Below are 70,867 nucleotides of genomic sequence, written 5' to 3' on the forward strand. Positions count from 1 at the left end.
ACATTCATATCATTTTGGTAGATGAATATACTAAATACCGCTTGGGAAAGGCAACCACCACCACCAAAACCATCCCTCTAATGTGGTTACGGAGGAACACCAACTGATCATCACTGCAATAATGTAAAATACAGTACGCAGGCATTCAAGACAGTTCATTGCTTTTTAGCTCATTTTGTACGCCAACTATCTTTGAGGTTAATAAATATCATTCCTCTTCCACAGATTTGGCAAATGACACTGTGAATGTGGTGTGTGCCAGGTGCGAAAAAGCTCGGTGTCAGGTACAGCTGGAGCACACCAGTAGTGGTCAGTGAAATATCCTAATAGAGAAGATCAGAACGCTGGCGTGTATCCAATCACAGTAATACCCATCCCCTGAAAAAATGGGTCTGCGGTGACTAAAGCCCCTTGGTGAAACTGTGGGCCTGCTGGCATTAACTTACTGGTGACTTCAGTGAAGCCAGGGATTTCCTCAAGAAACCTCTGCTAAGACTAATTATACTATATACTGAAGTTACCACAGAAATCTAAAATGCTCATGAAGCAACAAGCTACACAGCAGAGCTTGAATGTATTTTGTACAGTGAGATAACAGCTATGCACTGTAAATCCTGGTTAGGGGCACAAGTACAAGTTTGCGGTTTAGAGTAAACAGACTATGATAAAAATATCTTTTTAAAATTCCAGCTACCTTTCCTGTATCTTCATACAGCAAATAAGCATGGTGATACCATCATCTGCTCCTAAGTAGTACTACAATATAAATGTTAAATTATGATATCTTTCACCATTTGTGAGATCAAAGTTTGCATCTTTAGTCAGTATTTTATACAAAGATAATTGAATTTTATCCCAAAACAATTAGCCAAGTGTCTAACTGACGGATCTTTACTTAGAAAAGCCAAAGGACCATCAATAAAATAATCAGTCTTCTTAAAAAGTAAATAGCAAAATAGTTTTAAAGATACAAACAGAACAAATAGCCATGCTCCCTTTTTCAGCAACTGTCATAACTCTCCAAAATCATCCTCATTCCAAAATACTACTTTCTATAAAACCTTGTTTCCTTTGGCTTTCTCACTTATAAACAACACTCTAAGAACAAAATAAACTGAAGACCCTTCTTTGCAATTTGTTTCTGCTTTCGTCTCACATAACAACTGGTAAATGCACCACTGCATTGCCTCGTGGAAACTCCCAAGAGATATGCTGTTTATTATACTCCACTCAGTGCCTTGAACAGGGAGTGTAAAAATGGTCGTTTCAGACTTCCCTGTACCTCTGCAGGCCCAAAGAAGAAGCTGACTCCTTGCAGGAAGACACCGTCACAAACCCAACACCGAGCATGTTTTACAGTTAGAGTTCCACCAAATCATTGCTTTCCAAGACCTCCAGTGGCAAGGAGTCACCCAAACTATCCTCTGGATCAAGGGTGAAGCCCTGGCTTTTTAATGTTTTATGAGCATTCATGAACTTCTGGAGGTACTTAGAGGTATACAGCCAGTGATGCTTCAAGACATCCTCCATCTCATAGCATTTGGACTGCCTGGCATTCATTTTTCGGAACCTCCTAAACAGTTTGTTTCCAGATTCATTTCCTTCGCTTGCCCAGGCCCCAATGGACCCATCTCTTTCAATGATTTCAGGAACGTGAGCAAGGGTTTTGTGGAAATAATTTGTAATCTTGCCTTCATATCTGTACTTGAACTTGGTAGATAGGAGCTCGGCAAAACGCTGTGAATTGTAGCTATACTGGCACAGCAATTCTGGACACTCCTTGACAGGGCATGAGGATCGCCACACTGGCTTCATCTTCAGATAAAGGTCCATTAGTTCTTTTAGGACCTCATGCCTTTCCTCACACTTTATTAATTCACATACTGCCTCCACTGTCTCTTTGGACATGAGCTTTCTAGCAAAATTTCCATTCATCCTCATCATAGGCTTCAATTTCATCTTCTTCCTGAGGTGTTTGTCAAGGGTCAACTGCCACCTCTTCCTCTCCTCTTTAGACACATCAGGATTCTTGTAAACTTCACCAATCTCCATCTGGAAAATCCTGTAGAATTCAGTTGCATTGCCAATGTCACAGTGCAACGCATCTATAGAGGGAACGGTCTCAATAAAAGGTTTGGCTGAAACACCCTTCACTCTGTCACGGAGCTCATCAACAGATTCATGATATGGGTTGGACCTCCATATTTCATATCGCTCCAGATTTTCAGCATGGCTCCTGGTTATGGAGTGGAAGACCAAGTTCTGGGATGCCTCCAGGCGGGTTGCGTCACACAGGGTGCAAATGTAAGTGGAGCCTGAGGCCTCCAGCCCTTCCACTTCCCGCACAAGTTTCTCATCATATCCTGTACCCCTAAAGATGAATTTGAACGTTCTCAGGATGCCTCCCATTTCAAGTAGCAGTTCGCTGTTTTTCATGGCCTCTCTTTCTGCTATGAGGGGGCTCAGGATTGCCGTCAGAGTTTCATGATCCGATTCATCAGCCAGCATGAGGCACAAAGGCTTGCAACACAACTCCGAATTGGGCTTTACTTCTTCAAAGATCCTCTTGCTTTCATTCCCATGTGCTATAGCAATGTTCATGACTGTGAAAGAAAAGCGAACGGCCTTCTCTGGGACAGCAGGCCCACTTCCATGCTTCTCGCTGACATCTCCCATTCCATCGCACGACTCTTTTACTACCACAGTGAAGGGACCATTCAAGTAGTCATCCAAGTGGTTTGCTTTCAAGCCTTCCAAGATCTCCTCCTCCATGTCCTTTAAGGCACAAACCAAGGCTGCATCGTATCGAAATCTCTTTGCAATTGTGTCTATTGGGTAGTCATCAATGGAGAGTGGCAATCCTGATAGTCCATCTATAATTCCCACCTCTGTGTTAGTGGATACATTTTTCAAGGGAGGTTTCCACTCAAATGGATGATAACCTGGTAGGAGGGCTTTCTCAGCAGTGCGAAGAGCATGCAAAGGCTGGAAGATCTGCCTCCCAGTGACAGCTTTTACCGTTCTATACATTTTATGATATTGGCTACAGCTGAGAAACGTGTTGACTCGGATTGCCAGGCAGACAGCAGAGTGAAGTCCAGATCCCCTCCCTTGCATTATAGCCTCCAACTCATCTGCTTGTTTGTGTTCATTTTTTGCTCTTAAAGCTAGCAGGAACAGAGTCATGCATACAGCCTTTATATCACCGCCCTCTTCTTTCTCAGCAAAAGCCTTGACTTGGTGTTTCAGTTCTCTCAGACGATGCTTCTGAGCTCTCCTGGTCAAAGACAGGAGATGCTGCCTTGGTCGGCCACCTTTATTTATGTGGCTGTAGAGCTCTCGATCTTTCATCTCCTTGTGGTTGGAGAGGTGTTGGCCATATTTTCGATGCAAGACCTCTTCATTACATTCCTTTACAGGGCATCTTATACCCAGGCTATCCAGAATGTTCAGGAAGGATCTCACTGGGGTTACCAGATCAGTAGGGAAGCAAGGATACCAGCAGGAGGGGCAATAGCTGCCCATAACCTTGATGCATTTAAGGATGCAAGTTCTGCAAAACAAGTGTTTACATGTCGTTTCCACTGGATCTGCCAAAATATGCTCACAGATCTGGCAAGAGATGGATTTAATGAAATCTACTGGGTAATCAACCACAAGCAGCTTGGTGCTGAGATGTATGTTCTTGCAACTGACAAACTCTTTCATTAAATTTTTGTTGTTTTTCTGTGCTTGGTTCTTTGCACCTCTGTTTATCTGACCACGTTCTGCAATGGCCTTTGCACGTTTGCCATGTTGTACACTGGGTGGCTGGCTTTTCCTCTTGACTCCGCAACTGGCAGCGTGGCACACACCACAGTTAGGGGAGTGGGGTTGCCACTCCATCGCGCTGTTCCTAGGAAAATATACTTCACATGGAGTATTACTGAATTTTCTATAGATAATACTCCAGCAGTTGTGACAAAATCGAGTGGGATGGATAGTATCAACATCCCCTCGCACATCAATCTTAAAAACCTTAGCAATAAGATCTGGCCAAGAGGTTGCTTTTTTCTCTTTCTTTCTCAGAAGCCACAGAGTTTCATCATCCACCGGCCCATGCACTGGATGAGTTCTCTTGTGACAATCAGTTTTCAATGAAACTCCACAGATGCGGCAAAGTTGCTTCAGATTGTTCTGATGAACTTTAGTGTCTTGTGTTTTCAGATCATTGGCATCTTTCTCAAGTGCCTGCCTATTGCCCATTAAGTCCACCTTTTCTCCTCTTGGCACTACTTCATCTTGACGCGGTATGATTTCTTTGTTTGAAGAAGTGACCTCTTCTGCCTGATCTTTGTTTATGTGCTGGCTGTCACCAGAACGAGTTTTTTCAAACGATTTCACTTTAAAGAGCTTGAATTTCCATTCAGAAAATTTTGTATACGGATGCTGAATTTCTTCAGGCAGGTCCATTTGTGATGCTACGGACATCTTCCATCTGACAGAAACCAGATCACCTGAGAAAGAGAAAGAAGCTGTGAGTTAGCTTATCTTCCAAAATTAATAATAATGCCATGGTTTTTAATGGAACTGTTCTAATGACTTTAACTGGGGAATGCTTTGAAAGCGAGTTACGCATCCAAGACACCTACTGAATGGAGAGGCCCAGACATGGCTGTGCACTCGGTATCGCAGATAAGTACCCGAATGCATTTTGACTTTGATCCTGAGGCATGCAGATGTCTATCAGATCACCGATGCACCCTACATAAGGCCATTAGCCATCCAGCACAAATATCCAAATCTGCCCCTTCCTTCTTACACCCGACTGAGCTTACCACAAGTGAAGCTACTGGAGACAACAGAGCTACGTTCAGAAAGTTTGGTGACTTTTGTATATGAAACTGAACTCAACTAGCATGTGAAAGATAGAATTTTGTCTGCCTCATGCTACATTATCTAAATCAGCACGACCACTGCTCTCACACTGCTTGTTAGTCCTTGATCTGATCTGAATTGTCTAACATGTGCCATTCTGCGTGGGCAGAGCAGCATGGACTACTCAATCCCGGTGTAGACTTTACTCAGGCCCTAGTTTTGCAAGACACTTTAGCGTGTGCTTAATGAATGTGAGCAGCTCCGTTAAAGCAGGAGGAGTGTATCCTCCGCTGATGCAAAGCACTGTAGTTCCCTGGACTCTAAAGGAGGCATGGCAATTTATACTGCCTGCAGATTTGCTCTGGAGAGAACATTTATACATTGTAAGTTAGCCGTCTGCTTAAGTACCCTGCTGAGAACTGTCTCTGTGAGGATTACTGGTGCTGGAAGGCTGAAAATGTCTGTTCAAATTTGACCCCAATTTTAGCTTTCACAGAGATGCAGCCAAAGTAATATCAATGTGGTTGCCATGGAAATAAATACAAGACTTCCACCTTAAACACTGAAACTTTTTGCTGCTGCATCAGATTTAGAAAACAAAATCATGTAGAAACAACGACAAAAAGGACTAACCTATTTTTCATTAGCTGGCTATGAGAGGTGCACAAAGTAAACATATAGTATAGAGAAGATGCAGTTATGTTTTCTGATTTATTTTGTTTTGACTGATCTGGTTTGTGTGAGTAATAAAAATGAGGAAAACTACACATTAAGATTATATACTAGAACGAGAAATGATGTAGGTATGGCTGAGATATTGATTATCCCACCACTTAGCAATTCACGTAACTTGCTAGAAATCTCAGTTCAGTGTCTATTCAGAAGAAACACATCCAAGTCATGGTTTCAAGTGACGATGCCCAGGGTGTTTCTGAGATCATTTCATTTCAATAAAGCATCGTTTTGGTACAATCCTTCAGAGTCCATTAGGAAAGGACTGCATGCTTTTGATTAAGTCCCAGATCCAGAATGACATATCAGTCTGCTCAGCGCCTCCCTTAAGAGCTGTGCTTAACTTCAAAATCACTCATTAGGCCTTGGCAATGAAAATTTAGGTTTGTTTGTTTCCCAGCTTCTCTTCATTTCATCCCACTGAGAACAAGCTGCCCATACCGCTGTCCCCATCTGCCTGCATCGTTCCGTCCAGCTGCTTGTACTGCTAAACTACTCTGTCTGCACTGCGGTCCCCTGCTGTCCAGACTGACCCTGCCTGGCAGCACGCTTGCTTGTGTTCTGCTGTCCATAGATCTATGATGTGCAGCTGCGCCCAGGTGTACCCAGAGCACTACCACTGTCTCTTGGCTGCACCCTCAGACCCAGTAAAATCTATCCACTGAGCAATAACCCGTTTGCCCCTGAATAGTCCTGTGTTCTCTGACCCGCAGAGTCACTGAATAGCTAGTTGCCCTATACTGTCTGCAGATCCTTTTCTTCTACATAACACCCTATGCAACCTTGGGTAATTTCACCATCTCCAGCAGCACCTTCAGAATCCCTTAAACCATGACCAGTGCCTCCTTAGGGCGGTATCTAAGTCATTGTAAAGAAACAGCCAGCACCGACTACATTTACAGCAAAATATTTAATACTTGCTTTACTCTTCTAACCCTTGGACTCAGTGCCACTGTAGTGCCACACTCATCTCCAAACCCATGACCTTACTCTCACCATTCATCACCAACTCCAATGAATCAGACAGGGTTTACCCCTGCTTAAGAAAAGTTCAAGCATTCTTTTCTTTTTTTTCTCTTTCATTGAACATGCCCTGGAAGAAATGAATGGCAAAGAAGCCCTCTCAGGTCACCCAACCTTCACCTTCTGCAGTAGGTAATTGTTGCCAACAGGCTGATCATCAAACACTTTGAATTGCCTAGCTCCCAGGCAGTGGAGATTTTAGCAGCCCTCTTGGGAGAGCTAGAAGTATTCCCAGTGCTAGGAATATTTCCTGCTACTCACGCTAAATGTGCCTGTGTTCTGTTATTCTAGTTGGGGGTCACGCTGAACAATCTTTCTGCTCTCTGCCTACCCCACTGAGATTCTTAGAGAGTGAACCCCAGGCATGAACACCCAGCCGTGGTCATTTAATTGACTCTTACAGCTGTGCTCAGTATTGCCTCTTTTTATGTTGAAAAGGGAAAAGAAAACCCTTTTCTTCCCAGTTCACAATATTTCATACATTTCTGAAGACGAGCAAGATTGCAGTACTTCGACTCACATCAAGGAAGACCTTACTTTACAGATAATCTCACTGAAGTGAACAGAACAACCTCTGAGTTGAGGAAGCACATATAAAATAAAATCAGTGACTTGCACATTAAACCAGGAAAAGGAACCAACACTCAGATGGCCTACACTCATCTGGGATGCCGTCATTAGTACTGCCAGCCTACCTTTAGCTCACTGTCAGTTGGTAGAGACGCTGCTGTGTCTGCCCAGTTTGCTCCAAATGTCAGGCTTGCTTGCTCTCTCTCCTGCGTGCTCTTGCTCTTTCTGTGTCCCCCCTGCTTTTTAAAGACACTGCAGTGCTGTTTATCTCACTTATCCCTGTCTCTCCGAGCTCCCAGTACCACCCTGGTGCTAACCACAGGTTACTGCAACTAAACACAATACAGAACTCTCAAATTCAGGTGGCACCTGGCAACTTGTGAGGCTTAACCACAAAATTCATATAAACAAGGTCTTCTTGTGTGAGACTGCTGGGCTCTGAGATAAGTATGCAGACTCTCTCTGAAGAGCACCTGCACTCTTTTTTAACACAAAGGTTTGCATTTGGCTTTATTCTTTATAGTTTCAGAGCTGGTTTCTTCACTGTTAACTCTCAGAGAGAAGAACCTGGTGCCTGGTCACACTGCTGTCCCACATCAAAGCTATTTCATTGAAGACCAATGGCCTTCTTCCTCAGGTCATCAGCAGCCAAGCTTCTGAGGTTTGGGTGAATTCACAATAAGGATCACAAAATGTCCTTTCTTCTGATACCAGTGTTTAATTTTCCAGGATATTACCTCTTTGGTGATGTACGTCCAGGGTCTTGAAGGCCCTGGGCAGGGAGGACAAATCGACAGTATAGAAGCTAGCTATACACATATTGAGTAACTGGTAGATGTAGTATCTAGGCCACAGGTGGCCACAAGCAGTGGGTAGTAGAGTCTCTTTTCTGGAGAAGCCCAGTGGAACACCCGCGCTTAGTTTCCACAGAGCAACTGTCTCAAAAACTGACTCAAAGTGGAAAGAAACAAAATTCTGTCGCACAACAGCACTCTGAAAGTTTTCAGTGTCCACGCATAACATCGTGCAAAAATTCTAGCAATCCGTCAGGTCCTTCTACATGCAAACATAAGCTCACACTCTGGAAGTAGGAATTTGCAATAGCAGCACAACTACATAAACACCTACCCAAGCATTTCGCTTTCTCAGGAGACTCTGCGATCCTGCAGGACTCAAATCCATTTCCGACTTGCACACTCTTCCCTGGCAAGGTGGCTATGAAGGAGGCCACTGTGCTTTCACTGTGGCTCAGGATCTCCCAGTTAATGCAGCTCCTCCCTGACAGCATCGTACGCAACACTGATGGCAGGCAGAGTGACAATCAGCAAACGTAATATTTGGCATTTGCTATAGCTAAAAGAGGTGAGAGGATTCCTTCTCTGTTATCTGCTCTGATCTTACAATGTTTCCAATTCTTGCAATCATGGAATCATTTAGTTTGGAAAAGACCTTTAAAATCATTGAGACCAACCATAAACCCAGCACTGCCAACTCCACCACTAAACCCAAAGTGCCACATCTACACGTTGTTTAAATACCTTCAGGGATGGGGACTCAACCCCTTCCCTGGGCAGCCTGTTCCAGTGCTTGACGTTTTTCCTAATGTCCAATCTAAACCTCCCCTGGAGCAACTCGAGGCCATTTCCTCTTGTCCTGTCACTTGTTGGGAGAAGAGACCAACACCAGCCTCACTACAGCCTTCTCTCAGGTAGCTGTAGAGAGCAATAAAGTCTCCCCTCAGCCTCCTCTTCTCCAGGATGAACAACCCCGGTTCCCTCAGCCGCTCCCCATAAGACCTGTTCTCCAGGCCCTTCACCAGCTTTGTTGCCCTTCTCTGGACACGCTCCAGCACCTCAATGTCCTTCTTGCAGTGAGGGGCCCAAAACTGCACACACCATTCAAGGTGTGGCCTCATCAGTGCCGAGCACAGGGGCACAATCACCTCCCTGCTCCTGCTGGCCACACCATTGCTGATACAGGCCAGGATGCTGTTGGCCTTCTTGGCCACCTGGGCACACTGTTGGCTCATGTCCAGCCAGCTGCCGACCAGCACCCCCAGCTGCCAGGCACCTTTCCAGCCACTCTTCCCCAAGCCATTCTTGTAAAGATGATGTCTTGGAGAAGTCGTTAGTCCTACGTCTGTGTGCCACACAAGAGGCCAACAGTTCCACAATAACCACCTGTAACAATTCATGCTAAAGCAAATAATGCATGGAGAAGGTAAACAAAGTATGTGTGAAGTATGTCATGCATGGAGAAAGTAAACAAAGTTCAGGGCCAAACCCTGATATTGTTGCCCAGATTCTGACTCATGCAAAACCCTAATGTGAAATAAATCCCAGTCAGAAACAACTGAATGGGAGCGTCAAGATACAGTGGAACAGAAATCATACAGGTTACTCCAGGCCAAGGCATCGTGGGACAAGGATGCTATGGCTGAGGCATTTATAGACCTCTGAGGACATCACATGGCTACATCTTGAGCCTAGCTCTTCCACTGCCCATTTTGCCTGGACCTCCCAACAACCTGCCGATTTTTACTATTCACTCCCTAGCATTTGGAGAGACCTTTTCAAAAATGTATCAGATTGGGCTGCAATACCAGATATCAATCAAAACCACTCTCTGCAGTCACACACTAGTTTCCTCCCTTATCTTGAAATGGCAGAGACAGCTCCCTGACAATGCGCATTGTTGGTATTGAGGGATTTGAGGCTCTTTGAGAAGTGGTTTAGCAAATCTCTCCCTCTGGGGTGCTTATTCAAAACTTCACCCAGGTAGCTGGCTACCTGCCCTGTTCTCCCGGGAGCCCAAGGTCCTGTGCAAGCAGCACTGTACGGGCGGCAGCTGGGTTATGGAGCAGCGTTGAGCGTCTGTATGCCTAGTCAAGTGCTTGGCTTCCAACTCCCCCAGGAAATCACCTTGAAAAAATACTGCCTTGTAGCAGGCAGCTAAAGAATTTAATTGCTCTCGAATTGCTACAGCTTTGGGTGTGTTTTATGTCCGTATGAGCATAATTGTGCGACAGTTTGAGCTGCATAGATCTGGTGCTGGAAAATGTTTTCCCCGTGCAACTGGCACCACCGAGTGGAGAAAAGCATTTTTGCGCTGGTTTCTGTTGCAGCATGGGCATTAATGCGTGACTGTGGGCGTAAGCTTCCCACAAACCAGGCAGATTTGGAAACTGCTCTTAATAAAGACATTTGCACTTGGAATAAAAACTCCAGATAAGTTCCTTGAATTCGCAGTTAAAATAGGCTGGACATCAGTGCTCTGGGTATCTTACAGATGACTAAAAATAGTATTTTTCAGCCAGGGAAACCTCTCCATCTAAGCGTATCTGTTTTCAAAAGTATGGAATGATAAATATCCTCATTTTACAGCTCATGAAAGTAAGTTCACTTGGCAGGAGAAAAAGGATAGCTCTGAAATTCAGCCAGTTGTCCAGGAAAGGGTCCATAAAGTTTCAATTTATTTATCCTTAATACAACTGTTTCTTTGTTGTAGTACTGTGGAGCCCTCTCTGATGACCCAGCTACCTCTCTCCTCTAACACTTAGCTTCCCTGGCAGGTCCTAACCAGAAAATATAAGTGTATTTTGGACAATAGCAGTGCTTTTGTAAGGGCCTGGCATGCACCTTTGCTCCAGAAGCAAAGTGAACTCAGCATTTGGAAGGAGACAGGCACTTTAGCGATGGCACCAGCCCCTGGTTGCCAGCTCCCAGGGAGCATGGTGTGTGGCCAGAGACATGGAAAATAACTGGAAAACTGTGGCCCCACAATCCCCCCAGCTTATATCCCCCCAAAGGCTGGGAACAAAAGTGTTTATTGGATTTGAATATGTGTCAGTCAGAGATTCTTGCCAAGAAAGCTCACTGATGCAAACAACCAGTTTCCCCTTGTTCGTTTTTAAGGAAACGAAGCTGTCTTCGTGTTCACACTGTCCTGGTTTTTCACTTCCTTAAAATTGCCCGTTGTCACAAGCCACTGGGAAATGTTAACCTCAGTGCTTACCCTGAGGGAGGCAGGGCACCTTGCTTCAGCTCCTGCAGGAGCCCCCTTGGGTCAGTTGAGGTAGAGACAGAAAATTATTTCTATTAGAACTTGTTTCACATTGAGAAATGCCTTTTTTTTGCAAATCACAGAATCATAGAACAGTTTGGGCTGGAAGGGACCTTTAGAGACCATCTAGTCCAGCCCCCCTGCAGTGAGCAGGGACACCTTCAGCTGCATCAGGATGCTCGGAGCCCCCTCCAGCCTGGCCTTGAATGTTCCCAGGGATGGGACTTCTACTACCTCTCTGGGCAGCCTGTGCCAGCCAGTGTCTCAACCTCAGCGTAAAAATTTTCCTCCTTATATCTAGTTGAGATCTGCCCTCTTTTAGTTTAAAACCATCACCTCTTGTCCTATCACGGCAGACTCTGCCCCCACCTTTCCTGTAGGCCCCTTTAAGCACTGGAAGGCCGCTATAAGGTCTCTCTCCCGGAGCCATCTCCAGGCTGAACAACCCCAACTCTCTCAGCCTGTCCTCACAGGGGAGGTGCTCCAGACCCTGATCATCTTCATGGCCTCCTCTGGACCCGCTCAAGCAGGTCCGTGTCTTTCTTGTGCTGGGGGCCCCAGAGCTGGACGCAGCACTGCAGGTGGGGTCTCACCAGAGTGGAGCAGAGGGGGAGAATCCCCTCCCTCGACCTGCTGGCCACGCTGCTCTTGATGCAGCCCAGGACACAGTTGGCTTTCTGGGCTGCGAGTGCACATTGCTGGCTCATGTCCAGCTTTTCATCCACCAGTACCCCCAAGCCCTTTTTGGCAGGGCTGCTCTCGAATCCTCCATCCCCCAGCCTGTATTGATACCGGGGGGTTGCCCCGAGCCAGGTGCAGGACCTTGCACTTGGCTTTGTTGAACCTCATGATGTTCACACAGGCCCACTTCTGGAGCTTGTCCAGGTCCTTCTGGATGGCCTCCCGTCCCTCAGGTGTGTTGACCACACCGCCCAGCTTGGTGTCATCGGCAAACTTGCTGAGGGTGCACTCGATCCCACTGTCCATGCCATCGATGAAGGTACCGAACAGCACTGGTCCCAGTATGGATGCCGGAGGGATGCCACTTGTCACTGTTCTCCATCTGGACATTGGGTTGACCACTGCCCTCCGGGTGCAGCCATCCACCAACCCCCCACCCGCCCAACCGCCACCCATCGCGTCCCCAGCCATTCACAACCCCCTTGACCCGCCCTCAGTGCCTCCTTCTCCGCGGCACACACAGCGGGCCCGCGCGAATCCCGCGGGTTATTCACAAAAAAAACCACCAGGAGCGCGGGGTGAAAACAGGTCACGTTCGCAAAAGCCGACACCGAACGGGCGGCGGTTCTGTGCCTTTCCCATGACGGGGCCGCCCTCCCCCCGTTCGCGTCACCGCCCTCGGCCGCGCCCCGCTGCCATGGCCGCCGGCTCCTCCAGACTCCTTCCCGTCCCCGCCGCGGCGGCAGGAGGCGCTGCAGTGGACGTGGCCGCCTCGCTGCCCCCCGCTTGGCTCGGCCGACCGCCGCCCCGCGGAGAAGGCGGAAGTGGCGCCCGGCGGGGAGCGGCCGGAGAGGCCGCGGCGCGGCGGTGAGTGAGGGCGGGTGAGCGGGCGGGCGGCCGGAGAGGCCTCGGCGCGGCGGTGAGTGAGGGCGGGCGGGCGAGCGGGCAGGCGGCCGGCGGGGCCGCGGCTCGGCGCGGGGTGAGGGCAGGCGGCGGGGCCGCGGGGAACGAGGGCGGGCGGCGGCAGGCCCGCCGGGGCTTGCAGCGGGGGTGGGCGGCGGGCTTGGCCCGCCGGGCTCTGCCAAGCGAGGGGCTGGCGGGGGCTCCGCCGCAGGTCGTTTTCCCCGCCAGGCCGGGGCTGCTGGCTCGGGAGTGGAGCCTCGTGGCGTCTTCCCCGGGAGCAGGGCTGGGCGGTTCGGTTCCCGGCTGTGTCGGTGCGGGGACCTACCGGTGCGGAGGGCCTGCTTTAGGGGAGGGCGGTGACGGGGGCTGAGGCGCCGCCAGCCTACGCTGCTCCGAAACCGAAAGTGTGCCGCGGCCTGCGGGGCGAGCTGGGGAGCGGGAGCCAGTTAGGGGGGCTTGCCTGGAGAGCGGGGACGGAGCGGGGCTGGAGCGGCTTGCTCTTGCTCTCACTGTCCGGGCTGTGCCGTCGGACAGTTGTAGGAGCGTTAGCAGCGGGTAGCTCCCGAGTTGTAGTGCGAATTGTTAGTTTCTGTGCAGCCTCGGGTGCATTACCTTAAAAGTGGACTCTGTTTTTTCCATGTGCGAAATGGAGAAACTCAGTAAATCCTTTGCGAACATGTTGAAGGTCTGTAAAGATCTTTTGCAAGAGAGTTTGCTGTTACTAAAACCGATAGCTCTATTTTCTAGTAGAGACTGGCAACACTTAATACTTAGGGTAAATTTATTAGCACGACTAATAAGTTATGACTTCAGTAGTACTTTCCATCAGTTTAAGCTGCTTTAGATAGGTCACCCCGAGTCTTTTCATACTTAAACGGAAATCTCAGCTGTAGGTGGGAGGAAAATGTTCTAATTATATCCCTTATAACCAGTAGTTAGAGCCAGCCGAAAGTGTGTCTCCATGTTTGCCTCTGACAAGTTGTGCATGCTGCAGAGCTACCCGTGAGCTACGTGGATCTTGTTGTGTCTTAGGTACCATTGGCAGCGTGATTAGGAAAGTATTGGTCTGAAGCTTTCGGTGAGGGAGAGGCAGGAAAAGGAACGGGGGAGGCAAAGTTACTGACTGCACTAGCAGCGTGTTTAACATTTCCAGGGCAGTTTACCCCATGTTTGCCAACTGTGCAAGTAAACTGCTTTGTCTTTCCATAGTATGAAAGGGACATAAAACTAGTGCCACTCATATTGGAAGCAAAAAGGATCACAGGAGTATGCTGATAAAAGCGCTTGGATTATTTTCACGGCAGGTATCACTTTGGACGTAATTCTTCTGCATGTTCTACGTTACCTTCAGCTTTTCCCACCCTGGAAAGATTTGTGGAGCTCAGTCAGCTCTGTTGAATGAGAAGTCATCAAGACATAAATGGTTTTTTCAGTTTTCTGGTTTTGCAATGCTGCAATACTGCCTTCTATTTAAAAAATGTGCTACTGTATTTAAAAAGACAGTGCACAAAATGGATACTTCTGCTGATAGAGCTTCAGAGTGAAAGAATGTCTGAGATGAACATGCCTTTTCTTCACTTGTTGAACTTCTGTGAGTTTAATATGTCAAGAAGAGTAACCTTTGTATCTCAATAGCACAAATTAGCTAATCAAATATAAGAAAGTTTTAGATCCAGACTGTGAGAACTGATGATAAAAGATTCTGAGTATAAAGCATGTCAAAAAGAAAATAAAGGTAAGCGTAAGGTAGAGTGAGAAAGAGAAACATTTTGGTTGTTTCAGAATGTGTGCTGCTTAATGCACTGCTGCTTTTTGAGGGTCCCAAATCGTTCCCATAATACCAGATACAAGCCTATTGCTTGTTGAGGTAGATGGGAATTAAACGTAGCCTGAGACTGTGCCTCGCGAAAATGACGTTTGTTCCTCGCCATACTTCTCCCTGCCTCTTTTTGAAATACCTGCTGTCCTACTTTGTTCCCATTGTGGCAGCATCTTAAATGCTCTGCAGATCCACGGAGGGATACAGAAAGGCACGGTACATATCTCGAACTGCTCTCAGAGTGTGGAGGGAGAGCAGAGGCCAAAGAGAGCAGTCTCTGCCAGAGCAAAGAATTAAATCGCGTTATTCTTCTCACTAACAGCACTTTCCTTGTGTTTGTTGATCTGGGCAGTTCTCGGTGAAATGTCTCTAGAAGTTAATAAATTGAAGAAAGGTTTGGGGGATTTTGGGTTGGGTTTTTTTATTGTGGAAAAACCCATGGAATATTTTAGTGTTAAATACAGTACAGTGCACTTCCACCGCTCACTGAAATTAGATTTGATTTGACATACTTAAGGAGGGTAATAGAAACTTAATTGGGACTATGCCACCGACTAGTCTCCTAAGTAGCGCGTAAGCATAAAAATACACCTGTGATTAAAGCCTGACAGCATTGTCTCCAAGCAAAGAAAAATCACCTGAGAAGCTTCAGAAGCCTGCAAAGGCTGTGCTGCTCCAGCAGCACGAGCTCCTGGTAGTGTCCATTGAGGTTTTAATATTGTTGTTCGATTGCCGCAAACAAAAATTCTTAAGTCTTTAGGTTCACATGTTAAAATGGTAAGTATAGCGGTCATCCAAAAGACTTGGAAGTCCTAACAGTTACTGCCATTAGAAAAAAAAGTTGATAGCTCAACAGAATGTTTGCAGCGTGCTCAGAGGCTTTTACAAGAAACCAGAATTTGTTTGTTGCAGTTACGAGTTCTGCCTGAACCTCCCATTGCTTTGGCTTGTTTAGCTGTTTGATAGCTTTGCAATGAAAGTGGTTCATAGGTGTTAATTAAAAGGAACTTGCATCATTTTGTATGTTCTGCCTGGATGAGGCCCCAGCGACAGTAGCTACAAAACTTGCAGCGCAAACACACGTGCTTATCAGTTGTCCGCAGCCCATTGATGAATGTGCCTGGGAAGAAGTGTTCCAAGTATTGCCTCAGACACCAGTTATCCCAACTTGCTCCACTGGTCTGTCAGTCGTATGAGCCAGAAATCTATATGTACAAAACTGTTCTCGGCAAGGCTGAAGAAGAAAAGTTTGGCCACTTCTCTCTGTGCACCGTGGAAGGCATTTCCTCCGCTGGCTGTGTGCTGGTCAGGCTGTGTACTGGCCAGGCTGCATGCAGGTTGGTTGGATTTGTGAACTTCAGGTAAGAAAAGGGATTTGGAACAGTCTTCTGTACTGATTGCCTTATTTATACGCCTACTCAGGGTGAATTTTCTAGGAAGGGGCACATGGAAATTAATGGTATTCGATACTTACTGATTAACATTCAAAATTTTGTATTTCATGGTAACTGATACACTCTGTCTACAGTGTCCCTTCACCTTTACCAAATGCTTAAAGGTATCATTTCATATTTCAGTGAGATAGGATGCAAATGCCTACTTTAGTTTCCTTCCTAGTACTCTAATTATAGTGTAATTTTCCAGGCAATCGGACAGTTTCTTCTGGTACCAGTAATATTTTTTGATTTAGAGAAGTTTCTGAATTAATCCTGTGGCTCTTTGGAGCATGAAAATCTGTAAAAGCCCTACCTAAAGTCCGCTATACCAGGGGACTTCGCAAATCAGAGTGCTGAGTACTGTGGTGTGCATTAATTTAAAATACGTGTGGGTTTTAATTCTGTTTTGAAATTGTTTCTGTCAGTCATAAGGCACACTATTCTTGGAAGAGTTTGCTTTTCTGGTCTGACTGTGCTGTCTCGGATCAGCCTGATCACTTTGTAATGCAGCCGTGTAAATACCAAGATAGCACAGGTCACTTACTGAAGTTTCATTCAGGTTTCATCTTGAGGTTGGAAGAGTAGTATGAGGACTCTCTGTAGTCCTAACTGTGTCTGCTGGGGTGTGAAGGTTGGAGCCTTAGGGCATTCCAGATTTCTGCAGCACAAGTAACGATCAAGCAAATTCTGTCCATTACCATTGGGCCTGGAAGCACTTTCCTTTATGTTGTCAAACAATACAGCTGTTGCCTTGGAGAGAGAAATCAACCTTTGCTGGCCCAGGGACTCTGGGAACCTCGCATCTGCAAGGTAAAACCCATCATCTGTCCACCTGGCAAGTCTGATAAGCCCTCCTAGCTCTGGAAAAAGGGCATTTCAGGTGTACTACCAAACATAGCTTTAAGGCTTTCTCTGCCTCAAGAACGTCACACTAGCAAAAACTAGAATCACCATGTCATGATCCAGTTTAATTTCAGTTGTTCCTTGATCTGAAGGCTGGATGTTGTCTGAACAAGGGTCATGGAGCAGGCTACCAAAGTGTTTAGTGTATTAAATTACCAATGTCTGAAAAATGGGTAAATTCTAAAGGCTGTGGTGTAGACAAGGTATTATAAATTAATATTTGCATGTTGTTGTACTTGTATTTGACTCGGTTTTGTTCAGCACAGAGGAGGAATAACAACCATTATCAATAGGAAGAAAAACTGATGTGGTTTGGGGGGAATGTTTGTTAGGTTTTGCCTCACTGGTAATCTGTTTTGTAATCAAAAAGAAAGGGTAGCAATTGGACATGAATTTTCGGGATATACACTGGTTTGGATTTTAAAATCCGTCTTCTTCTAGCCTGAAAATTTTTTAAATTCCCCAGGGGAGGAACGTGCAAAATTGCTTCAGGAGGCTCACGCATTGTCTGCTCCACCTTCATCAGGGGAAAGACCTGCCATCAGTGTTCCAAGTGTACTCTCCGCTGGTCGGTTTTGCTCTAGCGCTGCTCTGTTCCAGAAGATTGAATCTATGTGCCTGCTCTTGGAGGGTAAAATAAGTGCCCCAAGAAACGGAACTAATTCCTACTTACAGTAGTTGCAACTAGTAGAGGGATTGTTTTAGGAGTACTCTGGCCTCGGTTAGTGATCTGAGTAACAGCAGGGTGGATTTTGATTGGGAAAATGGGGCCTTGCCCCATGCCTCTAGGTAGGTGTGGAGGAAGGAGGATTTTCCTCACAGATGAGATGAACTGGATAAGAGTAGGAGGAGGAATCCTGTCTAGTATGAAACATGAACAGTATTAAAAATCTGACTCTTAATCACCTTAAGTTGCCTCTTTGTGCCTGAATTTCCCTGTTTGAAAGGAGGAGCCAATGATACTTGTACTTCTTTTTTTATGAGCCCCTTGGTCATATGCAAACAAGAAGCTCCATGTGGGAGTGGTGTACATCACTGAATAAGGGGATTTTCATGTGAGACTGGGATGTTGACTGGTTACAGTGACTCATTCATTAAAATGACTTGTATAGGATTTCTGTTTCTGTAAACAGAATGTACGTACCTGCTGTGTCTGTAGAAACAGCTTAAATGGGCAAAGAGAACACCACTTACACAGCACTTAAATCTACAAACTGTTCAACTGTGGAGATTATACCAAGTCAGATGCTGTTTTCTTCGTTGTAAGAACAGTATTTCAAACAGGATGTTTTTTTCCTGGGAACAGCCCGAGGGAAGAGTCGTGCACTTCATTGCAGTTAACGTGACAGCTGACTTTGGGCAAAGCTATGGTATTTTCCTCCTTGTGACTTCATGAATTCCTTTGTGACGTTGCTAAAGGGGTCTATGTTCCTCTTCCCTTTCTTGGTCTCACTAGGTACACCCCTGTGGATTAGAATAACGTGAATTTTTCAGTCCTAGGCTGGCCTGTGGATTCTAACATCCTGCATACCAGCATTTCCACTCCATTGGCCCAGCTTAGTTCCTGTGGGTTTTTCCTGAAATGTAGACTAATCATCCTCTGCAGCGGCTGTTAAATAACAGTGACGTTAGTTTAACAACGGTAACAAGTTGCGTTTTTTCTCCAGAGAGAAGAGACCTACCGATAGCAGTCTAAAAAAATCTTCTATCACAGAGCATCGTTCTGAGCATTGATACTTCTGCTCCCATTCTGTCATGGGGGGAGCGGCTTGATTCCCTGGGGTTAAATTGGTCATTGTTGGACTGTGCCTGAAGCGCCTGCTGAGAATTTACTTGGTGTTTAGTTTGGATTGCTGGTGTGGTCAGGAGCCTTGATTATAAAGCTGTTGTGGTAGGTAATGTATAGGGATGGTACATGAGGGCAGAGCACAGGAACAGGAGTAAACACTTGGACGAGCTACAGACAGCTCTGCTCTGGAGTTGTTTCTGCCTGCAGTGAGCATGGCTGACCAGTTCCGTATGGCTCTGAACTGTCACACTGCACTTTGGGACTCTGTGCCTTAATGCTGTTTGGAAACATGAGGAGCACTGCTCTTCAGATACGGCTTGTATCCCTGCGTACCTCAACAATGTGAAGAGTTGTGTATTTACGCAGCAGCAGAAAAGTTCTCGTTTGATTCTAGCTGTAAGTGACCTAATTATGATAGCTTTGCCTGTTGGGTTTCATTTGGTAGATCTGCCTTTTTTTTTTGTCTGGATAAGTGGAAGAAAAAGTAGCTCATACACTGATGGCATGGGCAATGCTGCTACTTTTGTCATGCAGGTGGCGTATAGCACATTTCTGTAATGTTGCATGTTCAAGACCTTTTTCCAGTAAATGCTAGTTGAGGCTTTGTGTCATTAGTATTTCTGTTGATGTAAGGTGTCATATAAGAAGTACCCCAATAAAACTACCTGGGTGTCCTCCTCCTAGCCCTGAACACTTTGTTAAAATAACTTGTGATGTTCAAATTCTGACAGAGGCAGGGAAAAGTTCTGTTTTGTGAGCTTGTGGTCAAGGTCACCCTATTCATTCTGCATCCCTCACTGCCCTGAGACTGCAGTAGTGATGCAGGTCAGAAATCCTTATGGTTCAGCTCTTGATTAATTCTTAGATTTCCATCCCTAATAAGCTTTAAACCATGTAATGGCGTTCCAGTGATTGCAGTAGGTGGACACTGCAAGGGACCTTTACCTGTACCTCTGTGCAGAAGAAGATAAGTCTGGGCTTAGGGGGCTTGTTTTGCACGGCCATCTCCGTAATCCTCAGTCTGCTCGTACTGCCTTGCACCTGGTGATAACCTCTGGGCTTCAAAGAAATGTCATTTATAGAAAACTAACCACAACAGATTTCTAAGAAAACGGTTATAACCGTTGAAAATTGAGGGAGAGGAAGAATTCTTGGATGTGTAGAATTTATATTTGTGATTCAGATCTTTCTTTGAAGTTCCCTCATTCAGTGTAGAAACGCTGGCAGTCCATTTGGGGATACCAGCATTTTTTTTAATCACGTACCTATGAGTTCAACCTCCTTTGAGAGCAGTATTTTCAGAGCAGGCTTTACTATGCCATTCACCCCTCTTCAGGGAAATGTGACCTTTATCTTCTTATGGTCCTCCCTGCCAGCTACACTGAAAGAGGGAAAGGAGAGCAAGAACTCTGTTTGAGTACTAATAGTTTCTAGATAGCTTTTGAGCCATGGAAATATTAGCCTTATCTCATGTGTAGCTTCTTACTCAGTTTAAAGTTCAGTTGGCAGTTCTCGGCAGTGCTGTATATTTGAATGTCATTTGCAGCACAGCGTCTGCTTGGTTTGGGTGCTTGGATATGCATTTTAGTTGTGGGCATGCACCTAAACTGATTTGAAACCTATACTGTGAATCTCTGTGTATGGAAAACGTTAAATAACATTTATTCAATGAAGGAAAATAGGGAATTGAGCTATCGTCATCCAGTAAAGTTTGGTTTTGTATAGCATTTTTCACACAAATTTATTATTTGCATATATTTGAATGCTTTAGAGGTGAACAGTACCAAAGGGGTAAAGAGGCATTTTCAGTAAACATGGCAAGGAGAAAGAGTGTTCCTCTTTGTACAGAGATGAGGCAGTCAGATGAAAGAGATTACAGAAAGGTGCATGTGTTCGTGTTTGAGCTGGGCTGACAGGATGCAGTGCTCTTTCCTATGTGCTGCAAGGTAAGTCAGAAAGATAGATAACAGAATGGTACAAAACAAAAACAGTGGTTTTGGGTAGAACCGAACCTGCACCCTGTTCCAGGGTTCCTGGTCAGAATTATGATTTGTTCTTGACTGGAAAGGAAGGTTTTAAAGGAGTATTTGAAATTAACACACCTTTCTGTCGCCTTACAGAGCGTTTCTGTGCAGCACTTGATTAGCTACTATGAGCTTACTATACAGTGACAACAGCTGTGGAGCCCGAGACCTGGAGAGCGGCTGCTGTGCAGCCATGGCCAGTGCCTGCAGCATTGGAGCGAAGGAAGACAGCATGAGCGTCAGCAGCGGGACTGGGAACTCTCCGAGTTCTTTCACAGAGGAAACGCAAGGATACGATGTGGAGTTTGATCCGCCCTTGGAGAGTAAATACGAATGTCCGATCTGCCTGATGGCTCTTCGGGAAGCGGTGCAGACACCGTGTGGACACCGCTTCTGCAAAGGCTGCATTGTCAAATCAATAAGGTAAAGGAGCGTATCTGGAAGTGGCTTTTCAGCAGAAATTCACTCACCAGAGTGGAACAGTTTAAGCACAACGTAAACTGAATAGAACTGCTTACGATGCATTCCCAGTGAGTGCTGATAGAACCCTGGGAACCGATAACTCAGTAAAGGTGCTTTCTAGTAGCCAAAATGTCATGAGTTTGGAGGTTGCGTGAGCTTTAGATATTTTGCCATTCATCCAAATTTACCCAGGTTATGAATCTAAAAATTTGAGTAAACATTAAATAATAATAATTTTTAAAAGTAGCCAAATCCTCCAAATAAATTCAATTTTCGGCCAAAGGTTATAAAACCTGTCTTTTCCCTGGGATTGTTTCTCTTCATGTGGTTTCTTGGTGCAGATACGGCACTTCATGCTTTCAGTTCTTCACTTGAAATCAGCTGCTGCCTTGTTGAGCTGGAAGAGAGAATGTAATGAGGGAATAGACTCAAAGCATGGAGAGAGGAAACTAGGTGGCATATGGGGGGGTGGGAATGAGACATGAAGGCAAGGACAGGCTGGGCTCATAAAAATGAATGATTAAAAGAGCAAGGAAAGGCAGAAACTAGACTGGTAGAGTGTACTTCCCTCAGGCCTGGAATACAGTCATCAGTGTCCCCCACGCATCGCTGAGCACTGGAACCTGTTGACAGAATGCTAGATGCAATGCTGTACGGTTTTTTCCTTTCTCAGCATAAGCCAGATTTTTTTTCTTACCAATTGCTCACTTAGCTCAAATGTCAGTGTGCTTTGGTGGGAACCTAAATACTGAGTTCTGTGTGACCCACATCCAGAATCGGTTAATTTCCAGCCTTCCTTTGCACACCTTTGTGTAAGGATAATCAAACTGCTCTCACTGTTACTGTACAAAGTTGTTTTTCCCAGGCATTTATTTTTAGCATGCAAAATGGACAGTGTTGATTGGTGTTCCATGCCATTCATCCATAGTTCTGTGCCATTTCTTTTCTCCATGGTCCATCATTTGTCTCTCACTAAATTAATAGTACGCCAGTAACGATGTTCTCTGAATACAGTATTTTGTGGGCTTTTTGTGGGCTTCTCTGTAGCTTCTGTTGCTGTTGTATCTGCTGCTACTGTATTTCCTCATGGCATCCCTTTTAGGTCAAGGAGGGCGACGTTGGAGCCGAGTATGAGAAGACAAACTTAATTTTGCTTTCCCTACTTATGATAGTAAAAGAGCAGGCTAATTTCCTTTTTTGCAGGCACAGAAATTTGTGTGTTTGTAGCACAGTTCTTGTTAATATTAGTTTCATCGGTGTGTCTGAGAAAAGAATTCACATTCATTATCCAGAAGATGCAGAGTACCACCAGTGTCCACCCATGAAAAGGGACTCGCCTGTGGATTCTGCAGAGGAAGCTGAGAGACACTCAGTTCTCCACTAACCATACTATGACATCACCCTGCTCCCTTAGTCCCTTGCCTTGTTCCCTGTGTTCCTACTTCCGCAAGAAAAGTGTGTCAGGCCTTACCCAGCTGCATCACTCCATGGTATTCGTGTCAGCCGGATGAATGGGAGAAGGCAAAAAACCCCAGACCTGAACCTGTCAGCTTTGGCTGTGATCCCATTCCCTCAGCACAAAGCCATTGGCTTCACCTTCTGGCCTTTGCTTTGCCCATTCCAACCTAAATTCTTTCCGGAGGTTAAGGTACATCATTTCATGCATGCTTGTAAGCATCGAATTACACGTTTGTATTAATAAAGGCCATTACATTTTGGAATTCCTTGCTTGCTTCAGTTGCTGGCAGTAGCAGGTCTTATGTTCTTTCTTAACTTGGGTGTTTCTGGAAGAAAAAAATCTTTAAACTTTCTCATAGGAGCACGACACCTATAAATCCTGAAGGTAAATTGGTCAGTACTTAAGTACACTGAGCTTTAGCAATGTCTGCTCACCAGTCATTGCAAAGAATTCCTAGGTTGAAAACTGAGGGGAAAATGACTAAACTTAAAATTACCAAAAATGGGTGTCTCCTTTCCAGTCTTTCAGATCCTTGCCAGCTAAGGTGATCTTATTTTCTAACCCTTCTGCTTCTGCTGATGAGCTGTACAGTTACGGTCATTGGTTAGAGCTCACCACAGGCCTGAGGGAGGAACTGCAGTGAACCCCTGCTCAGAATGCAACATCTCGTAGCAGGTAGAGAAACTTCCTTCTTAAACCCCAGGCATGGGAAATGGTTTCTCTTCCTTTTTAAATTAACAGAGTGTTTGCTCTGCTCAGAGTTTTAGGTCTGCAAGCCATTTCAGTGACCAGAAGCTTTTTCTGCTTTTACACCCTTTCCCTATTTTATGTCATTTCCATAGACCATGTTGACAAGTGGAAAGCGTTTTTCATCTTGGGGACTACAGATCATTGCTGCGATATTTCAGATGTTTCATTGATAGTCAGTGTTTTCCCTCGTTCCCCGCTGAAATCTGCCTTTCGAGTGCAGTTCAAGTGAATGCTTGTACGCAGAGCAGGCAACTGGAAGGGCCAGACCCCTCTGAATCCCTGAAGGGCTGCACACTTGGGTCAAGCTGTTGATTTGGAGTACATAGTGTCTACAGTGGAGTATTGATTTGGAGTATGTAGTGTGTGCGCTACCATATTGATTGATGTCATTGAGAAGCTTCTGCAGAACTAAAATGAAAATGGGAAGTGATTTTTACGTTCTCGGAGTACTGTTTTTTTCATTAAGCGTTTGTCACAGCCTCTATTTGACCAGGAAAAAATTGCTTGTGTTTATTCCTCATTTCCCCACTGTCTGGCTCAAGTGAACACAGAGATTAAGGATTTTAAATGATACAGGATTTACAAGCAGTTTTGAGTAATTGCTTCTCGTGACTTACACAAACAAATGTCGTTGTCAATGTTGAAGGAGTTGTGGCTGCAAGTAGAAAGACTTTTCGAAAAGCTTTTAAAGACTGGAGTCTTAGATCTTACAATGTGAGAGACGTGATTAGACCAGATGGATTTGATCACTGTAAATGTTTGCCTCCCAGAAGGCTTTGACATCTTTTCAAATAAAGCCTTCTGAAGTGCTTTGAAGTGCTACAAGTCACCCTCTTGAGGAAGCTTATCTACCTAAGTAACTACAAATAACAGTTTACAAATGTTACTGTCTGCAAAACACTTGATTAGAAATTTTAGAAGAGCTAAGTTCAGATGTCGTAGCTAATTAAATTTCACTCTAGTCTTTCTTCTCCTGTATCTTAGGTCAAAGCTGACTTAGGGCTTGCAGTAGAGCTCACCAAATACCGGAACCTCTGTTTGCTGGAAAAGCAGAATCAGGAGCTGACAAGGGCAGCGTTGGGTGCTAGCAGTTCTTCCTGCAGCCGGCACAGCTGCAGCTGAAGTGTGTGGCAACTGTTCCGGCTTCTAGGGTAAACTGCTTAGTTGCTGAAATCACAGAGAGGCTTTTTCTTCAAACAAAAGTATTCTGGCTTTACTTTTCATACCTGTATTTTCATTTCAAGGGAAATTACAGGAATACTGGTTGTACTTTGTTATCGTTTCACAGGTACGTTGTGGGTGGCGCAGCCCAGTGTGATAAATAACTCCAGCATAGGAAGGCCTCCACTGTAACTTAAATTAGAACTGAGGTGCATAAACTCAATTCAGTGATAGGAAATGTCTAGCCACACCTTTGTAGATGGATCTAAGCGGCCCTTTAAATACAATCCCAGTACTTGTAAATGTCATTTGAAGTCTGTTAGTATGCTACCGTAAATTATTGTTCTTTCCTCATACAATCATTGAAAAATTGACTTTCGTTCTTATTTTACCTTTTGCCTGCCAGTTATTTAATCTGGGGATCTGGTAATCATGATTTAACATTAATCTCTTGTTGGCTGTTAATTATACGTGATTGGCTTTTCCGTGCAGCAGTAAGGCTGCTGTCTTATCGGCAGGCCTACTGAGCTATCGCTCTGCTTCACGAAACAGGGTACTTGTGACCAAGTTGTAACTGTGAAAACTGATTTCCTGTAGATTGCCTGCGAAGTAGGGGAACGCTTCTGGGTTGTGACAAAAGTCAGCACCCTGATTGTAGTGCAGGGAGCTAGGAAACAAAACGGCATGCTAGGTATTTTTTTTTTTCCACTTGTTTAGGAGTATGACTTACGAGATGGGTGGCGAGCTAGCTCTTGTGAGCAAAACCTAGGAAAGGAAATTCATTGTCTCTTTTTGAGGTCTCAGCTTTACCCCGCTTCCTCTAGCAGCATTGCGGCTGAAGGAGTTGCTGAGCAATTATTTCCTTTTCCAACAAAGGACACAAATTCCCTCCTGGTTTCCACAGCCCACTAGGTTCTACTTCCCCTCGTGCTTGCAAGCAGTGACAATGATTTGGGTTTTGATCTTTGCACCACAAGTGCGCTCTGACTTTTTTCTGCCCCATGTATTTTTCCATTTTGTTGCTGTTCCATTAGCACTTCGGCTCAGAAGGTTTAATCCCTCATGCCTCTTTAACTATATTACTTAATTGCGAATAGCTACGTTGACCCGCTGCTTTCAGAAATGAGCTGATACTGGACATGTGTTTAAAAGAAAATTGGTGGAGGTGATGCCTTTTTTTACTCCATTTCTAATGATTCTTGTGTTTAAATGCAGGTAGACAGGACCTGATGAAGTGGAACGGGCTGTTAGTTCTCTCGTGCAAGTTGCATGCACCAGTGTTCCACCATCAGACTCCAGACTTCTACCAGTTAGCACTGACTTCCATCTGTTTGCTGTTAAAATAGCTTCAGATACAGCACCCTATTCCAAATCCAGTGTGATTTTCATAGTCATTAGTAAATTTTGTGTCTGGAGTTATTTTCACCCTTCTTTGCCGTATAACTAAGCAAATTGAAGGATGACCAACTGATCACATGGTTGTACCACAAAACCAGCAGGAGGAGCGGTGTGAAAAGTCATGCCAAGTAGATCCAGTGAATATGGAAAAAAAAGAAGCCATGTTTTTGTGTTTTCTGTCAGCTATGATCACCATGGCTGTTTATAAAGTGAGAAAGAAAGGAGAGAAGGTCCAAGAATCTTTGAAGGATTGTTTTGGAATAGTATGTGAAATATTCTTTGATGTTTGAGCTATGTCAAGTACATACAGAAACAGGACCACAAGTTCTTAGTTTCTTTTCATACTCCTCAAGTTTATTTCCAGAGTGCCTATCATGGCATTTGTCCAAATAGTCTGTTGAGTTAGGAAAGTGCTGCGCTCCCAGTTGTGTCACCTCTAGTGAAACTCGCATATTGCCAGTGTCTCTGCTGCACGTAGCATGCTTTCTGATAATTGCCACATAAACACCATTGTTTTCAGGGCTTTCTTAACGTGTTATAATTTGGCCACTACTGTCTTGCTAGCATAAAAATATTTTAAATGAATGGCAAAGGAAACTTGGAACCTATTTTTCCTTTCTTTTCTGTGTTGTAGAGATGCAGGTCACAAATGTCCAGTAGACAACGAAATTCTGCTTGAAAATCAACTTTTTCCTGACAACTTTGCTAAACGGGAAATCCTTTCGTTGATGGTTAAGTGTCCCAACAAGGGCTGCAGTATGAAGATGGAGCTGAGGCATTTGGAGGTGAGAATGAGTTTTGAAAATATGGAACCTTGTTTTCTTGGACAAGTCAGAATTCAGAATAACTTAACATAGATGGTCATCCCTGATACGATAGTACCTGCTTGTAGTATCAAATCCCTTTTTTGTCCCTGTGCAGGACCACCAGATGCAGTGTGATTTTTCCACTGTGGAGTGCCCACAGTGCCAAGGAGCCTTCCAGAAGAACCATCTGAAAGAGCACATGACACAGGAGTGTCCAAGGCGTCAAGTCTGTTGTCCAAACTGTGCCACATCTATGGCCTATGAAGATAAAGAGGTATTTAGCAGGAGTCTTAGTTTTTCAGCCTTCATTCACATGGGTTTGCTTCTAAGTGGAATATCAGCTTAAAAAAAAAAAGTTTGGTCTAGAAGAGCTCTTTGGGCTGCACAGGTGAGAAGCTAAAAACTCAGGACATGAGAACAGGCAAAAGCTGGGGAGTGGCTTGTGCTTAAATACAAACTTCTTGGGAACCCTGTGGTGTGAAAAGACTTCTGTAAGAACCATTGCTTTTTTGGCTTTACCATCAGAGAGCCTGGTATCTGCTGCCAAAGTAACGCAGAAAGCAGTATTTACATGTACAGGTTTGTGCGTGGCAGAAAGGGTGTGTCAGGAGATGCATCTTTCGGGGATGTCGGCTAACGCACAAGGCCAAGATCATTTCTGAATTCTTCTCCTGGCTTTGCAGTTTTACTTGGGTGAAACTGAGGATAGTCCTTTCCTTTTTGACATTCCATTTCTTTATCTCTATACGGATGTGTTTGATCTCAAGGGCTGTTATTTTTATGATATCATATTGTGAATTGTCAAACCAAAATATCTCATATAGGCCAACAATACAAAAAACCCTTTAATGTAGTTCCACTACAATTCAACATGAATTTCAGAAACTTCTGGGTAAATTCAGACTCCTTTGGAGCATGAGAGCTTTAGGAAATAAAATATCTGCAACTTTATGAACCTCTTGTATGAGTCCAGGAAAACCCAGTAATTATAGAAAATGTACTATTCAGGGTAAGGGGATTGTCTTGGTTTCACAGTTGCATGGAGCCAAATGCAAAATTTGAAATGTGAACAACAATTGAAGGTATTAAAGAGGTGATAAGCACTCTTTTAGATTGTGTAACTTTATTATTTCTTCCCTCTCTTTTTCTGTTTGATAACTAAGCTTCATGACCAAACCTGCCCACTCGCCAATGTGTTTTGTGAATATTGCAACACCGTGCTCATCAGAGAGCAGGTAGGAGGCGACCTTTCTCTGTTTAATCTGGGTCAGATGCTTTGTATTCGTATTGCTGCTTTAATCTGAAATTAAACTTGGCAGAAACAGTTTGTCTACTGGCTAATAAATCTCTGCCTCTCTCTCTCTGAGAATGTTGCGTCCGGTGTGGGTGTAATACTCTTTTAAATGCCACTCCAGATTGTGATTGCAGCCCAATAAAGCTCCGCAGGGTTTTGGGCTGCAAATCATAATGCTCAGCTGTGCTGCATCTGGACAGGGGCTGTGCTGCGTGGTTTCAGTCTTGAATGGAGGCTAAAAAATACCAAGCAGCTCCAGTGGTTATGGCTGATGTTGGAAGACAAGGCTTTGATTTGGGCAGGGAGGGAGAGTATTTGTCATTGGGAAACCGCTGCTTGAAAGCAGCTATAAATAATTTACTATCAAACTGTAGATGCTGGCTGGAATTCTGATTGTCTATTACTATCATAATAGCCATTATTATTTATTTTAGTCAATAATGACTTACTTCATTGACAGGAAAATCATAAATGTTATTTATCCCTGTTTGAATGGAGTTGCGACCGTGTTAATGACTTGGGTTAAAATAAAGAATGATCTTGTCAAATGGGAGAAATACTCTGAAAAACAGGATTGAGTTCAGTGATGACAAAGGCAAACATCTGTCGTTAGGTAGAATAATGAACTGCAGAAACAAGGAACAGAGAATGCTAAACGAGGTAAGGGTTTAGAGTTAGTGGCTGACCTGTGTTAAGCTGGTGTTCTACTTCATCGTGATATCTAAACGAGGCGAACATACTGAACGGGTGTTTTGCCTGTGAGACCCAGAATTACCCTTTGCCCTGTTTAGGGCTTGTAAGGCCTCAGCTGAAGCTGTCCAGCTTTTGAGGAGGAGATGGGTAGGGAGGATCCAGAGCAGTGAGAATCTTGGGTCTGGAAAGCACAGACCATAACAAAAACGGAAGTAACTTCAGCTTTTTGCGTAAGAGGATCTTGGAGAGACACAAGTATGTGTGAGTAGTGCTTCAGAAGGGAAGGAGATGGCCCTAGCTTGAGGATAGGCTAGAAACAAAAGGCATTTGTTCTAGCAAGACAACCTGACTGCTTTCTAATGCCTTATCAGAGAACAAAGGCAATGAATTGTTAAAGTGCATACAAGGAAGATGTGGAATTTTTATCATCAGCTAACATTTTTGTTCAAAACTTCCCTATTTCTTTGAGAAATTATATAGTTATGAACTGATCTGACTTCAGGTACCTATTCAGAATCCATCCAGCCCTATTCTTTTAGGCTGTTATAAAAGAATACTCTTGATGGAAAAACTAATTTCAAATCTGATTTGTTTTAGATGCCTAACCACTATGACAATGATTGTCCTACTGCCCCAGTGCCATGTTTTTACAGTGCCTTTGGGTGTCCCGAAAAGGTAAGCCTTTTATCAGAGTCATGAATTGCAGACTTTCTGCCTGGTTTTGTTGTGGGTTGTTTAATGTGTTTTCGTATTCTTGTCTCGTTTGCCAGCCCAAATCCTCAGTTTTTCTTGTTTTGAGGTATCTTAATTCCAAAACGCTGTGTATTGACATGTTGCCTTTCAAAAGTCCTTTTCAGATTTAAAGAACTCTGTGAACGATTTGCTTAATGCACTTGCTTTTATTAATCCATGAGTGTTTTCTCAGCTTTCATGTCAGTAGAGTAGCTTGTAGCATTTCCTCCAACATTGTGGCCAAATACAGTTATGGCTCTTAGGGTTCAGTGAAGAAAACCTGAAAATGCTTTGAATTTCATTTAATTCTAAAAATATTTAATCTGGATACTCTTATTTCTAGTTGTTTCATATCTCTTTGTGAAAACGGATGGTTTCCCTTCATCATTTCCGCATCAGTTTTTATACACCTTTGTATTTGGTACAATGGAGCGTTTCAACACATCAATGAAGGGAACACAGTGCCGATTTAGAACACAGAAAAAATACTAAATGTATGTTTAGCACTAGCACTTTTTCACTATGTGACTATTTTGGGTTGAACAATATTTGCCCCACTGGCATTTGAACTTCTTTTTTCATTTGTCGTAACAGCGATTCTAAATTTGGAGCCCTCCATTGGTAAGGTGCTGCTTTGTCACATCAGCTGTCCTTGATTCCAGTTTTTCTCACATAATAGAAGCAATGAGTTGTTTGATTTTCTTTAGAGCCATGCTGAAGGTGCAATTGCAGATCATGTTTGATATGTTTCTAACACCTCATCTCTTAAATTCTAGATGCAAAGGAATGAACTGGCACGACATATGCAGGAGTTCACTCAGGTTCATATGAGAATGATGGCTCAGAGTTTTCAGAATATCAGTGTTACTGCTACAAATCCTGTCCCCTTCATCAATGGCCTACCCTTTGAGCCTGCCCTCTTCTCACACGTGTCACGTGCCACATATGATTGTAACCCAGAAGTTGAAAACTTCAAAGAAACTATTCAGCAGCTGGAAGGTCGTCTGGTGAGACAAGATCACCAAATCAGAGAGCTCATTGCGAAAATGGAGACACAGAACACTCACATGGCGGAACTCAAACGTACTATCCGAAATCTGGAGGGAAAGATCACCGAAATGGAGGCACAGCAGTGCAATGGTATTTATATCTGGAAGATTGAGAACTTCAGTGGACTGCAGAAAGCCCAGGAAGAAGAGAGACCTGTTGTGATGCACAGTCCTGGCTTCTACACTGGAAAGCCTGGCTACAAGCTGTGCTTGCGCCTTCATATCCAGTTACCAAGCGCCCAGCGTTGTGCTAATTTTATTTCTCTGTTTGTGCACACTATGCAAGGAGAGTATGACAGCCACCTGCCCTGGCCTTTCCAAGGCACTATCCGACTCTCTATTTTGGATCAGTCAGAAGGCCCTGAAAGGCAGAATCATGAAGAAGTAATGGAAGCCAAGCCAGAGTTGCTGGCCTTCCAGAGACCAACAATTCACCGCAATCCAAAAGGGTTTGGTTATGTGACTTTCATGCACCTGCAGACCTTGAAACAGAGAACCTTCGTAAAGGATGACACCCTCCTGGTGCGCTGTGAAGTTTTAACGCGTCTGGATTTAAACAGTCTCCGCAGAGAAGGATTTCAAGCTCGCAGTACTGATGGAGCTATGTAGCCTGCAAGTCTTAACCAGAGGAATGGAGCCCCTGGTCACGTTCTTCCACCACAGATTACAAGTGTGATTCGTCGTCCATATTGGCTGCATTTGTAAAAGGTCATAGTTGCCAACATAGCTGATCTTTACCCGATCAGAACTTTGTTGACTTTGTTGATGCTGGTATGCTTTCTTTTTTTTTTTTTTCTGTATGAGGTCATGTGTTCAAATATTTGGTATTGTTCTCTATGAAAGTAATAAGCTACTTCTGTAGCAAGCTAACTAACTTAACTGCCTACAGGAAAACCCTATTGAAGTACCTGTACATCTCAGTTTGGTAAAACTTAAGTAATATCAGAAAAGACCTGTAAATCTTTTCACCTCAGTGCCTTGGAATAGATACTGTAGCAGGGAAATAGCAAATTAATAAAGATGAGGGTGGGTGGGTTGGTTTTTCACAGAGCTTGGGAAAGTGGAGACAGTTTCTATATTGACTTGCCTAGAATTCTGTGCTTCTCTTGAAATCTGAAGTTAGGTGAAGACTTTGCTCGCATCGTCTAGGGTTGAGGCATGCTTCGATCCTCCCCTCCTGCAGAGTTAGCTTCAAGAAGTTGCATGTCAATGTAGAGTTGATACTAGTATTTCTGAAAGAGGTGTGGTAGCGTTGTGGAGAACGTAGATGACTCTGAGCTGAGTTCACTGAAGAAATGTTTGTAATGTGGTCTGAAAGTGCACCCCCTAATGCTCTTTATTTTGATAAATCTTTTTGTAAGCTTGTGCTCCAGGCTCAGAATGTCAGTCACCATCACCAGAGGGATAAAAGTGTGGCAGCTGAGTGAGGTGCCTTTGTGCTGGTGGGGTCTCCTCCCCATGCTGGACCTTTTTCAGGTTGGGAGTTGGGTACATGAGCCAAGGTACACACTGGCAAGATAGGGTGATGCAGGGTTTGTTCTACTGTTGTTGAAACCTCCATTTGTACCAACCTCGTACCTTGTGGCCTGCATCTGTTTGAGAGACCTCTTGATGTTCTGGTTGACATGTGACCTGTGCTGTCTCCTGTGAATTCTCAGTGGGCAGCTGGCCTTGTCAACATCCAGCTGCCATGGGGATTCCTGCCCATCAGGTAACACGAGCTGGGCCAGGGGAAGAAAAACCTGTTAATTAGCATGAGGAAAAATCACAGTCCTGTTGGATCTTAGCAGAACAATCTGGCTTCCAGAGTCACTCATTTACCAAACACTAGATTCACTATGTCAAGAATTCATGAGCTTCCTAATGTTGCTTGTATTACTGTTCTCTGTACTGATTGTTTTTATGCCATGTAAATGTTAGTTTTGACCAGTCAAAGCTGAGTAGTTCGAGTTGGTGCTAAAAATTTTAACTTACCATGGTGCTGATAAAGTTCTGAATCTTGCCTTTAAAAGGAGGGAAGAAGGAAAGTGTCGTTCAACCCACAACTCAGTACGCAGCCTGATGCCGAAGAAAGAACTAAGCCATATGTAAGCACACATGCGTGAGTTCTCCAAGCTAGTGAAACAGCCTAGACTTGAGACACTGCAACTGAAAAGATGCTGAAGAGTATCCCAACTGTTTGGCCTCATCAAAGCAATCTCACGGGGAGAGTGCATGCGCTTAATAATGTGCAAGGCTAATGAAAGAATATTCTGGTGTGTTGGTTTGGGATGGTACTCTGCCTGCCCGCGTGAGGTTAAAAGTTCCAGGACCCAGCCTACCACAGTGCTCATCATATCCAGAGGAGTCGAATTTATTTGGCAGAGGGATTGTGCTCGATAGAGTGTGGTCACTGCTGAAACATGAACTTCCTGGCTAATGGTAAATAAGTTGGTCATTGACTTCTTTAGTGTATTCTGGGTGTTTAGAGGACAGCTGAGCCCATATTACTCAAAATAGGAAAAGATCCATGCTTTAAAACTGGCTTTTTAAACCTCTTCAGTAGTTTCTATACTGGATAGCCTCATCCTATTAGCTGAATTGTTCTGGAGTGTCTTCAGTTGGAGCATTCCTGGTAGTTAAACCATTCTCAACCAAGGGGTTTTAGTGTAGGTGACAGTGCCCAGCCCTGCTGTGTACAGAAGGCACTGACACTAGCTCTCCAGTCATTTTCAAGCTATGGTAGTTACCTGTGTTTTTCCAGGGTGCTCAAAGACTACCATTCTCCTCTCTTATTTCAGTTCATTTTGGTTTTTGTTTGTTTGTTTGTTGTTTTTTTTTGGGGGGGGGGGTGCCAGCAGAAGAAGCATTTGTCATTTGAGAGCCTCCTCCTGCCACAGTTCCTTTCTCAGCCCTAGTGATGCTAACAAAACTGTCCTTAGTCTGTGCTCCGATAGTTTGTGCCCGAGACCCACTAAGTGCATTAATACTTTCTTTCCTTTTGAAGCTTTGCATTAGGAACAGAATTTTTGCTTTTGAGCTTTACCTGCCAGCTCTGATGTACTTCTGCCGTGGAAGGAAACTCCGTTTGGTGGCAGGTTCAGGAGTTTCAGTGATTCAGCTTAGTATTGTACAGTAGCACAAACCAGTAGAGAACAGAGAGCTGCTGCATGTGTCGCACTTTACTGGCCATGGTCTGAATGCCTTGTTCACTGCTGCCATCCTACTGGGCTTGTATTTCCCTGCTGCCAAGTAGAACTCTGAGGGATGCCAAATTACTGTCATATCGGGGTTCTACATGAGATTTTCAGAGCTAAGTATCAGTTAACTCTTACTGTCATGGAAAATTATAGATGTTAATGAAATGGTTATTCGTGTACTTGTTCCGTTTTCCCCTCTCTTCCCCCACCTTCCAAGCTGCTTTTCATTTTAACTGCGGTTCCAGAGCTTTCTCTTACAAATAAGAGCATCATCCTCAGCTAATGGCAGAACTTCTGAGTCTGCATTGTTACCATCTCAGTGTAAAGTCTTCAGGACTTTCTCTTATTCAGACCTTTCTAAGGTCTGCTGGAAGAGATTCAGCTTCTATGTGAAAGTATATTTTCACTGAAACAGCTTCTTTTCTTTTCCCATTCCTCCAAATCTGAGCTTTTCTTTTGAGAAACTGGTTTACTGTCGTGGATTGAGGTGTAATTGCTGGAGCTACATAAACGGAAGCAGAAGGGTATGCAGCGGCAAGAGCTGTCTCAAACAAACACGAAGAAATGTGGGGATGGAACCAATTGCCTGTGTAATTTTTTCAGGAATGGGGTTCTTCAGTGCTGTGACTTGATGCTTTGCAGCATTACTGGATCTCAGGGTGGTTCAGAAGGTGGCCTAGCTGCTTCTGTCTTCCGAATGTTGTCTTGAATGTAGTTTAAGTCAGCCGCCCTTAGCGTGTGTATTTGCAAAGCTGCTATGGCACAAATTTTCCAGTTATAATATATTGCAAATGTGTTTTCTTTTTGCCTCTCAATGTCTTCCCCTGCAGGGCAGGGAAAATTATTTTACTAAAAGTGTCAGTGTGTAATGTATATGTGGGAGCTCGGATAGTGTGAGATGTATAGACTTGTTTTTTAAGTGGTCTCATGATGTGCCTGGTCGTGTTTACTATCAAGGGATGAAACTTGTTAATGAATTAAAATCAGGGCAGCCTTTATGTTCTTACTGAGGGACGCTTTCATGTCAAATGTACTGATGGTGGATGCAGAAGGTTATTCTGGGGTCAGTGTTAAAGGTTTGTATTGGTTTCCTTTGAACAGAATGAAAGTATTCCTGTTCCCTTGGAAGTGTCAACAGATTGTTTAATATATTTTGTAATTAATGCACAGCAGCTATATTTCTGACAGGATGTTAAAAAATTAATTAAACTGCGCACTGTGTGTTGCATCTTTATTCGTGTGGAGGGCTATTCAAAAAGATTGACGGATACAGGATCTCTGTGGTAGTTTGTGTTGTGTGGGGCTGTTTTTTAATGGGGGAGACACTGTGTTGTGTGGCACTACGGTGGCAAAGAATGTATTTCAAGATTAAAAAAAAGCTTTGTCATTTGTAAAGGGCAGCAACAGTTTTATTCGCTACTAGAAGACACGGCTAGTGTAACTGATAATAAAGTAGTGTTATTATCATGATGTTAGCACAATCGTCCTATAATTTAAGCTGCAGCTCTGCCTGGCACAAACATGGGCTGAAGCATCGGTGCAAGGTGCTCAGATCAGAAGCTAGAGGGAGTTCCTCTGTCAGCGAGAGGAACAAGTGTTTGCTGGTGGCAGTCTGCTGAGCTAGCTCAGCCACAGGGGATTTGGGATCTGGTTTAGCAGTGTCTGCAGGAAGGGGAATCTCCATCTCCGTGCCTAGAGCATGTGTGATGTTCAAATTCTTCTGAGGAAACTTAGTGGTACTTACGAGACATAATATCTAATGCAGTGCAGTTAATGTCAAGTTAATTAGGACTTCATCTTTCATCTAAGTTGGTCCTAGTAGTTTCCATGGGTAATGGATGGGAAAGCGTGCTTGGATACCGATGTCCGTGGTGTGCACCCATTTTTAGTGCTCCATATTTTTAAGTGCACTAGTCATCTTTTGAGGAAAAGAAGTAACAGTGGCCTTTTTAAACAGGAAAAATAGGCATACGCAACTGCATCTGGGAATGGAAAGTCAACATGCAGAAACAGAAGATGCCAGCAAGATACAAGTGTCTTCACACCCACATCAATGCCAGTGTTGCGGTACCTGTACGTACCCTGGGCTTTGTACTGCTGGACAGCATGTTCTGACTAAGTATTTTACTGGACAAACGCTGGTCAACAGAATGGCAGGTTAAGGGGCCAAAGATGCAAGTAGGGAAATAGCCTGTCTGGGTGAAATGAGTAAGGTGGCTGATGAATTCTGCCTGTTGCACAGTTTAGCTCCAAAAAAAACCCCAAACCCACAACCCTAACCCTGCACTCAAAGAGGAAACTGTTACGCTAGCAGGAAAAATGACCAAAGGAAATGCACCTCACTGCTGCCACCATCTCACCTGCACTGTTTCCCCACCACTGAGCCTTCGTCCGCGCCAGTGGCCAGGCTGGACTGAGCGGACTCCAGTGCCACTGCCACCCTTAGAGGGTCCAAGAGTCCTAGTGATCTGCGATAAAAAACTTCAGGATCTGGGGCCTTCATGTCTTTTTCCTTTACTGGTTTTAATTTTTTTTCCATTAGACCTAGCCACCTTGATAAAAACACATGTCTCTGAGCACAGAGGCAGGTATTTAACAAGTACTTTAAGCTTGTCAGGGCTCAGAATGCGTGAAGAGTTCATGCTACATCTGCAGTCTTGTCCAGTTCCCAAACAATAAAAAAAAACAAGCCGCAGATAGAACTGTCCTTGTTTCTCCTATTCTCTGTTTTTTTCGTTTCCTCTTGCCTGCAGAAAGGGATTCCTAGTAGTAGTGGTTGTAGCTTGAGTCCACACTCATGAGTATTTTATCCCAAGCAGAACTGTTGTTATCACTGCTTCTCATCCCCTCTAAAAACCTGCAATTTTCTCTTTCGGAAAAATACGTGACACTGTACAAATGAATTTACCTTGCAGTTTTGTGGTGGAGGAGGAGCAAAGACTGGGCTTACAGCATCATAAAGATAACATTTCTGCTCAAACCCTGGGACCTGCTTCACTGCTCTTTGTACCCATTTGTCCCACTGAAACAAGCTCCAACAGGCTGGGTTTGGTTGGTTTGTTTTTGTTTGTTGGTGGTGGTTTGTTTTGTTTTTTTAAATTTTCTGATGGAATAGGAAAATTTCTGAGACTGTGAGACAGGAACATAACTTCCTTATTAGCTGCGGTCCCAGTCTCAACCACTGAGCCTCCTTTTCCTTTCGATTTGTGCTCTGCTGGCTGAGGCAATACAGCCCACGAAAGGTGCCCAAGTTCAGTGATTTCACCCCACTACTCTGTCCCACTCGGCTCTGCGTTGCCTCCTGGAGCCAGCCGCTTCCCCCTGCACCTGCAGGCCATTCTTTCAGCTGGTGCACAGCCCTTCTGGAGCCAGGCACGGGGGAAAACCCTGCTCTACCCGTGCTCCAGTGCATCCCAGCTGATGGTTTCCCACGGAGGTGTCAGCGGGTTGACTTGGCTCAGCGAGACCCAACCACTGTCAGCTTGTAGCTAAATGATCTCACAGGCCACACATATGTTTTCTGGTGGCTTTTGTCCAGGAAACTTAGCCATCCAGCAGTGAAGGGACCAAGGCTTGAAAAGAGCAGTGCTCCAGCAGTTGGATACTGACAATTTTGGAAAAAAAACACCTCCTGCATTCTCTAAGCTTATTAAAAGCAGCAGCCTTAGCTTGCTAAAAACGCTGTGATTCACAGAAATGTGAGTTTTCAGTTTCTTGCCCCTTCCAGACAGAACCTGATTTCTATGAACCTCAGCTGATAATTGATGCACTGAAAAATAACAAAAAAAGAAAAAAGGCGACAGGACAAACCTTACCTTCCCCCATGCGATCTGCAGAGAAGGTTGTTTTTCTGCAGCGTCCCGACTCCTCTGCTACAGGCCAGCATTGGCTGCTTGTTAGCTATCCCAGCTCTCCCAGCAGCAGATACTCATCTTGCTGATGCTCACACAGCAGCAGGGTGGCAGGAGATGGTGTCCTGTGACGTTTGGCTCGTCAAGTCATCATAGAATCACAGACTGGTTTGAGTTGGAAGGGACCTCAAAGATCACCCAGTTCCAACCCCCTGCCACAAACAGGGACACCTTCCACCATACCAGGTTTCTCCAAGCCCCATCCAGCCTGGCCTTGAACACTGCCAGGGAGGTGAAGTTCTACAACAGTGTGCTTGAGCTCAACATTCTTGTTTCCACGCCGGTATTTGTTCATGCAGGCACGGACTTGTTTCTCTCCAAGACTTAGCTTTGCTTCTGTTGCTGCTTGTCATAAAGCAGTAGTTTCAGCCAGGCATGAACTTTGGCTTTGCTAACAGGGTGTTAAGGAACAAGGCACTACCAAGGACAAACGACACATACAGGTTTTCCTAGTTTCAGTATCGCACCCAGATGTGATAAATGGCACACGGTGTGGCAGTTAGACTTACCTAGGCAAGTACCTCCAGTGTAATTCATCTCCTAGAAACAGCCCCTTGGGCCAACACGGGGGTTTCTTCATGCCGAGGTCCTTTCAATTGGCATGTCCCTGGCCTCATCCTTCTAGTTAAAACTCAGAAAGCAAATCAATATTCAAAATTCAGCTCAATGATCTGCCTTTTTTTTTTTTTCCCCACTTTGCTTCAGTGGACTGTAAAAACCAAGCAGGTACAGAGCATGGGTTTGGCTCCCCTGCAGATGGAAGGAGTTTGACTTTATAGGGTAGAACATGTAACGGTCTTGAAAGACAAGGCAGAACCATTGGGAAAGGGAAGGTCAGACCGCCGAGCACCAGGGCCAAATGCTTCAAAAGTGGGACAGAGCTGGGCGCCCACGGAAGACTCCCCGGGTCCTCCTGTGCTGCTTTCAGACAGCAAGGGAAGCCAGTGTGTGAACGCACAGCAGCCACGTTTTAACCTCTGCCTACTTCTGACTCAGATATTCTCAGTCCACCTGTAATAGTCTCAGATAAAGTTAATAAAGTAATAATAAAGATTAACTCAATATAAAAATAAGTATATAATGTAAATACATATTTTAAATTATTAAATGTATGTAATAATATTGATATAGTGTACTAAGTGTATACAAATATAATGTAGAAAAACAATAAAATGTAAAAAAATTATGAATGGATCATATATAAATACACAAAATATATAAATAAAGATAAAAGTAATAAAAATCAAACTCTATTAAAGACAGTCTCAGTCCAGTTCAACTGTCCCCACGTTTTTGAGCCAGAACTGTGCGTCCAACACCTCCACGTGTCCTTACCCAAAGCAGACGACAGGGCGAAAGCCAGGGTGAGGCTTTTGGTTCATCCTAGCAGCTGCAGTGAATGCACTGCTGCAGTAACAGCACTGGGCTGCTGGCAGCACCGAAATGCATATAAAGGTCCTGCACCCAAACACTCTTAATTTAATCATAATCACTGCACAAAGCTTCTTGCTCCTTGAAAAGGCAGCTGAAGGGGGCACTACCAAACCACATGGAGCAGGTACAATGCCACCATAAGGAACTGAGGAATGAAGGGGCACCCACATCTGCAGAGGGCCAGACCTCACCCTCTCACTCAGTCCCTCCTTCAGTGCACAACTGGTACCCCCATTTGGGGCTAGGACTCCTAGCAAAAAATTAAACTGAACTCCTCAAAGTCATTGAAGGGTAACAAAAAGTCAGAGCAGTGAGGGCTTTGCAGCAAGGCGGTACGCTGGCCTGCACACGGGTGTAGCAAGCTCCTAGAGCTCACTCGCAGCAGCACTTATTCATGGTAGGGCAAGGACATCAGCCCATGGACAGTTTTCTCCAGGACTAGACAGGACTATAAGCACAAACCGACATACATTCATCCAGTTACTCATGCAGAAAGCACTGCAAGTGGCGTTGTTTTGGTCTGGAAAAGAAAAGCCACAAACTTATGCTTCGTTCCCGTCACTTCTGATCCATCAGAAGGGCGACGTGGATGTACCGTCACACCTACACACTGTTGATCCCAGTGCTTGCAGCAGCATAAACACGTACAAAACCTCTCCTTCCCATAGCCTTTGATCTTCATGTACCCACAAAATCTGTGTCTTAGAGCAGGGGGGAATGTGTGTTCACCCAGGCTTTTGGTTGATGACTTTAGCAACTCATTTGCTTGTCCGCCTTCCCAGACCCTGTTTCTCAGACCAGGAGCCCAAGCTACAGCTCATCACAGAGTGGTGGTGAGCAGCACAGAAAGGAATGTGTCTGAGCAAGCAACCCTGATATAAAGCGAGAGAAAACCAGGGTTTTTTCCCTTTGCAGTGTGACCTTCAGCCCCTAGAGCTATCTATGCCAGTCCTTACGCTCTAGTGATTGTCCTTCTGATGTGCAAGTGGAACCGTTAGGGTTCATTTAACCATCCCATTCACTTGCTACCCTTCCAGGTCACGAGACAAACATGCGCCCAGCTGCATGCTGGATCCCTCAAAGGCCAATGGATAGTTTTCCCACACACTGGAGTCCCCTGCTGTCCAGTGACCTAAATAACTGATGTCCTCCATCCAAGGCTTTAACAGGGTGTTCCTCATGGGCAGCTGGCTAACAGAGCTGCAGGTTTTGGTATCTATTATCTGTCTCTGAAGCAAAACAAGGTTCCAGCACAGCTTTATCAGCTTCATCGAGAGAAAGGACACCCATTAGCCATCTCTGGAAGGCGGACGAGAGAAGACAGGCCGAAGGGATGTACTGAGCATGGGCACGGCTGCTGTCAACTCAAAAGCTTCATCTCCCACGCTCACCCCTCGCTTTCACCACAAGCAGTGCCAGAGGCCCTTTGTGGAGCTAAGCACATGCTAAGCACCTGGAGCCCTTTCAGGCTTGGCCCCTGGGTCCTGCCCTCGTCCTCTCCAACCCCACAGTTTCTGCAGTGATACCCTGTGCATGCTCTCCAGCATTAACCAAATTAACTCACCAGCTTTCAGGGCTGCTCTGAATCTCTGTGCAAAGCACAGGCTGGGTAAGCCGGAGGCACCGCAGCACATGGAGGCACCTGCAGCAGGTACCAAGGGGAGTGGGGCCAGCTGTCCCAGGCACAGCTGAGGGGAAGGGAAGGCTGGTTTGCAAAGATACAAAGGACAAATTTGCTTTCCTCTGAGACTCGCAAAAGCCCATTTGAGGCTCTCCCCCTTAGTGAGGGTAAACCCTAAACAAGCAGTGTAGGAACGACACATCTGCAAAGTAAACACCCACTGTCTCAAAGCCCTTATTCTGCTGCACTCACCCCTCCACAGCCCCTGCAGACAGGAATGCCACTGCAGGGTGCAACCTCACCTATTGTTTTATAGAGAGCTGAGCCTTCCTAACCTGGAAGGGGTGGATAGAGGCCACCTGCTGCCCTCCCAGGGCATCACTGGCTCCACCGGTGAACCAGCTAATCACAATTAGTCAGGGGGGAAAAAACAAGACGGGAGGGGGCAGATCTTGACCAATTTGCACTCCACATTGTGAATGCCGAGCAAGGGAGGATGGCAGTAACGGTGCAGATCAGATTCAGTATTGGGGACAGTCATAGGAATAAGCTTTTGAAGATGGGCTGTTCTGTTTGTCCTGCTGACAAGTGCAGGAGGCTTGTTAACACCAGCTAGTACACTCGAACAAGCTGGGAGGGAGCTCGTGGCAAAGGCTGTCAGGCCTGTTCACTTCAGCATTTATTTTCATTCCAAAGAGCTGGACTTTCAAAGATTGGGGGATGCTCTCTTTGACGGGGAATGACTAGACGGTAGCAACCGCTTTTTGCTGCAGCGCTGTTAAGGATGAGCCACCGCTTTTGCCCAGGACTAGGGGCGCAGGGGCAGCAGGCCTCCAGCCTGCCGCTGGGCTGGCAGGGAGGAAAGGTGCCTAATGTTTAGGAGCCAGAGGAGAGACTGATGGTGTCCAGCACTGGGCTGGATGGAGGAGCTCAGAGGAGCTCCAGCTGCACCACCAAATGCCATGATGCTCAGTGTGTAGGAACTATCCACTGCCGTCTTCTGAGAAAAAACTGAGGATGGTGGAAGATCAGAAGAAATCCCCTCCTCTCTCCCTGCCCCAGCACTCACTCAAACTTGTCAAGGAGAGTCATTCTGAATCCCTGAGATTCGAAGACCCAAATGCACATCAGCACTCCCATCCCCACCAAAGGAAAAATAAAAAAGGATTAGAGCAGGGAGTTTCTTGTCAATACAGTGCCTGTACCACCTGAGAGGGACTCTTCCCACGTACCGTCAGTGTCCTCCTTCAGAACAGCCTCTCCCACTCCCTCATCTCTTATAGCCAACCACAAAGCAAATAAACAGTAAATCACTGGCCCCAGGACAGCAGGTCTGCCCTTGTGAAGCTGCCTCTTGGAGACAGACATGCAGGAGACGAGGGAGGACTTCTTGTCTCTGCTCCAAGAGCCACTAATGTACCTTAGTTGACATGCGTTTAGTGCAACGTGGATTAAAAACCCACAGCGGAAAGGAGGACTTGCTGACCAGTAATGGGTGCAAATCAGTCTTGGAGGCCTACAGGGCAGGTGACGCATGGCACAGTTCCTGTGCTTTCTTGCTGACATTTAATATATATAAATTCTGTTACTTTCCAGGCACCCTGGGGCAGTACTGACTTGGACCCTGAGCATCTCGTAACTGGCCGACCTGCTCTTTGAGGAGTCCAAGCAATTCTCACAGAGCTCATGCTTCCAGGTTAAAAAAATAAAGTAAAATAAAATCTCAGTGATGATAGCAACTGCAGAAAGTTCCTGGGTGTGAGCCAACACAGCTGCCTTCATAAATTTCGAGATCAGAAAAAATGATTCGGTGACTCCAGTCTATTTTCCCATGTAACAGAGGTTGTTACTGCACAGTCTGTAATAATTATGCTCCAAGAACAATGAAGTAGCTCTGGGCCTAAGTGGGAGCTAGCTCTGAAGCCTAATGACAGACACTTCAAATAGTGGCTCCCTGAATATTGCTGCAATTTATAGCTACAGCAAAGCTGCTCTGGACTACAGGAGGAGTTCAGAAGCCTTTCGAGCCATTCTATTTTTGGAGAGTGTTTTTTTTAAGATTGCTTTCCTTTTGCTCATCGAAAAGCCTGATGATCAAACTATAATCAAGCCTCTAACCCACCTTCTGGTATACCAATTATCTGGGAAAAACTTAGTCTAGTCAACCATGTCCTCTACCTGCATTTCTTCTTCATTGCTCCCTCCGATATGCCCCCCCATACAGATGTGCCTCCTACACATGCATCCATATTTGTGGCCCAGCGAGTGTGTTGGCCATACACAACAAGGAACTATTTACTGATAAATAACAACAATTTTTACCATTTGGACTGGAGAAATGCAGCCCAAACTACTGACAGACCCTGAGCTGCCAGTTCCTGTGCATCAGTCCTCATGACAACTTTCACTGGAGCCGGATCAGCGCTTGGGGCAGGATTCGTCCCCTGGAAGGGATGAACTCACACACCACAGAGATGTAAACTGGCACAGCAACGACACAGCCTGTCCTCTGCCTGGTGGGAATAGCAGTTGGATATAAGGAACGGGGTGCTCAGGGCATCCACAGGTGCAAGTGGTGAATGAAGGGCAGCCAGTCCCCAGGTGGAAAGTGACAGCTATTTTACCGCATGCAAATCTGAGCACACTGTTAATGAGAATGTGCTGTCCCTTTGCTGCTAAGCTGCTTTAAAAGCTCACAGTTCTGCTTTGAAGCTTTTGCTTATTTAGTGAAGCACTTGGTGCCCTCACTGGGAGCTGTTAGGACAGCAAGGGGCCAGTAAGCACTCTCCAAATGGGTAGATAAGTAACAAAATCCCATTTAAGCTGTTGTCGTGCTGCCAGATCTACCTTCCACATTTGAAAAATGAATAGGCTGACTAATTATCTCTTCGCTCAGGGAAATACCAAATACTAGCTATGCTCTTCCCACTTTGAATGAAGAGCAAAATTTGCGGTGACTCTCCCATGGAGCTGGAGCATTTGTGAGTGAGAGACAAGCTGACCATGTGAAGCATGCAGATGTAATTCGTGTCAAGAAACTCAATGCAATGCATGCTGGTGCACAACCTGCAAATTGGCCCTGCAAACAATTGGGAGGGGGGATTGCTTTGATGACTCAGAAAAGGAATAAAGAATTTAACTCCTAATAAGGCACGGAACAATGAGGAGTAATTTATGGTTGAGCTATAACAGATGTTAAGCAAGGCTTACATAAAACGCATGCGCAGAAGTCAGGGTCAACCAACGGACACGGAGGAAGACGAAAGGCCTTCACACCTGTGACCCCCTCAAGAGGGCCATCGACCCCTTTAGCAACAAACTGATGCCTGCGCATAAAGGACGGGACCACGTAAAACACCAGAATCAAAAATAGGAGGGGACTGACGGGAAATGCCAACACATCAAGCATAAAAGGACTCGACCTCCAAGCCGGGGTGTGCGTTGTTGGTGGAGCGGTGACTCCCTGGCGCACCCAGCACTGCTTGCTTTTGGTTTTTTTTCCCACTGAATAAAATCTTTAAACTCACATTGGCTCTGAGTTTATAACAACCAGGTGACGAATTTCCAGCTCATGTCCCCCTGGGAACCTCCCTGGGCACCGAGGGGCGCCCATGCCTGCATGAGTCTTGCTTTCTCACCAGCTTTCCCAAGCTCCACTGCCAGGCTGCTCCGTGCAGGAGGTGATGCTGGCTCTGCAGAGACCTATGCTGTGCAGGGAAGGGGCAGCCTGGCTCCCCCCAACCTCTTTTGGGTGGTTCGAAGCTCAATTTGTGCCTTGATGGAAGGCAGACATCTCCTTCAGGAGCAGGGGGCTTACCACAAAGGACAGGCTAGGAAGAAGATGCGCTCTGCTGGCTTCCTCCATGGCCCGTGCCACTGACTGCACCCCACGGGCAATATGGGAGGCTACAGGAGGGGCCCAATGCTGGCTCAGATAGGTGCTGGGGCTCTAAAAACGCTGGATGAAACACAATTGCTCGCTTCTGCCAGCCACCATTTCCACAGCTGGATGGACCTTTATCTGCCTCCAAGTTGTAGGTGCGAATGAGGAGAGGAGCTCACTTTCACTTGTACAGCACCAGTACTTAAAAATCACCCTTCTTCTGCCTTTTCTAAGCACGAGAAAGACCCCCCCCCAAGAGCGTGAGCAGCCCTCTGCACTGGCAGCATCTTTCGCCCTTAACACAGAACTTGCGATCTTGGCTCCAGCAGCTCAGTGCAAGTCAGTGTCATCAACTACGGCTGAGGTTCTGCACCGCTCAGCTCCCCTTCCTCCTGCTGGAACCCCCGTGTGCCTGCCTCAGGAGCCCTGCTGCTGGCACGGGGAAGGAGCCAGGTTGGAAAGGAACGGTGAATCCAGTTAGGGAAATCAGCTGCTCTGGGGCTGCAGCAGAACTGAGAAGTTCATGGAAGCACACTGCTAACGCCACCAATTTGTCCCTCACTTGATACCTGGCTTCTGCTCTCTGCGACACGCTGGCTGCCTGTGACAGCCAAGCATTTCCAGGCTGTAGGTTCAGGGCTCTGAGCATCCCCCTTCCAGGGGGGACCCAGTGTCATTCAGATCTAAAGAGAAAGGGCGATACCCCGCCTCAGTGTCAATCCAAACCCTGCAGCATTCCCCCTGCTCCCACCAGTGCCAGCACCAAGATCTACTGCACTTCTTCAGATAGAAAAAAACCCAAAACACCCAACCCCACCCCCCCAAAAAAAACCAACACCATAATCAAACCAAAACCAAAACCAAACTCAAACGAACGAAAAACAAAACAAAAAACCCCACAAAGCAGGTTGCTGCCCACCCGTCTGGGGACTGATGAATTTCTGCTTGCTGGCAATAAAAAGTCACTGCTTGCCTATGGGGGATGTCAGGAAAAAGGCCAGTTGTACTAAGAATATCTTTCTGCTGAGGCCCCTCAGTAAGTTTCTGAAAGAACTGTATGGACACAGAGAATAAATCACTTACCTTAAGAAGAAGAAGCAGAGTAGAAAGAGAGATTTAGTGTGATGGGGAGTGACTCAGTCTGGGTAATTATCCAGTTAGAAGGTAACAGACAGACTTTGGGAGGTAGTGAGAGAAATCCCTTCTTCCCATTCTGACAGCTCTTCTAGGAGGTTTTTCCCAAGTGGATGACCACGAGGGTAGAGACGACCTGCCCTGTGCCCCTGTCACAGCTGTGTTACAGGGTGAGTGGCAAAGAAGCGCAACCCCAGGCCAGAACCTTGCATCGAAAATGCAAGTGCTCCTCGGGCTGCGGCCCTGGCCCAGGGGCAGAATCTTTGCTCTGCACACCCAGGGGACTGAGCCTCTGCAGGCTGAGAATATCCTCAGCAGAGAGCGGCCTCCCAGCCCTGTCCCCATGGCCCGTGAGTGCCAGTGTTGCAGCATCGGCAGGGCAGCCACAGGACGCAGCTTTCTGACGACGGCTTCCAGGTTCACCCAGAGCTGCTTATGAAAGGTCTGGGCTTGTGCACCACGCACAGCTGTAAAAGTGGTGCTCAGGACCAGACCCTCCGTGTGGTTTACAGAACAAGCTCTGTTTACTTCAGCTTGCAAAGTAAAGCCAGCAGCTTTAATTCTCCCTAAAAACCAAAACAACTGGGGAAGTGCATGATTCAGAGTGGCTTAATGCAAATTTTTGCAAAGTAACATACACAAAATCAAAATAACTCAAATTACACATACATGTAAAACAACAGAAATTCAAGTTAAAACCAGGACTGGATTCCTATTAGCCCTTGAGATGATCCAAGGATATGTCAGGACATAAATAAATCATTCTAATTTTCACCATAAAAGAGGGCGCTGCTCAGTAATTCAAATGGTTTGGGTATTTACAAAAGGCAGGTGGGATAGCGGAGAAACAGAAAGAAGAAAAGCAATCGTAAGAGCGAACCAAAATGCTGCAGGGTGATGCCTTCCCCACACGCCCCACTCTGACTAAAAGAAGGCTTTAAATCATCGCAAGAGGCTGAAGAAATTCCTTTTCAGCAGGATGCCTTCATCTGCCCCTCGCTGGAGGGCCCTTGCCAAGGCAAAATCAGCATGGTATGCCATGGCTGGCCGTCACCACAGAGATCCTGAAGCTCCACCACAATCCACGGCCACACTGGGGCAGATGACAACAGTCAGTCCTATGGAGGAATAGGAGGGCAATTTGCCCTGGAACCCACCTGAAGGGAAGATTGCTTAAAGCCTCACCTTGCTGGCCTCCGTGGGACTGTGCACGCTCCGAGGAGGATGCAGCCGGCACAGCTACATGTGTTCTTCAGCACGGAAGCGCAGCTGGTTATCAGCATTCCCATGAAGGCCAGCAGCCGGGGCGCCTTCGGTGACTGCAGGAAAAAGCAGGTCCTTTTGGGCATCTCTTTCAACGTTTGCAAACCACAGGAGACAGAGCAACACCCTCATTTACAAAGGCAGCGATACCTGTGCTCATCGCTGGTGCTTCTGGTGCTTTGTTACCAAACAACGAGCTGCTTGCTTTCTGCTGCACGTGCTACCACAGCCAAATCCTGCCAGGTCAGAGCTGTGCTTTCAGTGCAGCCAGCGGAGCAAAGACACTTAATGCCCAACAGAAGTAGGGCAAACACTGCAGTTAATGTCATAGAATGCAAAAAACCATCCTGAAGGCTCATCCTAACCTTCTGTTTCCTTGTCAACACAGATTTATTTACAGTCAGTACCACAGGGACTAGATTCGAGTAGCAGTGGCGGTGTTATATCCATATTTTTAATGGGATTTGACATTTAAGGTAGCATTTCAGTTCACCTCTAAGCCTGTAATTACACTTGCAAATCTGCTTAGCAAGACATCAGCAGAGCATCCCAGGGGACTGCTCGCACAGATTGGTTCTGTTCCCACAGAAGCAGCGTTTGAGTACCAAGTGATGCTACAAAGCAGACACTGCCGAGTGCAGTGCCTGACACAGACAGTTGCAAACTAGACCCACTCCTGATCTTCAAAATAAAAACAAAACCAAAGACCGCAAAGAGCCTTCTCTTCATCTTCAAAGCAACACTGCGCTGAGTCAGGTACCACTGGAGGTCAGGAGCACTTCATGAATACACTGCTGAGGCAGGACTCCTTTCTACACCCTGCTGGTTATCTTCGGTCTCACGAAATCTGCAAACGCAAAAAGTACCAGAGCAACCCAATGATAAAAGACTGTTTGTCACCTCCTGGTCTGGAACCACGACAGCCCAGTGCTGAGAAGCACCTTTACATCTCCTGCACAAGTGCAGCCTCTGGCCAGCATCTCCCTCCTGAAGGAACCCAGTCAGATTTCTCCTTTCACTGTAGCCCTACCACCACCAAATTTTTGAGAGCAAACTGATGCTCTGGACTATATTTTGCCCCCAATTTACACACCCACCCCTCTGTTGCACCCAATTTACACCACCCTCCCCAAAGATACAACTGGAACCACATAAAGTGCATACGAAGTACTCAGCTGGGACTCCATTGTACACTCAGTCCTCTTCAGGTCTTGGAAAAAAACAAAATCTGATTTGTTCAGCTTTGGACTTTTCATCCATGCCCATGGGAGGCAAAGTGAAGGATCTCCTTCTCTCACAAGCCACCTGAGCAGATCCTTCTGTGGGATGCAAACAGTTTCATCCCTGAGTTCAGCTTTAAGAGAAAAAAACGCAGTCCTCGGCCATCGCCACCCTAGCGCCAGAAGCAAAGGGACCATTTAGCACAGAGCTCTTTGCTGCGGAAACAAAGAGTGAACAAGCAGGACAAAGCTGGGAAAGACAAAGAAAAGCAGAAAGATGATATTTTGTATCATAACAAGGAAACAGACGGACACCTGAGGCCAAAGGTTTGGACTAGTAGAGGAGGAAAGCTTACAGAAGGTAGACTGTGCTGTTCAACAGCAAAACCTTTGCAGCCCTCATTTGGGAGCAGCCTGGTACCTCCATCACCAACGATCCCAAACAGACAAGAAAAACAAATCTAGAGAGCACTCCCAGAGACATAAATCCCTCAAGGCCATTTCAATGACTTGAGCAAAAGTCGAGGTCTTCTCTTTTTTCCCAGCAGGGATGACAAGACACTTTGTCCAGCTCAGTGCATAAAGTTCTCTCCTCCTCAGCAAGACCTCTCCTAGCTGACCGAGGTGCAGTTCAGCTCGGCAGGGTCCTGCCTACCTGCTGCCATGACCCCCTCAGACCCATCAGCAATGCTGGGCTCACTGGAGCACTGCCTGTGGCTAAAACTGGGCTGCAGGAGGAGGCATTTGTCAGTGCTGTCGGATTCCTCAATCACCATTCCCGTGTGCATCATGGAGGCCATCGCCAGGAGCTGAATATCTGAGTGGGCGTTGGTGACAGTGTGGCGACGGATGCTACCACATTTCTCCAGGTAAGCCTCACCCTCCTGCTCTGTCAGTGGGGTCAGGGCCATCTCGCTGGGCTGCCGGCTCGTCACCACGTGAGATGAGTAATTCAGTATGCCAGCCTTAGGACGGGATCTGGAGTACCGTCTCTCTGGAAGAGAAAAAGGAAGCAGGAACGGTCAATGGGGTGCAGACAAAGCATTGCCCAAACTGCTCGGCTGGCCTCAGGGAACAGAGAAGACTCAGTGTGCAACCACAGAGCATCCCACCTCATTACCACCCAGGAACAGTCAGGTGCTCATTAGTTCATGCTGCTGGGGATTTGGGAAGGAAGTCTGCCTCTCCCTCCCATCCCGCTGTAAGGCAACGGTGCCACTGCCTGCAAGAGAAGCGAGCCAAAAACCAACGAAAGCAGCAAAGGGACTTTCTTCAGCATCCTGACGGTCTCCTCTCTTACCCAGGGGGGCGAGGACTGAGTAGTAGCTCTCACATGCAGGTTCACTGAAATCAGTGACACTAAAGTGGCACAAGTCCTCAAAGAAAAGTTCAGTGAGGACCTGAGTTGCCATCCCTTTCTCTGGAAAATTTCTCTCAGGAGATGCCATCAGCTGGCATCACCACAGATTTCCTGATGCCCACATTGCACTGCCTTTCCAGGTGCCCAGGGAAAGGCTGTCCTGCTAGCACTATCCCACCATATTTTTTAAAGGTTATTCAGGAAAAAGAACGCTTCATTGACTTTAAAACATGTCTAGTTTGGGGGTGAACACCTAGCAGTGCACAGCAACAGCCCACAACAGCCTGAGGGAAGGCACAGAAGAGGAAGGCAGCACTGGTGGAGCATGGGGGAAGCCAGCAACACAGAATTGATGGGTGTGGGCTCTAAAATCTGCTCAGCAAAAAGATTAAGGGGGGAAAACGCCCAGTTTAAAACTCAAACCCAAGGTGCAGCCCCCAGCCCTGTATCGTGAAGCAGCATTTCAGCTCCAACACGGAAAGCTCGAAGAAGAGCAGGGGGCTGAGTTCGTGCCTTGGCTCACTGTAACTCACTCCTCTGGCAGGCTGAATCAGACAGCATTACTTTTCACCCGCCGTCTTCCACCACCGTGCAGCACTGCCACGAGGTGTTGAATACCTCATGTTGTCTACCCAAAGCAGCTGATAATAAAGCTATTCCCTAACTGCCTGTTGCCAACTTCCTTGAAGCGCAGGGTCTCATTTCATAAAGCCAGAAGCCTTTAAGCCATACAAAATATTTCTACCAAGACTACAGAGCATAGGATGTGGCGTAACAAAACACAAAGCAAAGCACTCATCACCGAAGGTTATAAGAGAGTTTTGGAAGCTTGCACCAAGAAGAAAAAGCAGTTTCGTTAAACTCTGTATTGTTGCAGGGAGGAACGGGTGAGTAGCCAAAACTCTGTCACTGGCAGCAGCCAAGCTATGACAGCACTCCGCTGCTGCCAGTAATACATGCAGTCAAAACGGTTCATTTCGTGCTTAAGAGTACATGCAAATAATTTTTGAGGCTGATTAGGGTAAATACACTCTTTAGGTGTCATCTGCAGCTCAAGCCACAGCAAGCTGTAGTGTTGGAGGGCATCAGGACCCAACTCTTGAGGAAAAAAATCCACATATGATTTTTTTGCAACAAAATTAAAAGCCTTTATGATGAGAATCAGCAAAAAATTAGGCTAAACACTGAACATTCATTGATTGCTTCACTTTTCCCCCTTTACTTTCTTGGCCACAAAAGACAGTCTCTTAAGGGAGTTGTTGTGCATAGTTTAACTAGAAATTTCATTTCTATTTTGGTGTATTATGGTCAGGAACATAAACTGGGAGGAGTTTTCAAGTGATTTTTTGCAAGCAAACTCAAACCAGCAGTGATTTCAGGTTTAATACATGGGGGGAATAGGGTGAATGTTTTATCTTCTTCCCTATTCCAAATTTGAACATTGTTTCTTAGGCAACAGGACACCTTCAGCATACTCCATCCTCTCCACACCTTACAATGCAGGGTACAGGTAATTTACATGGCAAGGCAAGAAGGGTGGTAATAACAGAAGGGCAGGTGCGGACGCTGCCCTCTACAAATCTGTGAGCTGTGCTCACCCGCCCCTGCTGCACTCCTCTTCCACTTCAAATCAACTTTATGGTACAGCAGCCGGCTGTAGCCTGTGGTGCATTCACAGCTGTGATCAGACACCTTCGGTCACACTTCTCAAGGCTCATTTGCCTTGAAGGCTCTGGTCCAGAGGGCAGTTTGGCCTCCACAGCATCCGTTGAGAATGCAAGCGCACCCAAAGCCCAGCAGTGCCTTTCTGAAAAGCTACTAGGGGGAACCAGCTGGGCTTCATCGCCATTACAGGCTGCCCAGTGAGAGAAGCAGCTGGTTCTGAGAAAGCAAAAAGGTGACAGAAAGAGGAAAAGGAAGAGAAAGAAGTTGGATTGGAAGTGGGAGTTAAGGAAAAGAAACCACCACCACAGCAGCACTCTGAAAATACGGAGATTATTTGCAGAAAAGTGCTGCTCTGCTGTCAATGTCATGTAATGTAAACACAAGCTCACTCCTTCATCCCACTCAGCACAGGACAGAGCAGGGGCAAAAGGCTACCTTGGAAAACCATACAAATAAATGACAGCTAAAATCAAAGTAAAAATACTTTAAGGCACATAAACTTTACAAGGCCAGTTCATGTGAACTTTTTTATTTTAATGACACTAAAGCCTTGTTCAGCTGGCGGAACTCCAGGATGGCTAGAAACCTCTGTACAGGTCAGGCTACCTTTCAAATTATCCCAGCAGCATGCAGATGTCCATAAACAGCAAGACAATCAAATTTGTCAAAGTTCAACTTTTACAGGGCAGTGTGGTCTACATTTAGCCTCAGGATCAGTTCTGTGAAATCAGTGCTGACCCCTATAACCATGTTCACTTGCATAAAGGATATTTAATTGCCCAACAACCACAAGAACAAAACCCCTGAGCTATAGTTTGCCTAAAGCGATGCCATGAGTTACAGGCACAGATCACTGGGCCCTGGTAAGTCCTGCTACTGCAAGTCCATCTTTTACCCTGTGCTGCTAAGGAGTAACACAAGGCAGGCTCTGTGTCTCCGGCCTGCTATGATTTGCATTGAAGCAAAGGCTAGAGCTTATAAAAACAGAGGGAGACTAGAGCTTTCTTCACTTGCTCTATTTAAATCGTCTTGACTATCCAATCAGTATCACTACGCCCACTCCGTAGGTAGCCAACCCCTTCTGGCTGGCCATGCATGTAGGCAGAGCTCCTGGCTCAAGTGTGCAGAAGCTTTCCACTATAAGCATCCCCTTCCTGAAATGAAGTGCCATTTCCCTCACCTAGGCCCATTCACCCACAGCTCAAACACAAATTTTTATTTCTTTTTAAACAGAGTCCTCAGATGGAAGGAAGACTTCACGCAAAAAAAAAACCTGTAGGCCCTCAGCATGAGCATGCAACAGCTAGGCTGTTTGCAAAGGCTGGCTGATGCAGCAGTGAGCGTGGGAATGCTGGCAGCCAGAGCAGGCTAGTGAGCCCGGACAGAGAGCAGGAAGCAAAGGACAGGGTGCAGTCTCTTCCTGGGGTGAGAGCAGTACACCAGGCACAGACCAGGGAGTTTCAAAATCCAGCCCATCTCCAGAAAGAGGGGAGATGTTGTATGTGTGTGCGCGCAGTTGTGGGGCAGAACTAGTTCACTTGGTCGCGGAAAATAAAAAGCCTGTCACAAAAATCTACATTCAGAAACATATTGACCAGGACCTTCTCGAGGGTGTTTCAGCCTTTGTTTTCTGTGTTTCATGGAGTCATGCACTGTCTCCTTTCCTAGCAGATGTGCGCTGCCTCATTAACCAGTCCGTGTAACCCAATAAGAGCTCCTGCAGGACACACATGTCTTACCAAGCAGGCAGGTGCTCCCAGAGAAGCTAAGATCCTCACATAAACCCAAGTACGGCGATACCACCTGCTTGACCAGTTCTTCCAGCTGCAGGTAGCCCTCACTGGGGCCAGTAGGCTCATGGACACTCTGAAATTCAAACATAAAAAGTCAACATTACCCATATATAGCTTTGAGTAAGGTTTTTGAGTAAAGCCTGTGGTCTGTCAAATATCTCTGCTCTGGAATATCCCAGCCATATTGGTGGGCCATTTGGAGGAGCGCAGCTGATAAGCCCAGACAGAGGTTCAGATGCCATTCAGGTCAGCCTCCTTGTTCAAGTCACAGCCATAACCCTAGGGACACTGAGCAGCTAGCTGTCTTTTTTCTGACCAAGGGACAGGAAGGTACAAGGTACGCTCACCCGGGGATTTGCACGGTGTAACTACAGCAATATAATCATACCAGGGCAGTTTGACCAGGAAACATCCCTGTAGAAAAGCCTTAACACACCTTGGGCAAAGCACTGCTCTTCTCCTAGGCAGGCCTGCAGGAAAAGCACCCGCTGCAGTTGAGCTAAGAGCTGTGAAGATGGCAGATAACACTAACCAATTTAACAGTAATTTCAGAAACCGCTCACAGACTTAACTTCCTGCAAAGCCTCAGTAAGTTTTTCTTTTTCAAATGTGTCGCTTTGAGACCCTCTTCACCCTCCAGATTCTTTTATTAAAATATTGCCGGGAAATGGAGCTAGCACTTCAGTATCTCCTGCTGTTACAGTCTGGGTCACTGGGAACATCAGAACAGCGAGAACTCATACCAAAATACCAGCTTAGCCACTTCGCAATTCTGATTTCATTCCTCACCACTCATTATAATAAGGTATATTGGAGAAGAAATAAAAGCGAGAGGAACCCAAACAGCCACCTGTAATGGCATTGTGCAGGACTGCCATGTTGGGTGATATAAAAAGGTAAGAAGGCTGGTATACTTGGCTGTATTTGACATGCTTGGAAAATACTCTCTCGAAGTCTGGATAAAGAGGATAGTCCTCACAGAAGGTCTGGGTCTCTTGGGAGAGGCCTTTGGAAGATCTATAGTGTTTTTGCCTGTAGCCAAAAACTGTTCCTCCTCTCATGGGCACTGCTCAGTGTCCCGGCCAGCCAAGGGGATGGCATCAGGCAGCCAGCAGCCACAGCTCGTTCAAATTCCACAATCTGCTGTGATGGAGACTCATCCTCTCATTGCAAAGCTGAGAAACCAAGAAAACTAGGGCACAAAGAGGCATTCAGAGAAACTAGGAGGTGAAAATTTATCTGAAAAAGACAGTCTTGAGACTGTTCCTCACTGAGGAGGAGACGTACAAAAAAACCCCACAAACAGCAAAGAGCAGAGCCTGTCCCTTTCATGGCAACATCCTTAACTGTTCCCAGGAAAGCTCAGGACATTCAAATTCAGCTCTTATTTCTACATTCATCACTCTCAAATAAGCACACATCACTTCCCCTTCATCACACCCTCCACCCTCCCCACACCCCTTTCCAGGGTTCATATTAGTCCAACAAGGTCAAGATAGCCAAGTGGCATCAGATGAAGAAGAGCAGAGGCTCCCTACCTGCAGAATTAACAGCATCTGGACAATGGAAGCTGGGGGCTTTGTCTGGACTAGAGGAAGAATTTCTTCCAACTTCACTTTTAGCAAGACCAAGTCTCTGAAGCCAAGAAGAGCAATCTGACGAATAGTCAACTCCTGACCCTAAAAAACACAGAAGGCAAAATCCACACATCGGTAAAGGGAGGTGTGAGCATCACACCAACACAAGTATGCACACAGACAGAAAGGGTCTATCCTGCCCATTGCTGCTGTGGCAAAGCATCCCACAGCTGCTCAAGCTGAGGATTCATGGTACTCTCTGGCCACTTCCTTCTCAGTCTCTGTCCCACACAAATTCTGTGCAACACCTCATCTGAGGCACCACTAGGTTTGGAGTGAAGCCAGAAATGGGCATCTATTTCACCAAAAGACTACGTATTCATGAAACCCAACTGCCTTCCAATTTGGTGACAAACATCCAAAGCCCAGGAGGGATGCCACTTGTGTTTTTGCCACTCAGAGCTGAGAAATCAGAGAACATTTGGCAGGTACAACATGTTCCTGAGCCTACCTCTGGTCTGTGTTGGATCCTCTTTTTGCTCAACTTTGGACCTTGCTGATACGACAAAAATCCACAATTCAGTCCATTACAGATTTTAGGATTCAGGCTAGAGCAAAGCCAGCAAGACTGCTTGTACCAAATATCATTTCAAAAAGCAACGGCTTTGATTTTCACCGCAAGGCGCTCCGTGTCCTCGCAGTTACCTTTTAACACCAACACCATAAGTGAGCAGGCTTAACAGATGCTGCTGCTGTAATATTTCCCGGCATATTTAAACACAGTTGGACTCCATTAGGCATTCTGGTGTTACCGCCTTTCCTTCTGCTATGCTGGACATCTGCACGACTTTCTCTTGCCCCACTACAGCTTAACAGCAGAAATTTTCCTCCCAGCCCTGCCCAGCACTTCCTGGCCTGAAGAGTTTCCCTTGTTCTTCCCAGCACGTTAATCTCTGCCCCATGGTCTGTTTGGGAACCATTTTATGGTCTCCATAACACACTCAACACGGCAAATATTTAGCTGGAAGGAATGAACAGCAGTTAATCATTAACTCATAATGGGTTTAATGTCATAATTAACAGCATCATCAATATGTAAATGCAGATTAAAGCAAATAGTCTGGAGGGCAGATTGGCCATAATAAAAGCGCTTTGCTGTTTTAAACCATCGCTGCGGGTTTAGAAACACAGAGGTGTAGAAAAGACAGGTACTTATCTCTGAACTATATTTCATCAGCTGCACATTTTTTATTTATATCATGGAGTTTAGTCCTACTAAGTTAATACCCCATTTCAAAATGCAAACATTTTCTGTGCCAAACAAAACAAGATTTGCGATACTTTTTCCACACCAAGTAGTTACATCAACAACTGTAACTATACAAAAGCCAGTGACCTGTTTACATAGTTTCCCTCTGTACAGCAATTTAACCAACTTTGCTGCTTAAAGGTCATATTTCTGCAACAGCTATGAGCCTTGAGTTTCAACTCGGCCGAGATAGGGAGTTACTCCTAGTTACCACCTTTGATAACATATGCTCTCACATTTGTCTGGCTGACTTTCATTCTGAATGGGCACTCGCTGGGATCACAGAAGAGTACAACTAAATAATCACGTTGACATTTGCAGCAAAGGATGGGGAACCGACAACAAATTGACTTTCCCATCTACCAGCGCGTTGCATGAAGAACCGCAACTTGGTGAGAGAGATTTGCTAGACAAGCTCTCCTCACACATGGTGACACCATACAGAATAGGCACATGCAGTTCCCTGTTTGTAGGATGAGCCCAGTCTTGTTATTAGGGCATTGGCCTGGGATAAGAGCAATTTCTTATTTCTTGCTGCACAGCAACTCTTTCTGTTGTAGCCTAGGGCAGCTTACTCAGAGTCAAATTCTTGGAGGTATTTATGCAGTTTAAATCTGTACATTTGCATGGGACTTAGTGCCTACAAAGCTTTAAATATGCTGTCTGTTACCTCATTCATAAAATGGCAATACTTCCCTAACTTCACAGCTTCTATAAAATATTTTTGAGCCACTCGGATATTTTGACAAGACAAACATAGCAAGAAAGTTATGCTTTCAAACAATCTCAACATGCCCCAGTCACGCTTTCACCGCTACCAGCAGGTTACTTCCAAAAGCTGCAACCACTGTGCAGTAACTATTGTTCAGTTTCTCATTCAGACATTTAATAACAGGGGAGTGCATTTTTCTGATAAGCAGCAGAATTACTAGCATCGGTGGGTACTGCACACAGTTAGCTCAGCTGTTTCCACAGGGCACAGAGAGCTGCAGTGCAGACAAGCTCCTGCTTACACACATTAGGTCGCTCCCTGAATTAGAATAAGTCGCAAAAGGAGAAAGGGAAGGCATTATAATTGTGCAGTTTTACCTGCCAAACACCTACCTTTAAGCATCTGCAGCAAGGAAAGAATAAAAATAAACACAGCAGAAAGGTTAGTGTCTGTCTTTGCAGAAGTCCTTTAGGAAATGCCAGCTTTAACAGGATTAGAGGAAAATGGCAACCTTTGAGCTTTATCTGCTGCTTTTCAAACAATACAGGGGAAAAATAATTTCAAAAGGCTCTGGAAAGCGTTTCTTGTGGAAGAGGCAAAAGTCAAGAGGAGGAGGCTAGCATTTCCAAGAATGTCAGTCTCCTCATGAGCCAAGTTCTTTTTTTCCTCTGATGGAAGACAAGATCAAAATAGGCTGGGGAGATACTTAGACTGTTCATACGGAAATCCTCACTAAAACTATATCAAAAAATGATACAGCTCAACACTTCTGATGGGATAGTCAGCTTTCAAAATACCCAGTGCAAACAGGTCTTACATAAAGTTGTTCGTTCATCCTCTACCCACAGATTTACTTGTTCTGTTATTAAAGCTCCAAAAAACCCAACAGAGGATTTTCCAAAGGCACAACTGGGACATGAGCCCTCCAAAAGTAGCTAGGGTCAGTTAAACACATTTGCTCTTGATCTAGTCTTCAGATTTGTCCCTCTGAAGAGCAGGGGTACAAGCTGTCAGTGCTGTCATCTGCACCAACAGTCCCAGGTGTTTAAAAACAGAAGAACTATAAATACAAATGTCCCAGAGCTTCAGTCTAGACAAGGTGTAGTCCAACAGTTTCAGTGTTCAAACTTAGCTAAGCATGGACAGAGGGCAGACAAATGGGAATAAATTCAGCCCAAAACACTGTGCTTGCCCAGTAGATTTTAGTAGTCCTTCTTAGACAGCCAATGCTGACCTGGGCAAACTCTACTTCCTCCTGGATTTAGTTTAAAGTTTTTGAAACCAGTTTAGCCACTGCCCAAACAGTGCTGCTGGAACAGAAGTTTCCACATGCCATTCACAGACATTGCAGGTAGATTGCTTCACCTGACTGAAGACTGAATTAAAATTAAGATTACCTGGACTGGGTAGAATATTGCCTGGAGCGTAGGAAGAGTCTCTGTGAAATAGTGATCCCAGATTTCAGACAGGACATCAATGCGATCCTCACCTATGAAAACAGAGCAAGAAGGAGCAAGAGCTTTAGTGGCAAGGACACTAAAATCAAGCTGAATTTTCCCACTGCTCTCCCCAGAGTAAGAGATACAAACCCACCCTTCACATTCACAGTTGCCATCCAAAACTGGACATTGCTCAGCTAAGCTTCGCCTTAACTGCCAGAGACACAAGGCTGTGACCATAAATTGCTCTGTCACTTGCTGCTACGAAGACAGCGCTACGCAAAACATGAGACCAATCCCAACAAAAGAGTGAAGGCCCCCTTCAACTGGAAGCTTTACCACCACAGCAAAGGACTGTGTAATCTCACAGTTAGCACGCTCGAATAGCGTGGGAGCTCAGCCACACAGCAGCAGCTGAGTCTGAGAGCCAGCAGGTCACAGCCAGCATCAGCTGTTCTGTGGCAACAGAGTCAGAGAGACCACTTACAAGAGCTGAGCCCCCTCCAGTGTCCCCCCACTCCCAAGCACAGACACAGCAGTCAGGACCCTAACGAGCCACAAAGCCACAGCATGCCTCTCAAACGTGGCACTTGGGGAGGTTCCCGAACTAAATCCACTCGTGGCCACCCCTCATAAGACTCTGACTCGAACAAATATCCCCAAATGCAAGTGGGTATTTAAAATGAAGGCAGACGGAATTATGCGACTCATGATTCCCATAATAGGAATATAACTGTGGTCAAAAGCCTATTATTAACAAAAAATGCTTTACTGAACGTAATGGTTTGAACACACACTGTAAATTATGCTCATAGGCTTGACTTACAGAGCTGTGTGTTCCTCAGCATTTGAGCCCAAAACCTCTAAGTTTTTTAGATCTCTGCCATCCCAAAGGCCAAAGGTTTGTAGTGTTTTTGCAAGTTTTAGGTACATTTCCCAGAAATTTCAGGTGCAAATACAGACCCAGGTTTAATAACACAAGTTTCTGATAAAAGGATTTTCCAGGATGCCTTCCACAGAGCCCTAGCTGGAGCTCACAAGCAGCCAAGACTCAAGGAGCAGTCATGGCATGGCAGACATGCTCCAGACAGCTTCGAAGGCTCGGCCTGAAGGTGAGTAAAAGAACTGGAACACACATAAAATTGCAACTCAAAGGAGCCTTATCACCGTGTACTGAAGTGCTTTCCCCACCTGGAGACTTCCACACGGGCTTTCACTGTGCTTGCCCGTAGGTGGTGCTGCTTAGGACACAGCCAGAGAGCAGAGCCAGCAGGACCAGACCCTGCACCCGTTCCCTTTTGAGCAGAGTGCCCACCAACGACGGCAGGAGGGTTCAGAGGGAGGGTTCAGAGGGAGGCTTCGCTGTGCCAGGTGCAATGACTGCTTCAAAACTGGAACTGCAGGCAGATGAGCACCTACCCAACATCCCCATAACAGCTACCCACCACCAGAAACTGCCACTCTAAGTGAAAAAGACAAAAGGAAACAGAGTAATTGAATGTTTAAATTTTCCCCTCCTCTGCCTCCTCCCCAGCACTGCGACACTCTGCTGTGCAGAGCCGGAATGAAATGTTAGGTCACTTCTCCTTCTGAAGGGGAAGGGGGAATGGCTTGTTTCTCCAAGAAACCATAAATCCTACAGGCATGGAAATTCTGTAGAGATTCTGACAGACTGTATAAAGAAAAATCATGTTAAAATAAGAGGCTGCGATTTGAAAAACAGACATAGTGAAACATTGCCATGCCCTGCAGCAGGAACGTCATTCCATCTCCAAGTACTGGGACAGCAGAAATTTTCCAGGAAGACAGAGCTAACCGAGAAGCACGTACAAGAAGTTGTTGTTGCTGTGACCACAAAACCTGTAACAAGCCTACACATTATGAAAGAAAGGTGTCCATGAGTCATCTCCTGCAGAGCTGCCAGCCTGCATGGGCAAAGTGGCTCCAGCGTCACTGCAAACTAGGGACCAAAAAATGAGGCGTAGGAAGAGGGTTTTGCTGTCTGCCTGGGAAGCTTCATCTTACCTCAACTATTTGAGTAACTGTGAACTACTCCCTGGCAGCTCTCAGCTTGCGACAGACAGGAACTCAATTTTCACAATTAATTGAATTAAAACAGATATTAGGATAGTTTTATATGAACAGAGAGAACAAAACCTATGATAAGCTGTGCAGCACTCATTCTGAAGAGCTAGCAGCGGCCAGAGAGGCACCCGTCTTTGGGAAAATGCATGAGTCTGCCTTTTTTCCTTCCTTACAGGGCCAGGGCCAAAGAAGCACGCACAAAGCAGGAGGCTGGCAAGCGCACAGCTCCTTCAGGGTCTGAGTCCTACAGCCTGCTGGCTGGGCAGAGAAGTCACTCTGTGAAGAACAGAGCAGAGGAATCCAGCACCAACAATGATGCGAGATTGTAAGTGTCTATTCACATTTAATGACCCAGTTACAGCAGGCTGGTGATTAGCAAGGGATCTTCCCTACAGGCTACAAAACTGGGTCAAAGCAAACAGCAGCCTAATTTTGAATAAAGACATGTGCCCTAGACAGCTCGCTCTGCTTGATCAAACTGTTAATAAATGTGACTAACTCCCCACACACCCAACACAGGCTCTGCAGTAGCAACAGAACTCCACTTGTGATGGACTTCTTTCCTGAAGGATTTCATGCCCACCCAAGTGACTGGTTTTTTCTGTAAGCTTACACACAGCCTGTCAGTTCAGCTCTCCAAAGCATGATATGGTAACCAAAATTGTGCTTACAGTGAGCTGCGGATGATACTGAGAAATAAAAGGCAGAAGGCAGCTCTCGGCAGTTTTGCAACAGGACCCGTGTCCAGCCCAGCACTGCTTTGAGCCCAGGCTCAGCTGCCACACGAGACCCATGCTCCTGCTCTCGCAATAAAGACGCAGCTGGTGGGAGTGTTGCAGCTATGTGGCTATTCAACCGCCCCTCATCCCTTAATCCTTACAAGGGCTGTGGTGCAACCTGGCTCTCCCAAGGTTGCATGACACCCTGAGGCAGTACCAGAAAGGGCTGTACACTTTCCAGACATGCAAGTCATCTTATCTGACCAAACATCAAAGCACAACTCCTTTCCCGAATGGGTTTCTTACTATACTTGCCTTCACACAGCTTAACCTTCTCCTCTATAAACAGCAAGCCTTTCGCAAGGAGTTGGTTCTGCCAAGAGAGAAGAGAGATATGCGTTTGCCTTTTCTGAGGTTTAAAATAAACATGGAAGAATTAATTTTTTTCAGATGTTATCCACTTTGCATGCAGTTATCTAAAGATTAGTCATATCGCAGTACTTTCTCCCAGCACTGCCACCAGACCTGGTCTCTGGGTGCTGTACATTCATTAACCCCCTCCTGTTCAGCCAGACAAGAGAACACAGCAGACAGAGTAGACAGCTAGAAAACGTGCCAGAAGTGGGAAGGAAGGACCTATCCCAGGTCACAAGGAGGGACAGAAGAAAATGAAATGGTTCTTAACAGAAGAGTGCAGCCACATAAGCTATACCTCAGCTGTATGATGGAGGTGACCAAAGGGCCAAATGCTACCAAAACGTCCCACTCTCTTCTTCCTTTGCACTAGCTTGGCGCTTGCCCAACTACACAATAAGCCAGCTCAGCTCCCTAGCCCTCACTTCTCTATTCCTACCTATTCTCTTTCTATGAGGCCATTTTTTTTTTTTGCTGTATCAAGCAGTTGGATCATCTTAGTGTGCAGTGTTAAGCTGCAGAATAAGCAGCAGGAGACAGTCTTTCTAGATAAACTGAACTATCATGGACCAGACACGTCAAGGTATCGATGTGCCTGTTTGCAGTTCAGGACATCTAAATATCTGATAAGTTTTCTGTTCCCATTTCCCCAAACATAAGAACGGCACAAAAACACCACCTACCTTTTTGTTCTCCCACCAGCGCTAGGAGGATCAGTTATTCTGAAAAGCTTTGAGAATCCCAGAGAAAGGAGCTGCAATCACCACACAACATGCTATTACAACATCCTAAAAGGTTCAGTCCTACCACAGAGATCATATTGACAGAGAATAAAGCCTTCAGTCCCTCTGAAAGGACTCAATATCAGGGTAGTGCACAATATTCAGAGACACCTCTCTCATGTTCATCCTCCAGCTTTTAACAGGTAACCAGGTCAAGGCTGCACCTCAAGAGTCCTACTCGGTAGCATCAGACATCATTGAAATGTGTAGAAAAGGAAGGGCTCTTCCTTAAAACAGCATCTAATCAGACAGACTCCAGCAGTCGTTCGTGAGTAGGTTGACAATGAGGAACTGAAGAGACCACCATACATCCTATCAGTAAGGAAACACCTCTGGATGCATTGTCCTGGTGGAGAATTTAAATTCAAACAGCTGTCACGTAGGAAAATACTGACATTAATAAAATCAGGGGCTGAATTCAAGATTTTGCTTTGGAATCTCACTTCATGCAAGATGAGCTCTGACACCCTTTGGGCTGGGTGCCACTGCGATACCAGCAAGAAATTTTTCCAATGGCAATATGTCCTTGTCAAGATTTCAGCAAAAAGGGCCTGAAGAAAGAACAAGTTATATATGCTCACTGGTCACCACACGTGCTACGGGTAGCAGGTGGAACTTCCATGAAGTTTCCTCTCGAGTCAAGACAAGACTGCACGGACTTTGTCTTTGTGGCGTGAAAGAAGTGTGGTGGGTGGCTCTTGTCCCATCTCATGGCTACTTCATCCACACTAAAACTTTTAACTCATGTTTTGCTACAACGGCTTACTTGTCTTAAATGAGCCAGATGTAAGTGCTTTTGAGACACTGCTTGAAAAAAAAACAAACCAATAACCTGCATCCCCTAATGTTTATCCAGTCACAACGTAAGGAGGAACAGCCACCCAATTCAGCAGTGTAAGCTCTGCTAGTAGCAATAATGGCTAAACACTGCAGAGTGCATACCAGGGAAAAATAATTAATGGTCATACCTGTAAGGAAGGTAATTCGGCCCTGCTACCAGGTGGCTTTTTTTCAGAATTCAAACCCAAAAATATTTAGTATGGTCTTATTCTCAAAATAATGTAGAATTTAACCACAGCATTTTAGGAGCAACACATAGGATGACACATTATTTGAACCACCCATCCAAGTCACAAGACTTTGCCCTTTACTAACTCTAGCAGAGTACAAATGCAATCCTGTCCATGCAGTACCGTCAAGCTATAAACAAATTTCAGCACTTTCCTATTAACGCACCATAGGAATTTCAGTACAGGAATCAGAGCTGACTTGGACAGTCCTGTTTGTCAGAGGAACACCCCAAAATTGCTATTCTGCACACAGGTAACCGCGTGGAGACGGGAACCCAAAGCACTTTTGCATGTGACCTTGTGAACCCGCTCACAAACAGGGTGCGAATGACTCTCTTGCAGCTGAAGAGCTGAGGATGCCCACAGGTGTAAAAGTAGAGCTCTGGCAACACTGCAGGCAGCAAAGTGGCTGCCTCCAGGCCTCATGCAGGGCACAGCTCTCTGCTTAGGAGTGCACGCTTTGGTCTTGGCTGACTCCTTTCATGCCTCCTCCACAACCTGTGGTGTCTCACCCTGCTTACAACAGCTTACTCAGGTTTTGCCATAGGTTTATTCTGAAAACAAGTCCACTTTCTGGGGATTTTTGGACTCTCGAATTGTGCCCCCCTCCCCCCCCCCCCCCCCCCCCTTGGCTGCTGCCATGCCCCATTCCTACAGAAGCCAATTTTCTGATTTATGGATCGTCACCAATGTGAGGAAGGGCTGTCAAGGGAAGCTGCAGGGAGCAGAAAGAATCTGTTGGTGAGAAGTTTTTCATGGCTAGGGGCTTTGCCTAGGGCTCACTCCCCAGCTAGGGTGTGTGTTAGGGTTGAGAGGAAGAGAAAGGCAGAGTCCCCAGCAGAGCGCAGGAGGAAGAGGGCTGCCAAAGGATGGGTAAGCTGCAAAGAGAACATGCCTGGGAGACGGTTTTCACCTGGGCAACAACAACAGCAATTAGCAAGGTGGATAAATCATGTCCACACGATGAAAACAAACTGCAACATTTCCAAACGTTGTTATCAACTAATGAAAGTGACTATTTTGCAAAGATTCTCCAGCAGAAATACAGGCTTTAGAGGGAAATACTGAGTTGTTCGGAATCCATTCGAATATTAGATTTGTTCAGCAGAAATAAATCACTACACATGTCAGGCTCCAGACAACAACAAAAAAAGCTTTCCAGGAAAAAACAAACAATGTGAAAAAGGAAGGCAGAAGAAATCTGGAATGGAAAAAAATTAAGACAGGGAAAAAAAAGTGAAACCCACTTACACTTTGAACATTTTTCTGCCTGAATAGTAAGATAATGTTGGAGTGATATTGCACTCTAATCCTTCCAAATGCTTTCAGTTTATTAATAAAGCACTTCTATCCTTTATTTTTCAACCTATAGCTCAAGGTAACTACCTCTCATATATTGCAGGGAAAATTTACAGCTGGTCTTTACTACTGTATCATTTTAAACTACTATATAATAAAAAGGTATATACAAACACATATGTATGAGGGTGTCATGCTTATTTTCTTGTGTTTCTCTCAAGAAATACGAATTCCTTCTCTATCTGCACTAGAACATTAGGTTTCAATTTACATACGCTTCCTGAGCACTGTAGATACAGTTCTCCAGCTACTTTGCATATAAGTCAATATTATTGATGCTTTCCACTGTCAGAGATTTCTTTTGTAATTTTATAGCTATGTCAGCAAATAAAATACGCATTTGTGCACCTTTATGGGCAGCACAGTTCTGTCTATTAAAAATAGATACATTAAGCCTTACCCTGTAGTAAAGAATGTACAACGCTCTTACAAATGTACTATCAGTAATTCCATGTGCTAAATAGGTTGCATCATCTCATTCTTAAGGTTTCTAAGAAAAAAAGCTTAGCTCCATACAGTTACCGCAAATGTTTCAATTATCCTCTCAAATTTTCCCTTTTCCCGTAGAGAGACTTTAAAAAAAACCAAACCAAACACCTAAACCAATCAACAACCACACTTTATTTCCCTTCTCCCCATCTTAAAAATATCTGGAAATTTTACTTATCTGCCTTTTCTGCTAAAGTCACAGGCTTAGAAATGGATTAAATCCGAACATTACCCCCTCAGGTCAAGCCAGACAGGAAAATTTTTATTAAAAAACCCCACAGGGTTTGCTGACAAATCAATACAACCTAGTAAACGCAGCCACAGTGAAGGTCTGAATTAGACTTTGTCTAGATTACAAGTCTCATTTTACTGCTTTATCCCTGGTTGCCAGAGGCAACACAGAGGCACAGAGCTAAGAGGAAAAAAACATTTTTTATTTGCAAGCAAGACCAGATAAAGACTCACACCAAGTGAGCTTGAAGGACACATTCAGTTGAAAAAGTTTAGTTGCCCCCTCCAGTCCCGGGGCAACAGCAGCTGAGCTGGGCGCTCGGGGAGGCCGTCGTGGCTCCCTCTCCTTCCAAGCAGCTTTCCCTGCATCCCCAGGGATGTCCTCACCCCGCCGGTGGGACACCACAGGCTCACCAGGGTGCTGCCAACCTGCCCTGACTCTCACTAGGGCAAAGCATGAATTTCAAAAGCCCTGGGTTAACACCCCACATGTACACGCAGTCGAGAAAGTTGGAGAGAGGTGTTTTGCAGCAGACAGAAGTCTCGCAGGTTGAACTCCACTTGCTTTTCTCAGTGCAGAAAACCCCAATAGCTGTTTCAGGTATTCCACCAAGAAGTGCAGCTGAGAGAAAGCTTTTAAGTAAGGTTTGAAATGCCCTGTGTTTTGGAAAACAGGATTCCAAGCTCCAGAAAAAAAAAAAAACAACCCACTTTTCATCTTTTCCTCAGCAAAGATCCTCCCACAACATGCGTGTGGTTGCTGCTCTCGCGGAGTAAGCTGTGCTGAGATCATTTGGAATAAAAAAAAAAAAGTAATCTGAAGGCAGTCACACGCCGTGCTGTAAAATGTAGACACTTTCCAGGTAATTCCTTCTTTTCTTCTTCTTCCCGGCACAGGTATTTTCCCCTTCCCCTCCCCTGTCAGAGAAACTGAAGTGCGTTTCTCCACCCATATCCGGAGCAGCAATCCCAGCTCCCCCAGCACAATGCCTGCAGGTGGAAGCCACCCCAGGCGCATTGGTGGGGCCTCCCCTCTCACAGCAGCAGTGCCAGCAGTGATGGGTACCCTCTCATCCACCCTGTCAACAGCCAGTCATCCCCTAATATTACTACTTCCCAACAAGCCACTACTCTCAAGGGGAAAAAACCTTTACAGGAACATGCCTTTAATAACGGACAAATCTGGTTTTCCTTTCACATCGAACATGGCCAGTCTGCCTTTAAAAAGTCACATTAAAATGAACAAATTAATACTAGGTCATCGAACAGAAACATAAGCTTGGAACAGGAGTAAACTGATCCAGACCAAACTCAAAATAATTTACCCCATTTTGCCAGGTGAAAAGATCAGCTTTTCTTCTACACGTTACAGCATTTGTCAAATGCAGCCCCCTCTTCTAGCTAACTGAGGCTTTGTGTTCTAGCATTAAACCACACTTTTACAGGCTCTACAAGCACATAGCCACTGTTTCTTGGATAATCTGATGTTAATTTGAGAAAAAAAGCATCACCCAAACTTACTTGGCAAGTATTTCCCACAAAGTTATTGCCAGTTGCACACAAAACACCTAGGTACTCCTTGGCAGTGTTTTACGAAATGCAAATCTGTATGAGCTGCAGCATCCCATACCTGGAGCATTCCCCTGCATCCTCTTTTTTTTTTTCCCCCTCTAGAAAGAGGGGGAATCGCGACAGAAACACAGAGATCATTTAGATCCTATGTAGAGAACAAATCATAAGACAAACATGAAATGACATGCTAAAATTACTATTCTAGAGACAGCTTTGTTCAAAGCAGATAAAAAATAAAGCCTGCTCAAAGGGAGAAAGTGAGGCAGGGAGGGTAAGGCAGCAAGCGGGGTGGGCAGACTGAGCAGGCAGCACTGCTATGGTCTAGACCACCGCACGCCAGCATGGCAGCAGCTATGGGAAAGCCCCATGGCTGGGCCCTAGCTCTGTGGCACTGCTCCAGGCCGGAGCCCTGCTTAGCCAGGGCACGGCATGGTGCCCCACTTGGCGCTTCGAGCGGGAGCAACTGGGCACCATTCTGCCTGAATCACACAAGCCTGCGGAGCCGACGGGCACAGGGCCTGAGAGGAGGTGTCCCTGCTGCCGCTGCCATCCAGGACCAGGTCCTCTGCTCAGCTGGCAGTGACGGGGCTGAGCTGCTGGGTGACCCCATCCATGATAACAAAGCTGGGCAGTTGCTATGGAGTCTCTGGAGCTGCTCCAAGGTGGTTCAGTCCTAGAAAGTGCCAGGTGAAGCAGAAATAATTAGCAGACCTGCAAGAACAGGGGTTCCCAGCCAGCGAGGAAAGAAATACAACGATAAAGACCAGCTTGACCCAAAAGACTATTGCAGACACACAGCTGAGCTCTGCAAGTCACACAAGTGCAAGTTCTCTCCCTTTGGGCAGTGGCCGAGCTGCTGCAGCCCCTGGCAGCAGGCACGAGGCAGCACTTGGCCAGAGAAGAGCCAGCGCTGCTGTTACATGTCCATAACCATCGCTCCCATGACTCACACAATTATTTCCTCGCCTTGCTGCAAAACAGGTAGAAGTAGAAAACCTGGCACCAAGGAAAGAAATGTCACACGCACCAGTTTTTTTTTCTCTTTGACTAAACAGGAGAGGGGGACACACAGCGTTTTCAGCTGTTAGCGTGGCTTTAAAAACAGCCTTTCAAAGGACAGCAAGCATCACGAGAGATGCTGGAGTCCCTGAAAGACATGCAGCAGGGACTTAAGCAAAAGCTTTACAGTGCCACAGCAGAGGGAGGAGGGGGTGTTTTCCCCCACCACTGCAGCCACCTTGCCCAGCCAGCTAACCTACAGTGAGAGGGATCCTGCTCACGGGAAGGCTCACCAGCCCCACTTCTGACTGCTCTAAAGGGAGAGGACAAAAATCAGTTTTGGCTTGGATCCAGGCTGGCCTCATTGCTGCTGCTGCTTACTTTATCATCCTGCTATTCTGACTTTGCTTGACATCCCAGTGGCACGGGCGCCCGCACGCTGCGGTTTCCCCAGTTTAGCATACAAACAGAAAGCCAGGCCCAATTCTGAGTCAGGACTTGCTGCCTCCCGCAGCTCTGCGTGGCCGCAGGCTGCAAATTATGTAACAGCTTCGCTTCTGGTTTTAAGATGTCAAAGCTCTCACAGGGGGATGAAATGAGGAAATACAGTCCATCTGCCGTCCCTCACCTACCAGCTTTGCCAGTGCAGACAGTGGACATCAGGCTGGAGAGGTGTCAGCTCTGGGCATCTGACCTTCTGCATCTGCAGCCCATAGTGCAGGAGAGGTTACAGTAGCTAGGAAGGGATCGGGTCTCTCCGTCTCAGGAGGAGACAGTTTGGAGTTAATACGCATAAAGTGGGCAGTTCTGCTAAAGTGGTTAGCTGTGAAATAGCTAGCATTTCTGTTTTCCCCTGAGTTTCAAGATTAACAAGCCCCCAGAGAGTGAAAAGGAACAGTTCATCCTTTCCAAAGGTTACTGAGCAGAGGGGTGCGCAGAAAGTCAGGTCAGTTCATGGGCAAAATCAGCACTGGAAAACCTGGAGCATGGAGCATTGCTTTCAGGCAGATCTGCAGTAAATATTACAAGTCCCAGCTATCTGGCATTTACACGCAGACCCCAATCCAAGGAGATGGCTTGTATATATAATAGGGTTGCTAAAGTATCAGAGTTATAAACACAAATCTCCTTCAGAATGAAACATCCAAGTTCCCACCGAAACCCTTACAGGAATTACATTTCTCTTTCAAATACAAAACAGACTCAGTGACTCAGGTATTGTGATGGTTTGGTAGCAGAGAAAGACTGTCTAAACCCCACCCGTTTCCTAAACATTACTTTAGCAACTTCAGGAGCTAAAAACTGGTAATTTGCACGAGCATTGGTGAAAAGGACTTGTGAGTAATCAAGTCAAGTTGATCACAGAGGTCGATTTGTCTCACTATAAAAGCTCTGCTCCATTTTAGCCTTAAATATTCAGTGGTTAGAAAAATTGTGTGTGTGTATAAAATAGACATAATGTAAGAGCTAGAACTCTTAAAATGGAAAATGTGATTTTAAAAATTATCTCCATGGCTCAAGTGCTGTGGCATAAGAAATGGAAAACATTTAAGTCAATTTATCACATCTAAATATTACATGATTCAGTTAGTGCTCTAATTGCGCTAGGATATTTAAAGCTGCCTGGTTACAGATGAAGGCAGATCCTTCAAGGTCCATTTCAACCTAAGAGGACAGTAAACTTGGTTCTCAGGATAGCTTTTCAGTAGGCTTTCACAGATGGAAGAGGAATCCACTGCCAAAAGATGCACTTTCACTCACTCCCCATCCTGGTGAACCGCTCCCATCACCTCCCCCATGCCAGCGGTGATGAGGACAACAAGTCAAAGGAAGTAGCTGAAAAATTTGTGTTTTCTTGACAGGTTATTTTTCAGCCAAATCAGCAGCCTGATTCAACTCGGCTCATTTTGGTGGCAGCAGTATTGCCGTAAATCAGCAGGCATCAGCAGCAAAACTGAACCCACAGACAAATGAAATAATGTTGTCAACCCTTCTTTGGCACATGAATAGTTTCTCCCCACTCCACGGCCTGAGGATTTTTGAGTAAAGACATTCAGGAGGGAGTGGTAACTTTTCTCACTGCCACACACTGTCAGCCTTCAAGAAGTCTGCATCTTTGCTCACAGCAGGGAAAAAGGCTCGTTTCCTACAATAGCCTTTATCTCACAGCTCATCTCACTGCTTGCCAGCACCAAGAGCTTTACTTCAGGCTAAATCTGATGGATGCCAAGTTACTCTTTTTAACATCGAGCAAAAAAAACCCCAGAAACTAAATTTGAGTCCCAGTGGCTTCAGTGGAAGAACAGGAACTGCCGAGCACCTACACTGCGATGGCAAGCCTGTGGCTGAAGTAGCACAGCCGTGCCATTAGGGTGAAAGACCAGAGTTTTCACTCCTGCTTGTGCAGAAAATAGTGCTGGTGATCAGATCCTTCTCCCAGGACAAGATCAGATGCCCTCAGCTTGCTAAGAGGGATGCAACACAGATACCCAGCCTTCAGCAGCGAGCTGGCTGCAGTCTAAGCACTCTTCAGTTGTCAGCTCTACTACTAAGAGAACTGAGTTCTGCTAATGCCATGAGCTCCAGCGTGACTGTGAGAGGCTTGAGGTTTACAGGCTGGAAGGAGAAGAGAACACATCCAGACCCCAGCGCCGGAAGCCACCTGGTCCCCAGCAGTCATGGGGTCCTCCTGCACAGCAACACAGTGCAGCTGAATCTTATTCAGGGCTGGAACCCACCCAGGCCTCTTTCAGCACACTGAATTTCCAACACCAGGTAACAGCTGTATGTCAGCACCTTGTGTCCCTCGGGACCGCGCTCAGTTCCACACTCCCTTCAGGCTTACAGGTGCGTGAAGCTGGCTCCGTACATTTTCTGCTTATTCCAGCCTTGCACACCGTGTCTAACACCGTTGTACCTGGGTACCTGGCCAAGACCTTCCAAATTTCAATTTGCCATATATATTTAGTTGCAAACTTTCGTGTGCCTGTTTTTAAATTAGCAGGAGCAGCAGCAGATTTCCACTTAAGCCAGACACATTGTGC

General features: G+C 45.7%; 3 protein-coding genes across 4 annotated transcripts in view; 1 reads left to right on the forward strand and 2 right to left on the reverse strand.

Moving 5' to 3' along the window:
- Window positions 1-1,359: 1,359 nt before the first annotated feature.
- RAG1 (recombination activating 1) lies at window positions 1,360-4,470 on the reverse strand. Its single transcript, XM_009958543.1, has one exon. The coding sequence runs from the start codon at window positions 4,468-4,470 to the stop codon at window positions 1,360-1,362; it is 3,111 nt and encodes a 1,036-aa protein (XP_009956845.1).
- Window positions 4,471-12,824: 8,354 nt separating this feature from the next.
- Window positions 12,825-35,257, forward strand: TRAF6 (TNF receptor associated factor 6). Of its 2 annotated transcripts, XM_086462709.1 has the most exons (8): window positions 12,825-12,844; window positions 20,896-21,222; window positions 26,664-26,814; window positions 26,951-27,109; window positions 27,999-28,070; window positions 29,420-29,497; window positions 30,331-31,374; window positions 32,616-35,257. In XM_086462709.1, exons 2-7 carry the CDS (start codon window positions 20,927-20,929, stop codon window positions 31,210-31,212), a joined length of 1,638 nt encoding a protein of 545 aa, XP_086318835.1. In that variant the 5' UTR covers window positions 12,825-12,844; window positions 20,896-20,926; the 3' UTR covers window positions 31,213-31,374; window positions 32,616-35,257. The 2 variants fall into 2 exon arrangements, with proteins under 2 accessions (XP_086318835.1, XP_086318832.1); XM_086462706.1 differs by lacking the exon at window positions 12,825-12,844 and having other exon boundaries at window positions 20,743-21,222.
- A 13,602-nt stretch (window positions 35,258-48,859) lies between these two features.
- Window positions 48,860-70,867, reverse strand: part of PRR5L (proline rich 5 like) — a 28,188-nt gene continuing 6,180 nt past the window's right edge. The window contains exons 4-8 of the mRNA XM_086463249.1: window positions 61,223-61,280; window positions 58,062-58,153; window positions 54,605-54,745; window positions 53,013-53,139; window positions 48,860-49,242 (exon numbers count right to left, since the gene is read on the reverse strand). Coding sequence (XP_086319375.1) covers window positions 48,860-49,242; window positions 53,013-53,139; window positions 54,605-54,745; window positions 58,062-58,153; window positions 61,223-61,280 — 801 coding nt within the window. The remainder of the gene's footprint in view (window positions 49,243-53,012; window positions 53,140-54,604; window positions 54,746-58,061; window positions 58,154-61,222; window positions 61,281-70,867) is intronic.

Source organism: Leptosomus discolor, chromosome 3 (assembly GCF_034619465.1).
Source record: "Leptosomus discolor isolate bLepDis1 chromosome 3, bLepDis1.hap2, whole genome shotgun sequence".
Taxonomy (NCBI): Eukaryota; Metazoa; Chordata; class Aves; order Leptosomiformes; family Leptosomidae; genus Leptosomus; species Leptosomus discolor.

What these genes read in the sequence shown, in the direction of transcription:
- RAG1 (XM_009958543.1), bottom strand. Translation starts at nt 4,470, where the DNA reads ATGTCCGTAGCATCACAAATGGACCTGCCTGAAGAAATTCAGCATCCG.
- TRAF6 (XM_086462709.1), top strand. Translation starts at nt 20,927, where the DNA reads ATGAGCTTACTATACAGTGACAACAGCTGTGGAGCCCGAGACCTGGAG. An exon ending in TGCATTGTCAAATCAATAAG is followed by an intron (nt 21,223 to 26,663) that starts GTAAAGGAGCGT and finishes TCTGTGTTGTAG; the next exon opens with AGATGCAGGTCACAAATGTC. An exon ending in CCGTGCTCATCAGAGAGCAG is followed by an intron (nt 28,071 to 29,419) that starts GTAGGAGGCGAC and finishes GATTTGTTTTAG; the next exon opens with ATGCCTAACCACTATGACAA.